Source organism: Barbus barbus, assembly GCF_936440315.1.
Source record: "Barbus barbus genome assembly, chromosome: 36".
NCBI classification, from domain to species: Eukaryota; Metazoa; Chordata; class Actinopteri; order Cypriniformes; family Cyprinidae; genus Barbus; species Barbus barbus.
This window is the reverse complement of record NC_136714.1, coordinates 5,052,035-5,110,598: the sequence shown is the minus strand read 5'-3', so window position 1 is coordinate 5,110,598 and position 58,564 is coordinate 5,052,035. Positions and strand designations below refer to the sequence as shown.

General features: G+C 38.1%; 5 protein-coding genes across 8 annotated transcripts; all 5 read right to left on the bottom strand.

The window, feature by feature from the left end:
* Positions 1 to 6,838: 6,838 nt before the first annotated feature.
* LOC306856385 (dynein light chain 2, cytoplasmic) lies at positions 6,839 to 13,094 on the bottom strand. Of its 2 annotated transcripts, none has more exons than XM_079395650.1 (3): positions 12,951 to 13,094; positions 10,767 to 10,903; positions 6,839 to 9,655 (listed from the first exon to the last, which is right to left on the bottom strand). In XM_079395650.1, the coding sequence occupies exons 2-3, from the start codon at positions 10,896 to 10,898 to the stop codon at positions 9,518 to 9,520; spliced, it is 270 nt and encodes an 89-aa protein (XP_079251776.1). In that variant the 5' UTR covers positions 10,899 to 10,903; positions 12,951 to 13,094; the 3' UTR covers positions 6,839 to 9,517. The 2 variants fall into 2 exon arrangements, with proteins under 2 accessions (XP_079251776.1, XP_079251777.1); XM_079395651.1 differs by lacking the exon at positions 12,951 to 13,094 and adding an exon at positions 11,392 to 11,983.
* A 504-nt stretch (positions 13,095 to 13,598) lies between these two features.
* LOC306856384 (serine/arginine-rich splicing factor 1B-like) lies at positions 13,599 to 18,008 on the bottom strand. Of its 3 annotated transcripts, XR_013783014.1 has the most exons (6): positions 17,610 to 18,006; positions 16,994 to 17,172; positions 16,018 to 16,190; positions 15,435 to 15,696; positions 14,878 to 14,992; positions 13,599 to 14,228 (listed from the first exon to the last, which is right to left on the bottom strand). XR_013783014.1 is itself a non-coding variant. In XM_079395649.1 (4 exons), the coding sequence occupies exons 1-4, from the start codon at positions 17,798 to 17,800 to the stop codon at positions 15,508 to 15,510; spliced, it is 732 nt and encodes a 243-aa protein (XP_079251775.1). In that variant the 5' UTR covers positions 17,801 to 18,008; the 3' UTR covers positions 13,599 to 15,507. The 3 variants fall into 3 exon arrangements, 1 of the variants encoding a protein (XP_079251775.1); XR_013783013.1 differs by having other exon boundaries at positions 14,878 to 15,696; XM_079395649.1 differs by having other exon boundaries at positions 13,599 to 15,696; positions 17,610 to 18,008.
* Positions 18,009 to 18,732: 724 nt separating this feature from the next.
* Positions 18,733 to 28,670, bottom strand: LOC306855791 (GPI transamidase component PIG-S-like). The gene is made up of 12 exons (XM_079394667.1): positions 28,628 to 28,670; positions 28,214 to 28,353; positions 28,015 to 28,126; positions 26,524 to 26,613; positions 23,838 to 23,929; positions 23,519 to 23,756; positions 23,294 to 23,436; positions 22,500 to 22,614; positions 22,271 to 22,416; positions 19,520 to 19,620; positions 19,222 to 19,432; positions 18,733 to 19,106 (listed from the first exon to the last, which is right to left on the bottom strand). Exons 1-12 carry the CDS (start codon positions 28,644 to 28,646, stop codon positions 18,828 to 18,830), a joined length of 1,686 nt encoding a protein of 561 aa, XP_079250793.1. The 5' UTR covers positions 28,647 to 28,670; the 3' UTR covers positions 18,733 to 18,827.
* Positions 28,671 to 29,568: 898 nt separating this feature from the next.
* LOC306855501 (fructose-bisphosphate aldolase C-like) lies at positions 29,569 to 46,059 on the bottom strand. The gene is made up of 9 exons (XM_079394258.1): positions 45,959 to 46,059; positions 37,469 to 37,599; positions 37,110 to 37,321; positions 36,274 to 36,328; positions 36,030 to 36,190; positions 33,106 to 33,189; positions 32,816 to 32,990; positions 32,431 to 32,630; positions 29,569 to 30,516 (listed from the first exon to the last, which is right to left on the bottom strand). The coding sequence occupies exons 2-9, from the start codon at positions 37,578 to 37,580 to the stop codon at positions 30,424 to 30,426; spliced, it is 1,092 nt and encodes a 363-aa protein (XP_079250384.1). The 5' UTR covers positions 37,581 to 37,599; positions 45,959 to 46,059; the 3' UTR covers positions 29,569 to 30,423.
* Positions 46,060 to 46,271: 212 nt separating this feature from the next.
* LOC306855819 (ribosomal protein S6 kinase-related protein-like) lies at positions 46,272 to 55,676 on the bottom strand. Its single transcript, XM_079394713.1, has 12 exons — positions 55,393 to 55,676; positions 54,195 to 54,473; positions 53,990 to 54,073; positions 53,076 to 53,144; positions 52,730 to 52,799; positions 50,296 to 50,403; positions 49,620 to 49,660; positions 49,477 to 49,504; positions 49,047 to 49,136; positions 48,751 to 48,839; positions 48,481 to 48,591; positions 46,272 to 47,785 (listed from the first exon to the last, which is right to left on the bottom strand). Exons 1-12 carry the CDS (start codon positions 55,420 to 55,422, stop codon positions 47,453 to 47,455), a joined length of 1,332 nt encoding a protein of 443 aa, XP_079250839.1. The 5' UTR covers positions 55,423 to 55,676; the 3' UTR covers positions 46,272 to 47,452.
* Between the last annotated feature and the right edge of the window lie 2,888 nt (positions 55,677 to 58,564).

Below are 58,564 nucleotides of genomic sequence, written 5' to 3'. Positions count from 1 at the left end.
TAATAGTTAATAAACTGTGACTTTTCTGTGTAAGGCTTAAGCATTGCCTTCCTTGCTTTGTAAAACTAAATGAAACAAATAAGTTCATGACATATGTGTAATATGCAATTAGTTGTGTATTTTTATATATATATAAAACAGTTTGGCACCTTTCCCCTTGCTTTTCTTCTGTTATATCAGTTATTATACTTCACACCTATGGGCAGTAAGCAGAATGAACATCTTTGTTACACACAAAGCAGGACAAAATTACTCGATTACAGGAAAAATAAAAAATGCTAACCATGGATAACATTTATGATGTGGAAAAGCATATACAGTGCATGCATAATTATTAGGCGAGTCAATATTCTGATCTTATTTTTTTAAGCACTTTTACCAATTCCAAACCACATAAATCATAATAACTACTATTCATTTTGTTTATGATCATATTTTATAATTATATAATCAACAAGAACTGGAGGTGAAAAACGCTTACTGATGCTCCAGAAGGAAACACAATACATTAAGGGGTGAACATTTTTTAACAGAATGAAGATGTGTACATTTTTCTTATTTTACCTAAATATGTTTTTCATTTAGCACTGCCAGAAGCTACAGAAGATACTTACATGTTTCCCACAAGACCAAATAAGTTCCTGATCTTCAAATTCAAAAAGTTTTCACCCCCTTAATGCATTGTTTTCCTTCTAGAGAATCAGTGAGTGGATGAACCTTCTGTAATAATTGCATGCGAGTCCCTCAGTTGTCCTCAGTGTGAAAAGATGGATCTCAAAATCATACAGTCATTGTTGGAAAGGGTTCAAATACACAAAAATGCTGAAAAAGCACAGAATTTGTGGGACCTGAAGGATTTTTCTGAAGAACAGCAGGCAGTTTAACTGTTCAGGACAAACAAGAGACTAATGAACAACTATCACTGAACAAAAAAACAGCTGTGGATCATTCAGGTAACACAGTATTAAGAATCAAGTGGATGTAAACAACGGAGTCATTTTTATAAATTCAACAATTATTTTCTCCTGTGGACAATATGTAAATGTCTTTTATCCCTCTTATTTTGGTAAAATAATTAACATTTTGCAGATTTTGCAAGGTGTATGTAAACTTTTGACCTTATGTGTGTGTATAATATACTTAATATATTAATATTAAAAAGATATTTAATCTTTTTTTTTTTAGAGACCACGAAAAGGGGGGATCTGTCTTTAAGCTGTGGAGTCAGACGGAGGGCTCGCATTTACCTCAAAAACGCCATTGCAGAAGACTCTATTACAACTAGAACCAACTCAAGCACACAATGGTGACACATTTATAAGAACTTTCCCTGTGGTAATTATTCAGATTCTTCTCATTCTCATTGTGTAGCACTGTTTTAAACTTGGTGAATATTATGTACAGTAAGCACTAGAAGTAGAGACTTGTACTACTTGGGGTACTGTTTTAAATAAACTTTAATTTTGCTTATGATGCAAAAATTATCAAAAGGAAATAAAAGATGCACAGTGGCACATATTTTGCATTGTTTTGTGTAGTAATTAAATTGTTTTAATATGAATATTGTTTTAATAGTGTTCAGGACAGTAATTGTCTATACATCTAAATCAGTTCTTTATACTTTTTGTTTTGTCTAAGACCTTCGTATTACACCTTAAGAAAAAATATATTATTTATTTAAATTTAATAATGTATTATGTAAGATGCTTGTAATCGTTGCTTTAAAGGTATTTATCATTTCTACTTAAATAGTCATTATCTACTTGTATGATTTGTATTATCCGGAAACTGTACAAATGCTGTGGCATATGGACATTACTCTTTTTATTTGTAACTTTTAAATGCAATACTCTTTTTAAATGCATTTTCTGTGAAGTTGCATATAAATATGTATTGTGAAAAGCACTGTACAAATAAACAAATTGTATTTGAATTCTTGATATGTATACAATTTATTTGTGTGTCTGTGTGTATGAAGGCCTATATATATATATATATATATATATATATATATATATATATATATATATATATATATATATATATATGTGTGTGTATATAGACACACCCACACAAAATGAGCTGGCCCAGATCCGACATGGTACTGGACCAGATCCTGCCCACATTTGGGCCAAATCACCATAAAGGAATCCGCATCTGGTCTGGAGCTGGCCCAGTTCTGGTCCAGACCTGGAAAAATGGATCCATGCCAGTATTGGCCTGTTGTGCCAAAAGAGTCCGTTACGCGGATCTGGTCCAGAACTTCCGATGGGTCTGGACCAGATCTGGCCCAAATGATTTTTGCTATCTGTATGTGTGACTGCGAGGAACTGAGAGACAATAGGAGAGCTGACATTATCGAGTCATCAATTTTGCAAAAACATGTCTTGAGAGTCAAAAAGCATTCACTGCGCGAAGAAGCCTATTACAATATAGTTAATATAACATCTCGGTTATGTATGTAACCATGGTTCCCCGAGTAGGGAACGAGATGCTGCGATGACGTCATCGCTTTGGGAACATCCACGGTGTGACGAATGTCTGAAGCCCTTGTAACATCACGCCAATTATTTGGCCAAATAGCGCTTGGCAACGCCCCCCACGCATACGTACCGTATGCTATATCAGCATGCCGCGCGCTATTTCATCAGATTTCCAAAATGACGAAGGAAGCGCTATCAAGGTACGAAACGGCCCTCATCGCTTTGGGAACGCTATACCATAACGCCTGACGTACCTTAGATAGCTGGAGACCAAGAAAAGCGTAACACTTTATAAGCTCAAAATGGAACTGTATATAAATAATTACATTTAATCATGATTAATTACAATTATTTATATCGGCTGACAGTAATAACTGTAGCAGAATTAAATTGCCATCAACTGATCTGTCCGTCCAGCGAACATTCAGTGCAAGTGTGTATCAACTCTAAGAAAGGATATTTCCTTGGCCACAGGAAATACTTTCCTATTAATGCATTAGAGCATGTAGCGAGGGTCAAAATCGTAAAGAGACATTTAATTTGCAAGGCAGAACCAGAAACTCATGTAATTTGTGCACACAACTTTTATTAACAAAACACTAACGGAAACTAGTCTAACAAACAAACAAACATACAACAATCACTCATGCATGGGGAAGGGGCTAATGAGAGCTGATGGATGAAAACATCAGGAAAACCAGAGAATGCAGTTATGGAAAAAGTCATTTAACCACCTGAGTAAAACCATCAGCGCCGTTTATAACGGGGTCTATAACTTGTACTAAAAACCTCTGTTTTGTTGAGTTAAATGCACAATACTTGCAATGCATTTGGTCATGACGAGTGTCCGGAATGCAGTCTGTGACCATTTGTTAATCTAATAACTAATTGATTTGTTAAACCAAATGCAAAATTGTGTGTCTGATTGGTCCAAATGCTACAAAAGCATCTGCACAAGCAGATAAGACCCGGGGGCCAGGAGCCATCCTCACATCTAGACTGTAGAACTTGATGAAAGTGCTAGGAGAGGACCATCCTGCCGCCGCACAAACATCTTCCATTGACGATCCTTTCAGAAAGGCCTGAGAAGAAGCCACTGCTCTCGTGGGGTGAGCACGTAGTCCTAAAGGCGAAGCCAAGCCATGCGCCTCGTAGGCTAAAGAGATAGCCTCAACTATCCAATGCGACATTCGCTGTTTGGTGACAGCGGAGCCTTTGCTCTTACCACAAAAACACACGAACAGCTGGTCAGATCCACGCCACTGAGCTGTGCGGTCTACATAGATTCTTAATGCCCTCACCGGACAAAGATCCATGTTACCTGATCCCGTGTCAGCATGGGAGAAAGCCTCTAAGACCACTCGCTGAAAACTAAATGGATTCGAAGCAACCTTAGGAACATAATCCGGCCTGGGTCGCAATAAGACCTTTACCAGCCCTGGGGCGAAGTCCATACACGAAGGGCTGATAGATAAAGCCTGCAAGTCCCCTACTCTTTTAAGGGAAGATAAAGCCAGCAAAAGAACTGTCTTGAGAGTCAACAACTTTACTGACACAGACTACAACGGCTCAAAGGTATGGCCCGACAGACCTTCCAAAACAATTGAAAGATCCCAAGAAGGAACTCGTGTCGGGCAGAAAGGCCTAAACCGTCTCGCACCCTGCATAAAACGTGATACCAAAGGATGACGACCCACTGAAACATCTCCTACAAGTGCATGTCCCGCAGATATGGCCGCTACATACACTTTGAGAGTAGCGGGGGTCACTCCCTCAGAAAAACAACTCTGAAGAAACTCCAGCATTGAACCAATGGGGCAATGAACTGGATCCAGGGCAAGTTGTCAACACCATGAAGCAAAGAGTCTCCACTTGAAAGCATATAAGCGTCTCGTGGAGGGAGCTCTAGAATTAATAATAGTGTCGGTAGTCTCAGCCGAGAGACCAGAACACACTAACGCATTCCGCTCAGGGGCCACACCCATAGCTTCCATAAATCCGGTCGAGGGTGCCAAATCGTGCCCTGAGCTTGAGTCAATAGATCGTGTCTGAGAGGAAATCTCCCAAGGAGGGCCGACCGACAGACTGACCAGGTCCGAAAACCACGACTGGATAGGCCACCACGGAGTCACCAACAACAGGTCAGAACTACTGGGAGCAGCTGGATAGGGGGAAAACAGACTGGTTCTGGGCAATTCCTGGGCAATTCGTGGGCCAAAGCATCCAGACCCAGAGGCGACGGGGGAGACAGGAAAAACCAGAGCGGGCAGTGTGTAGTCATGCTCGAAGCATAGATCCACTTCCGCTCGTCCGAACCTCTGCCATATGAGATTCACCACTTGAGGGTGAAGTCTCCATTCCCCATCCTTCACCCTCTGCCTCGAGAGCAGGTCTGCTCCTGAGTTTAGGTGACCTGACTGACAGGAATTTGGTCTGAGCCCAAAGAAGAACACTCCTCGCCAGCCTATACAGGGGGTGAGAATGTAATCCTCCTTAACTATTCAGGTATGAAACTACAGTCATGTTGTCTGTCCTGACTAACACATGACAGCCCGTCAACTGCGGTAAGAACTGCCTGAGAGCCAGGAAGACTGCTAGTAGTTCCAAACGATTTATGTGCCAACTCCGCTGCTCCTCTGACCAGATTCCCCAAACTGGGCGTCCTTGATGGACCACCTCCCAGCCCGTCAGGGACACATCCGTCGTGATAGTTTTGCGATGAAGACACGCTCCCAGCTGAACTGGGGTCTTTTCCATGGTTTTAGAGCACAAAAACCTCTGCGTGTCACCGTAATTTTGCGAAACGGATGACAATGAGGTGAAACGTTCTGGCTCTTGGTCCACCACTGAAACGGTCGCATATGGAGCAGGCCCAACTGAACTACAGGGGATGCTGCTGCCATCAGACCCAACAACCTGAGACACAAGCCACAAGGAAGAACACAGTACTGGTAAGCTTTGCCCTCGAAAGCAAACCTGAGGAACTTCCTGTGTCTCTTGACGATCTGGATGTGAAAGTATGCATCCTTTAGATCGATGGTCACAAACCAATCTCAGGGTTGGATCTGAGACTAAATGGACTTTACTGTTAGCATCTTGAACTTGCTTACTCTGAGCGCAAGATTCAAACGACGCAAGTCCAGAATCGGACGCAAACCACCATCTTTTTTGCGTACAGCAAAATACTGGCTGTAAAAACCCGACTCCATCTGAGTGGGATGTAATTCTTCTATAGCCCCTTTCTCTAGGAGTAACGATTTCATGACGTAACACCGCAGCCTGCCCAGGACGTACTTTCGTGGGAAGAATCCCGCTGAAAGGGGGTGGCCCTTTCTGAAATTGTATAGTGTAACCGTGTCGAATTGTGCATAGTACCCATTGTGAGATGTTGGACAAGCATTTCCACGCGGCCCAAAAATCTGCTAGAGGTTTTAGACGCTCTGTGTTTGGCTGTAGTCGAACTACAGGTGTCAGGACATCTGACTGCGGAAAGCTGCTGGCGTCCACAAGAACAGGTAGCATAGGGGGGGTTGATAAAAATCTCTCCTGAGTTTCTTGCATAGGGTCCCGAAGCAACTGAGTGGTGGGAACCTCTATAACAGGGTGTCCAAGAGCCCTGTTGGCCAGCCCAACACCCCAAGGGTGTGGGCGTTGGAGGCCGTCATATACGGGCCATGCTCGCATTCACTCGAACTCTGAAGGCTGTGGCGTGCAGAGTGTCTGAGGAGGTGCTCGCCTTGAGGACCCGGTCTAAAACCACCCGAGGCGCAGTAAGCGGCGGGACAGTTAAGATCTGAGTCGGGAGGCCGCATTGAGAGAGACGGATACGCTTGTGCGGTCCGACCAAACTCTCTGAAGGAGGGCCTGGCCTCCGAAGACGAGCGAGGGAATCAGGAACTGTTACTAGGAGTCTGAGAAGGAGAGGCCATGGCCGTCAAACTCAGGTTTATCCGTTTGCGTTGGCACGGGCGAACAAGACCTAGGACCCCAATCCTTCCGAGGGGGTGCCATAGGCGATGGTTCACTACGCTGAACCTCCCGATGATGGTGCTGAGAGGATGAACGTGAACGGACCATTGGTGGTTGACGTTCTGCTTCCCTGAGCCTACGTGGAATGAGCTGCCCGAAACTTTTCCACCACTGTGGTGACTGAATCTCCAAACAGGCCGTCTTTCGAAATGGGAGCATCCAAGAGAAAAGTTTTGTCCTTTCAATCATTTTTTTATGGATTACATGATATTATTCACACAATGGGAGTAAATAGATAATTTGGGAGTAAATACATAATAGCCTACATAATTTATTGATTCTCCTTAATTTTTTTTTCTTTTATGAATTTTCCTTTTTTACCGTATCATATAACATTTAGCTTGGACTATATTCACCAATGTCGTGTAAATATATTTGCAAACCATGCTTCAATGTATGAAACAAGTAGCCTAAGTTACTAAACACTGGTGATAGCTGTGAAACACAATGCCTTCATCATATCCAGTGACCTTTAGTAACTTGATTCTGGAAGTCTGGACACAAATATTTCAAACCTGCAACACTTTGGGTGTGTAATATCATTGTTGTTTTCATGTTTATTAATGTTTGTTCATATAATGCAGGGAACAGTTTTTGTCTGCAAAACCCCTTAAAATAAAATATTTACTTGAAATATCTCAGAGGAAGGTAATATTTCAATAATAATTGAACAAGACATTCACCTGTTTACAGTTATCTGATGTTAATGGTCACATTAGATAAATAAAATATTTAAATTTAAATGTAGTTTTATTTGACATTTTTATGATTGAATGAATTATTAGCTTTTTTTGATCAGCTCATAAACTCACTGCATTTCTTCCATTAAGCCCAGTTTGGGAAATCCTGGTGTAATATAATGTTTATTGCATTTTGTTGATGTTACATTTTTTTAAATATATTTTCTTTCTCTTTTTATATCAGTATGGCACATTTAATGGTAAGTTTTTTTTAAACAAGTTTGATAAAAAAGTAAACTAAACTAAAAGTAATTTTAAAAAGTAGTCACATTACACTGCCTTAAAATAAGTATCTTACTAACTCCAGCTGTCTTCATGTAATCTGTAATTAGTAACAGACTATATATATACATATACTGTGCCGTGTAAATACAAAATGCAGCTTTTAAATTATGATTTCATTTATTAAGGGAAAAAAGCTGTCCAAACTTTAAACAGTTATCTATTTCACTATAGGATACAGAATAGAACACATGCTTATTCGATAACTGTTTTATTTCCTATTTGGGTTTATGTATAGCCTATGCATTATTTTTAAAGATTAACCTGTTTTTTCCAAGGCATCATTAGATGCCAGTGTTTCCTATAATAAATATCCAAAGATTTGATTTAAAAAAAAAATCATAGCTTTCAAACAATTTCTTGCTATGATTTTAAATCTGTATTTAACTTTAAAACAATCTCAACGTAAAAAGATGTGCTACAGTCTGATTTTGTGGTGGCTGTGCTTTCAATACAATTATTATTCCTTTAATTCAAGATCTGATAACTGAAGCCCTTTCCCTCACTGAAGCCATTATGTACTTGTACCGTCATCTTTTGGTTCCGATTTTCATATACTTTTGCTTCAAATCAAAATTTGTAATGTTGTGATTCACCTTGTAGCTGGTTAGTTTGGTTCATGGTCTGTAACTCTGTAAGAAAAGACTGTGAAAGCAATAAGTGTCAAAAATACTTCAAATACTTGCATTCTGTACCACTTGCCACCGCCCCAATTGACTGTTTCAACTGGAAATATGTCAACATAGGAAAATGTCAAAATCCTTAATAGTGATATATATTTAGGTTGTATATTACTTAAATATATTTAGATTATTTTCCTGCAGGTTTTTGCAATTTATGAGCGTGGTGCGTGTAATTTATGTTGTAGAAAAGAATGTCTCTCCTGACTGGCTACATCACTGCATTTGAAAACACAGACAGCAGGCCTGCATTCAGCCCAGAAAAAACGGTGCAAAATGTTTATTGAACACCCTGTTCTGATGACGCAAGAGTTGCAACTATGGCAGCTGAGAAGGCCATTCTTTGTGTTCTTTTTGAAGAATTTTCGGAGTCTGATGAAATCGGTATAAATACGTGTTTAATACTGCAAAATAATTTAATTCAGCAGGCAGAGCTACAGAAAAGACTGAACTCATCACTGTATAAAATATTTAGAGTAGGACTGCCACTCACCTAGGAGGGCTTTTGTGTCATGACAAAGGAGTTTGCAAGGGCGACTGACATGTTTAAATATACACACTTTCATAAGGGCAAAAATGGGCATAAGCACCAAAGCCTTCAGTAAATGTGTGTCCTTGAAATTCAAGAGGTACTGTATCCCATTAATGACCCCTTGTTTCCAGACAGGCCTGCTCATTAGTAATTGAACCCAGCCTGCATTCTCCCTACCTCAGCAAAAAATGCACACAGCAAGAGCCCTTGTCTCCTGTGATAGTAAAGTTTGTTAAATTCTTGAGCTACACTTCAGTAAGAGGCAAATTAAGACAATTGATCATGTTACATTATAATGCAAAAAGAGGCGCTGTAATTTCATTTTACATCATATAACTGGGGTTAGGAACTAGAAATGGAATGCAGACAATCCTGTTTGGGTCTACAATAAAACAAATTAACTTTATACCCAAAATATGTATGACATATCATTCTTTAATATATAATTTAAAGGCAGCGGTCAAAGCATTTTGTACAACTTCAGTGCAAAACAAATTTGGACTTGGAAAAAACCTAACAAAAATCATCTTGTTGCGTCAACTCGTGCAACTACAAAAAGCAAAAAAAGTTACTGTATTGCAACATATACAAATTAAATAATATACACGGTCCATGCATTTATGCACAGCCTCTATAGCTAAATTCATGAATGTGTATACGGGAGAGAATGTAAGCTTGTGTCTGTGTCTGTAGAGTGTGGCTCAAGCCATCAGTGCGTCACAGTCCAGGTTTGGAGTTGATTTCCAACTTTCATGAACGACAGCGGTTCCCTCAGCCTGATTTGAAGAGCAGAATGGCCACTTGACCCAAGTAAAAGTAGATGAAATGCTTAGTTTCGTGCGTCACATAACTGCCAAAGTTCCGTCCCACAATACAATGCCATGTCGGATTATACTTCTTATCGAACTCCTGTTGAAAAGCAAGAACAGTAATTTATCCTTTTACTAGGAGCAACAGTCTTCTAGAAGGCCTGGGCTACAACAGTGTATAGTACCATATTAATGCATTTACATTATGATGTGCGTATTGCAAATGCATTAAAATAATGTACACTCTTCATTAAAAAGTAATGTTACATAATACATTTGAGGGGGTGGGAGCAATGAAACATTTAGCTGAGCATTAGTTTCAAAGTATTGAAGTGTACAAAATCAAGAGGTATTTGTTTCTATTTCACAAAAAACTATTTGAAATCAAACAATTAAAGGAATAGTTCACCTAAAAATGAAAATGCTCTCCCTCTCAGGCCATCCATGATGTAGAAGAGTTTTTTTTTTTCTCATTGGAACAGATTTGGAGAAATATAGTATTACATCACTTGCTCACCAATGGATCCTATGCAGTGAATGGGTGCCGTCAGAATGAGTCCAAAGAGCTGATAAAACCATCACAATTCACAAAGAAATCCTCCCGATTCCAGATGATCAATTAACATCATGTCAAGTGAAAAGCTGCATCTTTCTAAGAAATAAATGCATCGTTAAGGTGTTTTTAAACTTTAAACCGTCACTTCGGTCCAAAAAACAAGTCCATAATCAATAATACCGCCCTGTTGTCCTCTCAAAAATCCACCTCATGTTTGTTTAGAACGGTTAACAGTGCCATGTATATTTCTCTCCTAAATCAGAAGAGATGACTTTTCACTGGAGAAAGCAATATTATGGATAAAGGACTCATTTTAGCCAGAAGCAAATATTTGAAGTTAATGATAGGTTTATTACAAGCACATAATTTAATGCTTCACAAGTCACTACTAGAATCTATACGACTCCAGTTCATCAAGTAATGTTTTTATCAGCTGTTTGGAATCTCATTCTGACGGCACCCATTCACCACAGAGGATCCATTGGTGAGCAAATAATGTAATACTAAGGGTGAATACATTTTCATTTTTGGGTGAACTATTCATGCTGCTCTATCTTTCAAAGAATGAAGATAAAGTAGGAAATTATGTTTTAAAAATAAACTACTGTTGAAGTCTATAGAGGCGTCAATCGTAAATATTCTGTGGATGGGTGACCTTTTTGATATATGCAGCTATGTCCTTCTCAATGTTGTACTTCTCCATGGCCTGTGTGGCACAATCCACTGCATCCTGCTGCATGTCCTCAGACATATCAGCGTTCTTTATTACTGCCTTCCTGTCAGTCATGATGGCTGTGAATATGAAGAAAGAGAAAAGGCAAAGGGGATTCACTGACCGTCTGGGATATAGTCATAAGAACAATGAAGAACCTTGATCACGAAGCTGAATTAGCTACTTAAAGCTTTCTTGTTTAACAGTGCCACTATCATCGCACAAAAAATAAAACCTTCTCCTTAAAGGATTGCATCCCCACCCCCCATTTTAAAATCATGAAAAGGTACATTTTTGTTAAGTTGACAATGACAAAAATATCAAAAACTTAATTACATTTGAAAAGTTTGAAATATTTGCACACAGCCATCACTTACAAATAATTTTAAAAATAGGGTCCGGTTCACTATAATCGCTTGTCAGTTCTTTTAATGGCTAATTCGGATGTAAATGGTCTGCTCTGAGTTTACGGAGTCATCTACCTTTCCAATCAGCTTATTAAGGAACTAGTGCATCTACTAAAAAGGAAAGGAAACGTGCAGTCATGATTTGACAAAAAGGAGGCCACCTCAATCAGCTCCCTTTGCAAAAGACTCCCAGTGTTGGGCCCAGGAGAGGGAGAAGGTTGATGAAATCCATTCAGTGAGGAGGGAAATCAGATCTTTATCCAGCTCGATTTACTGACATGAAACTAAACCAAGGCCAACCGCATATGCAACAGAGGGGTCATGTGCATCAGAGACATTTCAAATCATCTGCATTCAATAAACTAACATGTAGCCTACAATTAAGAGATTGGCCGATATCGTTTGGGATGACTTATTTCAGCTTCAGAATAACCTAGAGTTGTGTTATTTTCTCCTATCCTCACTTAGTATGCAGACAACACTAAAACCACTTGTAGTTTAATTTCCCTGAACAGTTGCTCTATCAAAACATGCCAGCACTGCAAAATAGGCCCAACCAATTGCCTACATTTGGGCCAATTGCAGTTTTAATTTGATTTCTGCTTTTTGAAAACAATATATACATTAATTCTTAATTAAATATGTACAATAACAATTATCACAGCAGTTATTTTTACGTTTTTTACCTACCCCTGCTTAGTACGCAAATAAAACTAAAAGCCATTTGTAGGTTAACTTCCCTGAAAACTTTAAATAATGCAGCACTATAAAAACATCCCAACAAAATGTTTAGGACGGGACTATTCGTTTGACTAGCCAATGGCAAATGGAGGCTTGTTTAAAAAAAATTGGTCCCTTCGAATGTAAAGTAAATTATATAAATACATTTTTTTTATGTATAATTTAATTTATTAATAATAAAAAACGATTGATATTAATATAATAATCATTATTGTTACTATTATTGACAAGCTAATCATTTGGACAACTATAAATGTTTTTAAACAAAAATTTGCAAACAGATTTAGCAACATAGCAGATCTGATAACTGAAGTGTGAATATCTGCAATAATACTAGTCCGATAATCGGTTCGGCCATTTAAATTATAATGTACAGGATCAGTTGTATAAGTACCACGATGCTAGAGTTAAGAATTAAATTTGATTGGGTAGAATTAAAGTGAGAGTAAATTATGCTGCAAAGCACAATTAATAATTCACTTTGATCAGGTCATGAGAGGGAATCACACGAAGCTGATATAACTATTTGTTGCAAGCTGTGGCTATTTTTACACGTAACTTTCACCCAAGTGCTGCCATGTCAACAAAATACAGCGTTTGGCTGGACTGGTGTCTACAGAGGAGTCCATTAAAGCCACACGGCGCTGGTGTCCTCAGCATCTGCTCTCTCATGATCGGCAGAATTACGTAACATTTTCCTCCAGACGCCGAGCAGATCTAACTTTCATTTCACGCCACCGCCCTAATTATTATCTACAAAAACAATTTACGCAGCATATTTATTCTCAAAAAACGTCTCGAATCCAACAATAACAACAATTTAAAATAGAATTGCTGCAAAGTGCGAGTGCTGCGTCCATGATGCTTCATTTGAATACAGCACTAATTACGAAACTTCCCAAATATGCATTATTTTTCTCACGAGCTACATGGTCAAAACTTCGGATGCATGCGTAGTAAATAAATGCACATAGCTCACCCTCTTTTGATGGTTTTACTCTGGACTACTGTTTAACGCAGGCTTTTTTGAGCCGCTGTGTTCACGCTTGACTTCTCTAACCACTATTTCAGTCGTAACTCTACACATGCGGCTGCGCTCGTAACTCATATCCAACTTCGCGTCACGAAACCCGTGGAGACCCGCCCACCGCACTGCACCGGCTCTCTGATTGGCTCACGTAGATCCTCTCCCCGCGTGTTACGAGCGTTTTCCACTAGCTTCTCACTGCCCGCATTTTATTTCATCCCACAATGCACCAGGGCCCGTCTGGACTCAGAATCCCACATCCTCAGGCTAAAGGTATTGATTCCTGTGAGATATTATCCGATTTGTTTATCACACTATATGAGAGGTCGTTTATATGTAACTTACTGGTTACTAAACATTTAAATATTGTTCACATTTGGAATCAACCAAGCATAATTTCATAACATAATTTACAAGTTCATATTTCAACATACTAATCTACAGCTATATGTAAAGACAATGTGTTGCTTTGTGTGTCAAACTGCTCGTTTAATTTACTATGCAATTAACTCAAAATCTTGCATAGACACATATTTGAATGTTTAGTGTGTGAGTCAGAATGCAAGTTAAATATTTCTAGAAAAACGAAGCAAAGAAAACATAATTGAACATTCAATCTTTATTTAAAGAAGGGTGAAAGAGAGAGAGAGAAAAAACACACTACAATCTATAATAATAATGTAGCCAATTGTGGGGGGAAAGAAACGCCACTGCCAACACAGCAAATGCCAACATAAATTATTTGAAAGGTAATTTTTGAAACCCTAAATAAACTACAACATCCCCCTGAAAATGTGCCTATTATCCCACCCTCCCTCGAATTCCCCCCTATTTACCACACTCCTCATGCCGATTCCATCCAAAGCAACTGATCCAGCCTTCTGGTTCCTTGCTCTGCTTCTTTATACCAAAAAGCAAATCTCGCAAAAATAAAAGAGGCACCTGGATCCCTTCTGCGCGCATCAATGGGCTCCACGGAAAAAGAAAAAAATGAATTTGGTTCTAGAGAAGCCAATTACGACGTCAAGTATCCTTTAATTGTGGTTTGGTGGGGGGGATGCGGGGCTGGGGTTGGGATCCTCTCCTATGGTTCCCGTTCCCGGTAAATTGATCCCGCTCCATGCATGTATCCATCCTTATCCTAATCCTAATCCTGCTCCTGATCCTGAACTGATCCAATGATCCGGCTCCAAGGATCGGGATACAGTGAGCCCCTCCTCCAATCCAAACCTTTGAATACCAGCAAAATCAAAAAGAGGGAGGTAACAAGTTAGAATCACAGCTAAATGAAGAGCTTCTATTATTGAAAGCTTCTATAAATAGATCATAGGAGCGGTATTTGTTTTCTGTGTAAATTACAAAAAAGGATACCAGACTATGATACGCTCTCGAAGAGGTTTAGAGCACCACCTAAACACATTAAATTGTGCTTATTCATTGGAAAAACAAGCGAATCTAACCTAGAAAAAAGAGACTTCCTCGACAAATACACAATTTACATGAGAACAACTTCACATGGCAAGCCTTTATCTTGTCTAATGATAAATCTACATGAGAGTTCAATAGTGGCCTAATCCCAGCACATTTTAGACAACAGGCAAAAATGGTTTTGTATTTAAAAATGAAACACCCAGAAAAAAAAACAAAAAACAATGCTGTCTTAATGTACGCACAAGCATTGCAACATCCAGACAGCACACATGCATGCTTAGCAGCAATGACCAGTGAGAAAAGGAAAATTAAACAGGGAAGGGGAGTGTTGTGAAGGGAGGAAGAATGGCAAAGCAAAACTAATGTGTTACTGAACAAAGAAAATCCAGAGTACTGGAAGTCTATAGAAAAACAACTGCCTTTTTGAAGGTATTGCTTGCCGTCATACCATTGCCTCCTTAAATGAAATGCCTGCTCCTCCTCCTCCAAATATCCTAATATGAATGAACTGTGCTTCAAAATCCTTTATTCCAAAGCTTTCTTTAATCCTGCTCTTCTGTTGTCTATAGAAAGACATGAAAAGGTAAAAGTAGAACAGTTTTCCAACGAAAAAATAATCCCACCCCAGAAAAAGCCAGTAATGAAGCATCATTAACAAAATAACAGTAGCAAATTAATTAGTCACACATACAACTATTTAAAGCATTTCAACATGTCCCTTGTATCAAATATTACTATATAAGGGATGAGTGTGAAGATCCAGTTAAAATGGGAATGCAACACAAAGACACAAAGGGGTCATGGGATAGGAGACAAAAAAAGAAAAAGAAAAGGATTGACAGAAAAGAAAGGAGAGAAAGAAGAGCATCTACTTAGCTACACATAGCTGTCATTAGCAGAATGACAGTCAAATAATAATAAAAAAACAACTAACAAACCAAAGATGAGAGAAAGCAAACTGGGGAAAGTGGAGAGACAAAACAAGTCAAAAGAGCAATGAAGTACAACGGTGGGTCCAATAGAGGGCGACACAGGGTGTATATGATTGTGGCCAGCCAGCTAGCTGGAATGTGGATGTTTAGGTGCGGGAACGGGAGCGGCTGTGGCGGGGCGAGTAACGCGGCGATCCTCGGCTGCGGCGTGGAGAGTAGCTGCGACTGCGGCTGTTGCTCCGGCTGCGACTCCTGCTGCGGCTGCGAGAGCGCGAGCGCCCGTAACTGGGGCTGCGCGGGCCATCCACCTTTACGCGAATGTAAGCCGTCTCTCCCTGAGGAACATAAACGGGACACTTTCTTACAAAGAACTACCAGGTTTCAGGTTACTCCTAATTCATGACTCACTTGGCGAATTTAAAAGAGGTAAATGTTTTTTTTTTTTGGAGATTTAGCACTACACCAAATTAAACATCCTTCTAGATGTGGCCCACTGACAAAATCACTTACATTCAAAAGAGCCATTCCATGGATCCTCCTAGTCCATGTGGCTCCATCATGGGTCTCTGACATCAAGCTTACCTCGATATTTCCAAATCCTTAAGCTATGCCCTGTCCTGTCCAATGGCGGTCTACGTTTACAAACTCACACCTACCTCATGTGACCGGAACTTAGTGTTATCCAGCTTTCGAACGGCGTAGGTCATGTCTTCTTTGCGCACAAACTCCACAACGCCGGTGCCGTCTCGGAAAACGTCAGCATAACATACATCACCTGCTTCACGCATGTGATCCTTAAGGTCCTGCCAGCTGCCACTAGGAGGAAGTCCTGGACAGAAAAAAATTTTAACCATTACATAAGTAGATCCTTCTCTTAATGGACAGCACAGAATCATTACGCCAATTTCAAGACCATTTCAAGAAAGCAGTAAGACAGAAATCCTGGTTTTGCATACCCAGGTTAATTTGTGGGTACTTTTGCCAATAGCTACGGGAGCTTTCCTGCGGTGCAAAAGCTCCTAATGATATCTCACCATTTAAAGATAGTAATGCATGCGTAATAGTTTCTGCAATTAAATGTATATTTATTTTACATCATATTTACTAAAATAATTATATATTTGAACTTAATAAATTTGTAAAATAAACAGATTTATGCTTTCCTTATTCTGCAAATAAAAAAGTGATGAAAAACAAAGTAAATACTGTAATCTGGTTAGTCTGTGCATTTTTTTCCCCTCAAGTAAGGACCAAGTAACGCTAATATGTGCACAGTGCATATGATATGTATATGAAAGCTGCCAAACAGAAAAAGAAAAAAAACAAACACTATTAAACATTAAAGAATACTAATTGCTGGACTACACTACACATCTTTCAATATCAGAACAAATTTTTAAATACCAGGCAACTTTTTAAATGATTCTAGTGAAAAAAAATTGACAAACTAAATGACTGAGGATCACAGAAAACAACAAACTCATGCAGAAATGTAACCTCTCAGCTAGCAGACACATGACAAATGAAAATAAGCACTAAAATAAAAAGTTGGAGTCCACATCCATACACTTATGTGTGAAAGGACCCTGTGTTGTATGACAAAGATGCGAGACACTATGGCTGTCCACTCACCTGACACTATGACCCTGTACTCTGAACGCCTGGATGGAGGGCCATATCTGCCTCTGGGAGCTCCAACTCCACCACCTCCACCTCTTCCACCTCCCCTTCCACTCCTTGGAAACTCCACTCGAAGACGATAGCCATCATAGTCATAGCCATCTCGTCCATACACAGCATCCTCTGCATCTCTGTAGACAGACAATATCAGTGGTGCACGATTATATAATCCTCATGGTTCAAGGGCAAGACCGTTTGCGCATGCGCAGAATTTTATCCTCTCAATCCAAACATGGTACAATCGACAGTGGTACTAACAAAATTAGAGCATTTCATTAAAATATACTGCATACTTAGGAGTTTTGTATACTGCTCAGAATGTTAGCTTAGCTGATGTAGATACGTTACTTAAAACTTCCCTACTAAAGTGTTATTTTGATCTAGCTGCCTCATAAGAGCACTTAATTTAAAAGACTAGTATAAAACACGTATTTATATCATATAATAAGTTAAGAGAGATCAAGAAGTTAAGAGAACATTGTCTTGTTGTGTATTCGTTAGCAACAAATATAAGTTACATGTAGCTTCGGGCTAGGCTAGTTTTGTTAGTTTGCGTGTTTAACGTTACCTCGGGTCCTCGAACTCCACGAATGCAAACGGCGGACCTCCTCTTCTGTTTTTAAGGTCGATATCCCGAATGGCTCCGTATTTATAAAACACATCCTCTACGTCCTTGGTGCGAATATCTGGTGGTAAATTACCAACGTAAATCCGACAGTCGTTGTTCCCTGCAGGCCCTCGAATTACACCGCCAGACATTTTCAACCAAAAGTTACGCAAACGACGTAGAGAATTTGTAACGATTCGTCAGGTGACAGAAAATAAATCCGTTAGCACGGCTGTATCTATATAAGTTCGCCAACCAATGCTATTGGTTATATTCAAAACGTTTATTTCTAAAGAAAAACAATATCCCTCCCAATATGGCGCCGTCCCTTTCTTTCTCAACACACGCTCGTGACTGCGCGGAGCTACGCGGAAGGATACGTGCTTGGCAGTACTGCGGCAGCTTTCGTGAATTAAACTGAAACTGTTGTTTTATTTCGCTTTTTTTTAAACCCGTATGAATTTTTCTTCCTATGTTAGGCAGAATGTGAGGGACTTGCAGCCTCAGTTACACTTACATTCTGAAATGGTCTATCTTTAAAATTGATGAAGGGTCATTGAGAGTATGAAAAATACTTTCACTTAGTCCCTAGCAAATTTGGTTTTTACTTCAATTGTAAAACAAACAGTTCAGACTGTATCTTTCACATTAGAAATTCAAACTGAAAATAATTCTCATGGCATCATTCCTGGATCTCTATACAAACCCATTTTAAAGTTAACACACATCAACCCAAACATTCAGAGAAATTATAAGAAGGTTTTTTTAGCTTGCATTTGATTTTTGTTGCGACTATGAACCCCTTGAAAAACAAATCACAAAATGCCTACTAATTCCTCACAAATCGAAATGAAACTGAGATCATGACCCAGTTGTTAAAACAAGACATGCAGTGCAACCGCTTAATGTGGACGAGAAACCAGATTTCACACTGCACTTTTATTCACACTGCAGAATCAATCTTTTCACTCATTCATTGTTCACAAGCTGCCTTTGTAAATTTAAGCATATAATCCAGATTTCATATCAGTTTTTTTCATCCGATGAGAGACTATTGGTCTAATAAATAACATGTAAATGCACACCACATGCATCATCTTTTAATGAATCAGTGTGTTTTTTGAACATGCTACACAAATGCAGCTGTTAGTGTGTATGCATCAAACAAGCCGTGGTTTCTCAGTCCCTTTTGGCTTGTTTATCTGCTCGCCTTTTCTTAGCTTCACTCACAATTTTCAGTAGCGAGAGCACAATAGGTACACACATGGGTAGGAAAAGAGGAATGTAGATGGCGAATTTCTGATCGTCTGGAAAATAAAGAAGATGCAAAAGAGAGGGGTCGAAAAAGGCCCTCTCTGAAGCCAAAATGGCCTCCCTGCTGTACTGAAGCGCAAAGGCCAGGTTCCCAGCTTCCAACTCTGCGACAGCAGACTGGAGCGACGTCACTGCACTGGAAACCTGTGCAAGAAGTAATAGCAATATTGTGCATTTTACAATTCCTACTGTTTAGGACAAAATGTTACAGTGGAGCTATTTCATTATGTGATGAGCTATGAACATCTGGACTTCCCACCTGCTGCGCGATGTTGTCATTGATGACGATGTTTCCAATCTGGTCGAGGAGCTGAGCCAGCGAGGTGATGGTGGTGCTGGCGGTGGCGATGTTCTCCACACTGCGGCTCCACAGGAGTCGGTCCAGCTCCCAATCAGCCAGTCCAGCGCTGCCTGGATTCTGCAGCACAAAGCCTGTGGGAGGATGAGTATGCTGCACTCCTAGCATGAGCCTAGAAACAAAATGATAAAGAAAGTGAAATGAAACACTTTCATCTGGGCAAAACAGGACTTTTACTTACATATGTGAAAGTACTAACCGTAACTGTGCCAAAAACACGCCCATCACTTTAGCCATATTAATGTTGATATCTACAGGACGTTCATCTTCAGGTCCGTACATTTCATTCACATTGTACACCTGGGGACACCGATGAAAGACATGCCTGTTTGCAGCATCCAGCACATTCACTTTATTTAATATAATTCACTATTTAAAGGGGTCCTATTATGCTTTTTCACTTTTTGAATTTTAGTCAGTGTGTAGTGAGTATGTTTGGGCATAAAAAAGATCTACAAAGTTACAAATCTCAAAGTCCACTCCAAAGGGAGATATTTCGTTTTAAAAAATCCCTTTTCAAGAACTACAACGAACGGCTCGTTTGGACTACAGCATTGTTTTCTGGGTTTTGTGATATCACAAAGCGGCTCATTAGAATATCATTAAAATAAATCCCACCTAAGGAAATTCGAATGGTTGGGGGGTGAGGTTGTGGTTAGAAAGCTTGGTTGAGTGCATCAGACAAGACGACAATGAAGAAGTGCTGATGTAGCATCAAGTTTTCGTAAGTTATTACACATGCACCTGAATAATTATACCATCCTGCAGATTTCAGTTCCAACCCTGCTCCAACACACCTGTCTGAAATTAACTAGTAGCCTTAAAGACCTTGATTAGCAGGTTCAGGTGTGCTTGATTGGGGTTGGAACTGAAATCTGAAGGACGGTAGCTCTCCAGGAGCAGGGTTGGAGACCCCTGATATAAATAAATTCAGCTGCAATTCATGTTATAATGTTACAATTAAAGAACAATAAACATAATACCTATTACGTTACACTTATCTGTACATAGTAAATGCAGTTATTTTTAAGCAGTTGTTGACATCCTATCTAAAACGTGATTTAGCCAAAAAAAAAAAAACAATAACATTACCACTCTAATATGTCTTGCAATATCAGTGCGTGCAAAGGTTCTGCATGATCCTCTTGTTCAATATTCTCGGGGTCTGAATCTGGCTCAAATTGATATGGCAATATTGACACCATCCTTAACTATACCGGAGCAGATGGAACTTGCTGCTTTGGCAAGGGGTAGGGCAGTACTGAAACGCCATCTAAGCTGTTCGCCAATCACAACGCACTAGGACAGCTAACCAATCACAACACATTTAGTTTTTCGGAACGCAGGCCTTCATCAAACCCGGAACTAATCGAGCTGTTTGTGCAAGGCTGGGGAGAAAGAAATATTGTAATAATGTAAATTATGTGAAAAATAATGCGTTTTTCGAACCACCAAGCATGAGAGCATGTTCTAGTACACCCCCAATACAAAAACAAGACTTAAAAAAAAATAATAATAGGACCCCTTTAAAGGTGATCATGAAAATCTGACGAGCACAGAACACTAGAGTCCCAGCCTCAGAGGAGACAAGAGAGCAGTGGATTTGATTTATTTACTGTATATTACGCTGCTTTCACACAGATCAACTATAAACATGCAATTTCTTTCCCAGCTGTTCACCTTCACAGACATAATCATTTACACATTTACATTTATTCATTTAGCTGACGCTTTTATCCAAAGCGACTTACAATTGCTATATAGGTCGCACGCCTCTGGAGCAGCTAGGGGTTAAGTGTCCTGCTCAGGGACACATTGGTGTCTCACAGTGGATTCGAACCCGGGTCTCTCACACCAAAGGCATGCTTCTTATCCACTGCGCCATCACCACCCCGTAATCAACTGTTTTTGTAACTCGTATTTTTAACAAACTTGTGTGGATGTGACAGTTCAAGTGCAATAAGACATGAAAAAGAACCTTTATTTTTTTTTTACTCGCACGCTGTGTGACAGATGCTTTCTGTGTGCGTGCATCGGATGTATGCGTTCAGAAAACCGTATATCAGAAGTCTAAACTGATATGGCTTGTCAGGCGTGTCAGGAAGAAGCTGTGCGTTTCTAGGCGAAAGCAAAAGCACTTTATTTGGCCTTCCGAAAGTAGATGCATTTAGGAACCATTAAGATTACTTACAACAGAACAGCAACGCATTTTATGGACAACAGTTTCGTGAACCTAGGAGAGGAGGTAATTCTGACTTTGCTATGACAATCTGGCACTTCTGAATCAGCGACTATAAGTAGGCTATGTTTTGTTATTAGTTTAAGTATTTGCTATTGACTGTTCAAATGCGGAGTTTCGCACGTCGTGTGTGTGTGTGAGAGAGAGAGACAGGGTCACATCACAGCATATCAGCTATCTTAATCGCGGTTTGTGTGTGTGTGTGCGTGCGAGAGAGAGACACAGGGTCACATCACAGCATAGTGTACAGCCCATCAGAAATCATCTTAATCGCGGCTTGTTTGCAAACACATACGAGCATCATCACTGTGTCTGTCATGCGACTCTGTTCCCCTTTCGGGCTTGAACTGATGGTAAAACTAAGGACATTATTAACTGTCTTTACTTTAAATTTGAAAGCTGAAGCTCGCGATTATGGAAAGGGGCGTTACATTTCCGACGCGGCTTGTGGTGTTCGGCCAATCACAATGCACTGTGCCAGTTGGCCAATCAGAGAAGACTGTGCTTGTTGGAAGGAGGGACTTTGTAGAAAACAAAGTGTTTGAAAGAGGCGGGGCATAGAAGACCTACAATAATGTACAGTATTTGAAAAATAATGTGTTTTTTGAACATAAAAGCATGTCAACATATTCTGTTACACCAAATACACAAAATAATGATCTTTAAAAAAGCATCATATGACCCCTCTAAGTGAATATATTTGGACAGTACCATAATGCCGCCCCAACGAGGGCTGTGGAAGGCGTTAGAGGGCACCTCCCGTTTGCTGTGGTCTCTGATGAAAAGAGGAGAGTGGTGGGCATCTGGCACATATAGCAAGAAGTTCAAGACAGGGTTAGAGGAAGCTGCATTGGAACCTGTGTGAAAGAGAATACCAGCATGTGTAAATCTACATGAGCATAAAAACCATTCATCACATCAGTTATAGCTCAAATCTCACCTAGTCTGGCCTCAACAGGGTTGATAACATGTGACAGGCTGTCCGCACTGAGTGTATAGGCTGACACACTGTTGTCATATCGAGGGTTCACACCCAGAACAGCATAATACAGAATCTGAAAAGAACGACAAATAGCAGAGGAGAACTTTGGGCAGTATTTACAAAATATTATATCAAGAATGAGAATTGCTAATTATTATATACAACACAGAAATATACATAATGATAGTTATATTTGTTCAATGTTTGCTAAATGGAACTCAGTGGAAAGCTACTGATATATTAAATAACCACACAGTAATACCAAATTATTCAATTATATTTAAATGAATTTAAATTAAAGGAAAGATAATTTATTTTGTTTGAAAGTTGATGAACGTAAACCAAGAAACAAAGGAAGTCATAATGGAATAATAAATCTGGCATTAGTGAGCAACTTCATATTTAATGTTTAATATGTAAAGAATAAATATAAAAAAAATCAATAAATAAAAACATATCAATACAACTAATTATAAGATATTAAAATTATGACTAAATGCTGACTGAATGTGTCAATGTTGTAAAATATCCTCATGCACCACTCCATGTTTCTTCATTTCTCTCATGTGTAAAAACACAAAGCAGCTCTAATAGCTGTGCAAATTTATCTGTTGTTGTATAAACAGTACAGCAAATTCTCTACAGGTTAACACATTTGTAACCATTGCAAGGTACAAAATATTCCGTCAGCCCTGTGAAAAGTCACATTTGTTAGAGACCACACAAACTACAATGTAATTGTTCTTAGGTACCTGCGAGTCCACTGAAAAGTTGGCTATAGGGGCAAGTTTGTGCAATAAAGGCTGAATGTAGCTTTGAACGGCGCCTTCGATATCCCAGTTTAGACTGTGTGACTTTGGGTCTGGGTTGAGCAGACTGAATGTGATCTCGTAGCCTAAGAGAAGTCAAAATTAGATTAAGATAATTAAATGAGTATGCTATTGAGAAAGCAAGCCAAAATAAGGGATAATACTCACCAGGACTGGATTTGATGGCCCTCATGCTGTCTGCCATACTCTCCTTAGTCACTTTGGTCAAGCGGACACGGTTGCTCAGAGCAGCTACTATATCCTGGTGACTAAAGGACATGGTGCTTACCACCTGCTCCACCTCCACGTCCAGATTTGATAGGATTTCCTTCAGACTCCAAGAACTTTTAAAGGGAGGAGAACGTAGCAGCGCAGTGCGCCGTTGCCCCACGTACACTTTCACATCCTGAAAGTAAACAGACAGAATGAACATGAGCTTCAGAATTGATTTCAGCATGTAAAAATACACAAATGCTCTGAATCTTACCTCTGGCAGGAGGATGGAGGACTCAGGGATCACATATACAACCACAGACCCACAAGAACTCTCAGAGAGCATGTGTAGGGATAGATCTGCCTCTGTGGAGGGAGAAGTAAACAGCTCAGTCCATAGTACCAATATAGAAATGAATTCACATTTTAAAATGAGTGATGGGACAGGAAGAAAACCGAAGAAACCCAAAACGGCTCATTTTAATATTTACTATAATAATACTACTTTACTTTTTTTATTTTATTTTATCTATATTTCAGGGACAATACATATTAATTATGCAAAGAATAAATATAAAATGTGCCAAATTTAGCCACAGTGGCTAATTTCCAACTGTTGTGTCTGGGCAGATGGTTGATAAAAGTAAAAAGATTTCAGCGCTTACACTAAAATCCTTATAAATGTTCACAATTTCACAACAACCATTTTTTTAAAGGGGTCATATGACGTTACTAAAAAGAACATTATTTTGTGTATTTGGTGTAATGCAATGCGTTTATGCGGTTTAAGGTAAAAAACAAACAAACATTATTTTCCACATACTGTACATTATTGTTGCTCCTCTATGCTCCGCCTTTCTGAAATGCATCGATTTTTACAAAGCTCATTGTTCTGAGAAGCGAGGCGTGCTCTGATTGGCCAGCTATCCAGTGCATTGTGATTGGCCGAATACCTCAAGCGTGAAACAGAAATGTTACGCCCTTACCGTATTGTGATGTCGTATCCCGGCGCGACGACACAAAAACAATGAAACCCATTATAAATAAGGCATTTGTTGCATCCAGTGGGGACATAATTACTGATTATAATGACTTATACTATCTTTTTATGTGTCGCGTTGCATCGTGCCGTGTAAACATTACCATGTCTGCATTTGTGATCGGAGAAACAACAAGCACTACTCTACACTAGGGCTGTGTATTGGCAAGAATCTGGCGATACGATACGTATCACGATACAGGGGTTGCGATACGATACATTGCGATACTGTAAGCAAGGCGATATATTGGGATATTTCTTATTTTAGGAATAGGATATATATTTTTTAGGAAAGCTGTCATTAAGAACACACCACCATATGCAAACCTTAGCAAAAAATAAATAAAAATAGTTTAACCAGAACAGACTGCAGAACACACTGGGATCTGCATTTGCAATAATCAGTCCCGATAACATTCAACATTATTGAACCACTTTTTGTGCAGTACGAGTAAAGGGGGAAATATTCAAGTGCTTGCATGATTCTTTAGTTAAATGTATGTATAAAATGTATTTTATAAAAAGAAAAATATATATTTATAGACTCTACTTTAAAGTTTCACAGTTTAAGTTTACAATTGTGACATACAATGTCAAAACATTTGATCTGAACAAAAAAATGACATCTGCTTAATATCAATGAAAAATAAAGTGCTTGCAGGATTCCTAAAGAAAACAAAACAATTGTAAAACAATCAAATAAATACAGATGTTAAACATTCTCAGAACTTTTTAACTTGGATTTCACAGGTTTGTCAGTTTGTATTTATGTTCCGCGTGGAATCGCCGAGACCGCAACGCGAACTATATTAACGCTAACATTAGTGGAGTGCCCTGATGCTAGTATTTCCTGTCACTGTTTAAGTTCAGAGATGAAGACTAGCGGTCGGGATATGAACTCAAAACGAAACAACTGCCATGAATCTTGTATGATTTGTTTTTTTTATATATATCGATATTCCGTTTTGGAGAATCAATACAGTATCGCCAAACAAAATATCGCGATATTCACGTGTATCGATATTTTCTTACACCCCTACCCTACACTGCTCAAAACTCGCGTTTGAATCGTCAGTGGCAAATTCTTTAAATAAGAAAACGTTTACAGGCTGCGAGTCAGAAACGCCAGACTGTCCTTGGTTGCAAAGTTGGAATTGCCCCACTTTATAGAAACAGCCTTTGTGCACAGCTGGCATTGTAGGCTACTCTCCCAGGTTCAGGAAATAGCCCTCCGTAAAATACGCTGCACACACTCTAATATTTGGGTTGAACTGTTCTGGAACAGTGTTGTAAATACAACTTTACCACTGATTTCTAGTTGTGTCCTCTTTTAGAAGCCCAAACAAAGTACTTTCGCTTTCACAACGAAACACAGCGTCTCCAGGACATGGCGGCGGCAGCAACAATAGTACAGCAAGAATAATAGTTACACCTTCTTTCTTTGCGTATACATTTGGCCAGTGTTATGCAAATCTTCCCACACGGTGACGTCGACGTTTGAATGAGTCGTTTTAGTGGGGCAAGTCTTAACTTTGATAAAGAATATCTCTTTGGTTTTGAGACTTTAGTCTTTGCAACTTCAGGGATCTTATCTATCAGCTTGTAACACTCCAGAGAAAAGAAAACTTGAAATTGCATATGACCCCTTTAAGAGAAACCACAATGATTAATTAGTTCTGTTGGGAGTCTATTCAAGTTTTAAGGGCTCCTCTGAAAGCAAAACATAATGGATAAGAAGAAGAAGAAGAATATTTAATGTATAAGTGACTGCAATTGTTCTTCCCTCAGTGGGAATTATTACAACTAAAATATTCTATAATCTGTCAGTATAGTCAATATATCCTTATTAAAATTAGACAATTTAATTGGTATTAATAAATAATTAAATCATCATTTATCAGTAACAATAAATTCACTCAACCTGCAGCAGTGGGCTGATTCAAGGCGTCTTCCTCCATTATAGTGGCAGTGCGATATCTGGTTTCATATTTGTACCGCAAACCTGTTTTAGCTGAAGAGGAAAAGAGAGCAATGTGTTTTGTTCTGGATATCAACATTTCTGTTCTTTGTGTTTACAAATTTGTTGCATGATGAATGTGACTGATACTGCGTGCGTTACACTGGCTTCCGCCTTCTAGCCATGCTCTTCCGTTAAAAAGAGGTGCAATAGTCCAGACTTCCAAAATATGAACTTTAATCCGGTTGATAGAAGTACAAATTTGACAAGTATTTATGCATTTGTGTGGGGGTGTGTGTGTGCATATGGAACTGTCTGTGGCCACAATAACGACTGAGTTGCATGTAATTGTGTTTGCGATTGAAGCTTAACCTGAGGAGGCATCTGTGGCATTGAGCATGACCTGGGAATCTGCCTTGACTGTACACCTGGTGGAAACCCTGACACAAACACTGGCGCGGATGCTGGGCGAGTAAATTGCATTGGCGGTAAGGCAGAGGAAGTCCTTGGATTCTGCTGATTGTCTACGTGTTGAGCTAACTGTGGAGCAGACTGAATCAGTTCAGAAGGCTTATCAGGCTTTGGACGACATAGGACCGAAATGGGGGAATGAGTCGGTTCACTTTCTAAGTGACATTCAGGATTGAAAGGTAAGGGAGAGGGATTTTCATGATGCAGAGAAGAGCTCTTTTCATATGAAACACGTCTCACACTGTCCATTTCTACCTGCAAATCTCTCATTTCACCAACCAGTCTCTTAAACCGCGTCTCTAAATGTTGCCATCCTGACTCATTGTCTCTGCTGACACTGATAGCTGGTGTCGAGGTCGTACGCATCACTTGATGGTGGGGGAAGATCTCTGTTCTTGCTTGGTTAAATTCCATCAACACTGGAGGGATGTTCTGATGTGGTGGATAGCTGTACACGAAGTCCTCCAGATAGGTTGGTGGCCTCCGGATGCGGGCTGGCCGAGGACTTGGTGGCTGATCATCATAATCGTCTCTGGACGTTGCCATGGCGTAGTTAGCGAAGATCCGGCTCGAAGGACCACTTTGTGACTGATACTGCGTGCGTTACACTGGCTTCCGCCTTCTAGCCATGCTCTTCCGTTAAAAAGAGGTGCAATAGTCCAGACTTCCAAAATATGAACTTTAATCCGGTTGATAGAAGTACAAATTTGACAAGTATTTATGCATTTGTGTGGGGGTGTGTGTGTGGTTTCTTGTCAATAACGCACACAACAAGCACAAATTATAACGATCACAAAGAACAAACTTCACTCCTCTCAGATGCACTTAATCTGAGCCAGTATGACCCTGACAAATTAAAGTGGTTATAGACCACACCCCATTAGTTATTTTCAGTCCCATACTGCCATCTATTGGCGCATTTGTGTAACTTAGAGAACTTTGTACAATGAAGCTTCCAAATAGTTTCAGAAATTGATCACTTACCATCAACTTGGTGCTCCTTTTCATTGACATGACTAAGTGGAAACTTTTTCTGCTGTTCTGGGGTCAGTGTTCCTCGAGAGAAGACCACCTCGATATCAACACTTAGCTGAAGCTGTCAAAAACACGATAATGTGTCATTTCTGAACTTATAGATTCACAAGCATGATTCTGACTTGAGGAAGGACGAAGTGCGTGTTACCTGGAGGGAGTCGAGTTGGCTGATCTCAGAGAAAGGCAGCCAGGCGCGGTAGGTCTCTGTGGTCTTCCACCAGAGAGGGATGCCCACCATAATGACCACTGCAGCGATGGCAAGGGCAGCATATCGCCCTCGCTGCTTTTCTGTTATCACCAAAATGAAATAGTAGGAAATAAGACTAAACAGGAAGTAAATATTCATTGAAATTGAGGAAAACATCAAATATCCATTATTCATTCACAAAAACATAGTGAGGAGTGACCCAGCCATGACATGCTTAACATAACTAAGCTAGCGATACGCTGACATTTGGCTTTAGCGTTATGTACTTTTAAATGAACATTTGTGGCAAAAAAAAAAAAAAAAGTGAACACTGAAATAATTTCGAATCGTCTTGAATAAATGCACAGGACTCACCAAGCTGCAGGGCTGCCATTGCTGTGTGAAATCACTACCGCATAACCAGCTATTGGAGGATTCTATCCAATCAGAAGACAGAGGACACAGAAGCGTCCAATTGGAGTTAAAGGGGGCGGGTTTAGTGTCACTCGCACTTCCTTAAAAGGCCGATTCATTTTATATCTGGTTTGCAGTTAAAAATAATACCACTTTTAAATGGTTAGTTCTTCCCAAAAAATTAAAAGTCTTTATTTACTCATTCTCATGTCGTGTTGAAACCTATATGCGTTTATTTCTTCTGCAGATCACAAAAAAAAAAAATGTTTTGGTTGCCATCAAAAAAGAAAAAAACTAGTAAAAAGTAAAAGTCATGCAGGTTTGGTGAATTGTGACAATTTTCAGTTTTGGGAGAATTATCCCTTTAAATTAAGTTTTCATGCATTTAATATTACTCAAATTGTGTGGTAAATCATAAAATATATATATATAAAAGCGTCTGCTAAATGCATAAATATAAATGTTAATAGTACATATCACGTATTTTTGGTAATTAAAAGTAAATATTTTTACTACAAATAAATATATAAACAATTTCGTGTTACATAATATTTTATCAAACACATCTAGGTCTCACAACACACAAAAAATTGGATTCGTGCCTCTAATGCTTTAAAACAACTGTGGAAATCCAGGGTGTATCACATTTGTAAATATGCCTCCATTCATTTTAGAAACAACTGAACAGATATTTTACCCCCATTTGTTCTACAAAATGGTTTCTATTAAATTATAACTCTCTACAATTAGTAATTTAAAATCACCCATTTTCTTAGCTCTATGTAAACATGCTTAATTCAGCAAATTGCTGAGGGTCTGTTGAGGAAAGCTCAAATGGAATGAACTAAGTTCTGTGCAATAGGTGTATGAAAAGCACCCGCATAATAATGACAGACAGAATCTGGCGTTTTACAGTATTTTATTTTAGTTTTTACTATCTGACACACAAAGTGCTTAGAGAACAACATCAAATCACAAGATCACATTTTGTCAACAGAGCAGTGAGTGCTCCCCTCCGTCGTTTACACCCAATAGAAGTTATTATTCATGTAGCACTGTGTCACAAATATGGGGAGGAGAGGGAGAGCATGATACACTCAAGCACACAACACAACGGAGCACAATTTCAAAATAATGGTCCTTTTCAAACTAATATTGTTAGTATTTTATATTAAATTTCTTGGACAGTAATCAGCCCAGACAATGCATAAATATTATATGTGAACACAACAAAAAATAATATTCCTCGGAGTCTGGTGGAGTTAATCATAACTAGCAATAATATATTACTCTGTTTCATTCCCTATTATAACAAACTGCCCCGGTCTGAACTCAGTATTCACATCATCCACGCATCATCATGAGGACCGATGAGGTCATACCGCACGGCAAGGAATGTGACAAGTCACCTCGAGTGGCTGGTGCCTGAATTGGAATGACTTTTATGTTGGAATGATGAAAACAGAACGGCTGATATACATTTACATCCATTTAAAACGGGCCACTAAAAATACGGTTTCCTTTTTTTCTGACATGAAACCACGCCTTGAAAAAATAATCTCCTGCATAACTTTCTATTTCTCCTCTCCATTCTTAAAGTTTAATACATTTTAAATAGATACAATATGAGACACTGCAATGACAACCCTAAAGTACAGAAGACAGCGCAGGCCTGTGATTGGTGGGTGACCGGAAAGGTAGCAGCTGTGCACTATACTATTGGCTGGCGGAAGCTGGAACGATGGGATGCAGGATGTTCAGTAGGCATGATCGGCCACGTACAGGGACTGTCCCGCTGATCCACCGGTTCCAGAGGAGATGTACTTGCCTTGAGCAGCCAATCCATTAGCCTGAGGAAAGTTCACAAAGGTCAGTTTATGTTGCCTGAATCTAAACAGATTCACCTCCTAGCTTTATTGTTATTCCATTTTATATTATTTTGAAGTATTATATTGTTTGTATTATATTATTTAAAAGTTATACAATTTTATATAAAAATATATATTTACATAATTCTATATACCTTCTATATTAAAGTATACATTAGATTCTCAATACTTTAACATACTCAATGCATGTATTTACTAGAAAAATGGTCCTCAAATTGGTAACAAGATTGAAACCGAAATTATAGTTTTTTTTTTTTTTTGCAGTTATGGCTGAATATATTTGGTTGCTGTAATATATAAGTATTTACTGAGAAAAGCCCTTAAAAATTGTAAGTAAAAAATCATTGACGACGGGCCGTTGAATTATTAGAAAAGTAACGCCCAACCGAGGTGGTGATGCGGCCAGGCGCAAATATTTTCTAATAATTCAACGGGCCGAAGTCAATTATTCCGCTTATACTACACTTGCCACACCTCAAGTCATCGATCAGATGATATATTTCGAGGCATTCATCCGTTTTTTTCTACTTAAAATCGCTATTGTGAGTAGGATTATTTCTTCTGCATCTCACCCAACACCTCCGTTGCTAATTACAAAACACCATTTTAAACCTAGTAACGGAGGCTTGAGCCGTTGATAGCAGACTAAGTTACGAGAGTATCGGCCGATAATCACTTTTTATGAATTGATCAGTAATCACTGCACTTGGGCGATCTCACGAACCGATCGCAATTTGATGACGTCAATGCGTGAGGACGTACATGATGCGTGCAGTTATGTCATCACCGGTGTGGAAATGCTATGACTTTGAGAAACAATGGAAAATCTGCCATTTGTCGTGTATGTTTTGCATGATGATATGATGAATGGATGGTTCATTTTTAACAGCAGATTCAGTGGCGTTAGAGCTGATCTGTGCATCACTGCACACCTCTGCGGCACGTTACTTCTCCGTGGGAGCTGGAGCTGATCGCGGCCGCTCGTCAATGCTTGTGCTTATACCAGCCAGCCGCGGCATATTTCTGAAGCGGCTCTAAGCGCTGCTTGGCTTGGTCTTTTGTGAGTTGGCACCATGTGGAGGACGGAACAAAACCTCGCCGGAGCCGTAAGGTGTAACGGTAACATGATACGCTGATCGTGGGCTGCTTTTATATGATCATTTATTTATAAAACAAAATATCTTCTTTGGCCATATTAGCCTACTCAATAGCATTAACACAGGCTTTACTCTTTCCAAACTTTATCTGGAATGTCACTTTATCTGGAATGTCACTGCAACGATCAGGCGAACACACATATACACACAAATAAAATTGTCTGCCTGATGAAAAAATTCATTTAAAAAATTGTTTTGTTAATATTTGCATAATTTAGGATTTATGGATTTTTAATTTTAGGATTTTTTTATTACCCGACCTGCGGATTATCGAAAAATAAATAAATTTTATTGATTATTTAATAGAAATGAGCATATTTACATATTGAGGAGCATATTTATTGAGCATTATTTCAATTATATTAACTACAGAAATTTCCACAAAAATTACAAAAATGCATTGCATTTCGGTAAAAATTAAATTTGCTTTAGGGGTATTCACATTTACTGGTGTTCGGTGAATTTTCATGGGCAAAATTCAGTAATTTCAACGGATTCCAAGTGTTCAGGAATTTTGTGCAATACAAAAATTTCGAAACTTTTTCAAATTGGTCACACAGATTAACCGCGTTGACCAACAGAAAGCTGCTCAGTTTGGAAGTGACTTCTATACATTACACATTGCAACTCTATTGACAATAGACAATGGACCTTCTGCTAATGTGAAATTTTACTTAAGTGACTGCACCTTGATGGGAAAACGATTTGATCAACTGACCTCAGCACGCTTGATGAACTCCTCTGTGGCGGCCTTCTCATTGTCCTTGACTCCGCGCCAGGCGTTGAGGGCAGAGGCCTGCAGGGCACGTCCATAGGAGAAGGTGAGGGCCCAGGGTTTTGTCAGAGGGCAGTTGTTGATGGCATTCAAGTTGATAGACGCATCCTCCTCACTCTGACCTCCAGAGAGGAATGTCACACCTGCCAGAGGAATTTCAAAATACATTTTCTGAAATAACACTATGATCTCACCACATACTGTTCACTGCTCACACTTTTTAAAACATGCCATTTCCTCTTATCTACATCATGGCACTCCACATTCTTAAAGCTTCAAACAGTAAATCAAACACAACTGAGGTTTCTCCATTAGCCTCAGGGCTCACCTGTTACTGCGGGGGGAACGGTACGGCGCAAGGCTGTCACTGTAGCCATGGCAATTTCCTGATTGGAGAATTTGGTGGGGCAGGAGTGTCCAGCTGTCACCATGTTGGGTTTCAGAAGAGTTCCCTCCAGATAGACGTGATGGTCAGACAGGGCCTTGTAGCAGGCAGCAAGGACCTGGAGATACACGGGAAATAAAGAAAGGTTTAGTAAATGTAATCATATGAGATGTTTCAACCCATTAAATCAAGTCTAGTTTGAATGCTATAAATTAATGTCACTTTTTATGTACCTTCTCTGTAACATACTGGCAGCGTTTCAGGTCGTGGTCACCATCAGGCAGAATCTCTGGCTCAACAATGGGCACGATCCCATTCTGAAAACCCAAACAGACAATATTAGGTCAAAAAATATCTTAGCTCTGATATCTATACATTAGCTTCAACTCCATCCAACAATTCTCTAAAATATATATACATCAAGACCGTTGTGATCTGGATTTCTTGCTGTCAGTGTTATTTAGTATTATTTATTTACTATTATAGTATTTTTTTCATATTTTGAATTAAATATTTTTAATTTTCAGTTTTTCATTTTAGTTTAAATTTGAGTCATATGTACTTTTACCACAGTTTTTGAAAATGTTTCTATTTAGCTTTATTTTTATATTATATTTTTTATTTTAATCTTAAAGCAACACAAGATAATACAAAAGCAACAACTAGAAAGACAGGGAAACAAAAAAAAGCAAAAAGATTTGGATGATCTTACAACCGTAGAATTACATCAGCTCCTCCAATTTTATACATAGTTTAACAATATTAAACATAGATTTCTAGGCCAGTGTCATCCTTGACATTTGACACATGATTAAAAAAGGGTTCCCAAGTTGCTTCGAAGCCAGCAGTACTATCAGAAACATTGTGTCTAAGTCTCTCTAAGTGCAAAGTGCTAGAGAGTTCAGACAGCCAGTGGTTTTGATGGCTTTTTCCATAGACAAAGAATTATTTTTTTTAGCTACCACCATTCCATATTGGACGGCTTTTTGAATTTGATGGCCGAACCCACGAAGAGATTTAGACCAACCAAAAACAGCAATTGCTGGATCAGGGGAGAGGTCACAGGAAAAAACATTAGAATAGAATCTGAAAATTTCGCTCCAAAACTCAAAGTTTTGGGCAAGACCAAAAGAGATGTCCCAGGGAGCCCTTGGCAGATTTGTTATAAAGAGAAGAGATGGAGGGGTAGAATTTGTTAAGCTTAACCCTAGAATAATGAAGCCGATGTACTACTTTATATTTAATTAGTTGGTGTCTTGAGTTAATGGAACATGTATTTATGACCTTGATAGACCTTGATAGTCCAGTCCTCATCGATTATCTGAATACCTAAATCCTTTTCCCAGGAATCTTTCAGATATAAGGTAGAAATGTCGAACTGACTGGTAAAAATATCTATAAAACGAGAAATCAAATTAGATGAGTCGGGAGAGGCAGAAAGTAATTTATACATTTCATTTTCATCTGTTAATAGTTCAAAGTCGGAGATAGATATGCAAACATCATTTCTCAGCTGTAGATTTCTAAAAAAAATGTGATGGTGGAAGATCAAATTTCTGTTTGACGCCATATTTTGAGAGAGCTGCTAAGTATAAAGTTTGTGTTGGCAAACTTTTATGGATGCTACATGTGCCGCAAAAAGCAGGGAGGAGAGAGAGTGGTTTGTAACCAAGTGTAAACCAAGTGATTTGTTCGATGGAGAGACAAGATGGAATGTCACCAGCAGGCCCCATAGGATGAGATTTTTTCCAATATGATAAGGCTCTGCAGTTCGCAGCCCAATAGTAAAGCTGGAAGTTTGGCAGGCCTAATCCACCCTGCGACCTTGGTTTACACGCATGTAGTTTAGAAATATGGTGCGCTTTAAAGCTACACACAAATGGTAACATGATCGAATCCAAAGTTCTAAAATAAAATTTGGGCAAGAAAATTGGCATTGTGAAGATTTACCAAAGTTAGTGAGCACGGAGGCTCTAGGTTTGGCATAAAGCATTTTCACCCAACAGGTGAAAGATTCTCCTAGACCAAACTCCTGGAGCACTGATATAATTAGGGATGCATCGATCCGATACTCAGGATCGGTATCGGCTCCGATACTGGCATTTTCTGCGGATTGGGTATTGGCCAGACGAGACAGATCCAAATCCGATATTGTGCGTATACTATTCTGTGTTATTGTTAAGCTCCATGAAAGCACAAAAAACATTATAAAGCACCATAAAGTCCAAGTCCAAGTGTTCTGAAGCCGTTCCATAGTTTAATGTGAGGTACAGATTAATATTAAAGTCGTTAAACTCAAGTTCACGTAAACTCTTCTCTCCACTGCGTCTGTCTGTCATCCTCTGTTCAGCATTCAAACTGCGTGTCACGTTCGGTTACAACAAAACGATGAAACTCTCCAAGAGCCCTCAATAACTGAGATTAACACTGTTAAAAAAAAAGGCTAAAAGAAAGGCTATTAATAATCTAATGTATAGCACAGTAGTGGAGGCAGCAACATATGATAGATAGGACTCCATTTAAAATAAATATCTTTTAATTTTATAGTTTATATTTATGTTTTAATTAATGTATTTTACAAAAATACAAGCAATGTGTAACATTTTACCAGATTTAGTCCTACACTTATTCACTTTTATTTGTTCCCCTCTAAATAATGTTATTTCACTAAATGTTTAGATTTTATGAAATTGTGCACTCATGATTTTTCTAGAATAACTTTTGCTGCAAAATTATACACTAACCTAGTTTAGATTATTATTTTTGTCATAGATTCTGATTATATATTTTTTTATTTGTTATTTTTCATTAAAATTAAGTTATATTTAGTAGATTGTGTTTAACACACAAGAGTGATGATCAGGTCTCACATTAAAGAAGGAAATGTGCCTTGGGATGAAACCAGTCTTATTTAGCTTTATTTTTATTTGAGTTTTAGTTGGCTTTAGTACATCAGCTTATTTTAATTCAGCTAGTTTTCACTGCAACATTTCAAAAAAACATTTTGTGCAGGTTTTTCCCATCTAATATTTAGATTTAATTTCTGCTTTATTTTTTCAATTAACAATTCAAATAATAGTTTTATTTTCATTTAACAATAACAACACTGCTTGCCTTTAAGATTAACGTACAGACAGCCAAGACTTAATGAGCTCACCTGCTGGCAGATGCTGGCGTAGCGAGCCAGGACGTTAGCGTTCTCCATGATGGCTAACTCTGAAGGAGTGGTCTCGCTGATCTTCAGCACAGACCTCCACTTGGCAAAGTCTGCACCGTCTTTCTTATACTGAGCACAGCGTTCTGACAGGCCATCAAGCCCTTAAGAAAAACAGGCATCACATTAACAATACATAATTACTGCCATCAATTTTAGCAAACATTTTATCAGTAACTAAGCTTACCCTGCGTTGTGGTCTCTCCATTAGTTCCTGCCAGAGGGACGACACCTTTGTCAACCTGTAAAAGAGGACAACTTGCTTTAGTATCAAACTGCCATGGCAGCATTGCCATTAGTCCAGCAGTCCTGATTGTATTTTCTAATAACTATCTTAAAAATAAATGTCGAAAACTGTCTATGCTTAATTCACCAATACAAAGAAAATGATACAAATGTAATATTTCAAATATCTACAATCATCTTTAAGCAGCTAAAAAGGTCTAATTAGAGAACACCTTGTTGTGGCAAACATGAACAACCTGATTTAACCTAATAATCTTATCCTAATCCTTCGCCAACATGCCTACTTATTTATAACTCAGCACTCAGTATTTATGGCAGCACTGCATATTTTATTTATAATTGTATTATATACACTACTCAAAATTTAGAGGTCTTGAAAGAAGTCTATTATGCTCAAGGCTGCATTTAATTGGTCAAAAATACAGTAAAAACTTAAATACTGTTACAATTAAAAAATATTTTTCTATTTTATTATATATTAAAATGTAATTTATTCCTGTGATGCATCATCAGCAACATTACTCTTGTCTTCAGTGTCACATGATCCTTCAGAAATCAATCTAACATGCTGGTTTACTGCTCAAGAAACATTTCTAATTATTATCAGTGTTAAAACATTTGTGCTGCTTAATATTTTTGTGGAAACCATAACATTTCTTCAGCATTTATTTGAAATAGAAATCTTTAGAAACTTTTTAAATCACTTTACGGTCCATTTTGATCAATGTAATGCTTCCCAGTTGAATAAATTTTTTTAATTTAAATCAAATCTTGTACCTTGATTCCCACAACAATGCCCCTGTCCTTGATCATTTTGGCAAAGGGTGTGCCATCATCAGCTTTCTGGTAAAGGGTCTCGTGGAAGAAGATGACGCCACCAATGCACTTGTCTATGCGCTCGTCAGCAGAGAAAAGGATCTGGCGGTACAGACGGCGGTTTTCCTCTGTGTTCTCAACGTCAATGGGGTTCAGGCGCTTTGCCATGCTACCTGTATACATGCAGACATACATATCATTATGTTAGAGGGACTGACAGAATGCGGTTTGCTGCATATTTCATGTTTGGAATGACATGAGGGGGAGTAAATGATCATACTGAATATGTTATGTCCATATAAGATGAAATCCTCACTGACCTGTGGACTCATCTGCAGCGAGGATGCCCTTCCCAGGAGCTACGATACGCTGTGCGATGTCCTGGAGCTCCTTCTTCTGCGCAGTTGTGAGTGCGGGGTACTGGTGCGTCATGTCTGCGGCTCAAAGCAACCTGCAATAGAGGAATGGTAGAGACACAGCTGTCATTTCATCCATCTTACATGTATTTCTATCATGACAACTCTCGGAGGGTTTGGCATGGTAATGTACATGATAATGTTAATGTGTTTGGTCTTGGTGGAATAGCTCTGCTACGCTGATGCAGAGTAAGTACCGAGACTTGCTACGGCCAATACATCCACAACATGTTGCTGTGAGCCTGTAAGAAATACTGCTACTGAACATTTGACACATGAAATAACCCCCATATATCTACCTTTTTCTTCAATGCGGAAGTAAGCCTATGGGACTTCCGGTTCATTAGCTGCTATAGGTAAATGACGAGGAGAATAACAACGTACAGTAAACGGTAAAACTGTTTGCACTACAAACTAGTGTGTTCTTATGATACGACACACCAATTTTTAATATCAAGCAGCACAACGAACTATTTTGTACAGCTAAAAATAGCTGGACGCAATGCGACCGGAAGCTAGACCCATAGAATTTACAAATGTCCACGCCCATTTTTACGGCAAGAAAAGGTGGATAGCCTACATGAATCACCCTGTAGCAGATCAATACAGGTGGAGCTGGGGAAGGTGGAGGGTTTCTGAAGCTTGCAGCAACTGCTACAGCAAGCATTAGTCATATATCTGAATGCTAAGCAGCAAGCTCATTGGCTGCTGATACAAAAAGAACCAATCAGCTGCACCATGTGATGATGTCATTCTGTCAGATTGAGTTAGACCTTTCGGACTGCACCACCTGGTGTTTCATGACAGAACATTAGGATATTATTTACACACAACTACACACTTTAAATGTTTGCGGACATTAAGATTTTTTTATTCCTGTGATAGCAATGCTGAATATTCAGTATTACTCCAGTCTCACATGATCCTTCAGATATCATTCTAATATTCTGATCTGGTACTCAAGAAACATTTCCTATTATTATCAGTGTTGAATATAGTTGTGCTGTTTAATACTTCAGTGGAAAACATACATAAAGAGCTACCCTATGGCTCTTGATTTGAGAATCAGACCATGGCTCAAATGGGAAATTGTTTGGCAGTGCTTTCTGCTGCTTAGAAACACTACTTCACCCAAAGAAAGTCACACAAGGAACAACAATTTGTCTCCTGGACACGTCTGACTGCTGGCTATGGATAAACAAAACTGTGTCTCATTATTAAAGGTATCAAAAAGGGTCTGGTTAATATTCTAGCCCACTCTTCCTACAAGCTCTTCAGCGAGGCTGAATTGCATAATAACATGGATTAAAGCCAGCAGAGCAATTTGTATGGCTATTATGCAATCCCACTCCTATAATCTCTGCTGTCAATCCCCATTAGACATGCCCCACTGTCTGTTACTACATGGTATTGGATTGGCACAGCATTTCATTAAAAAGGGTTTGGTTCTTTGTGAAATAGAAGTGCAATTTAGAATACTTCTAAAACAGAACTTACTATGGAATTAATATATGTGACCCTGGACCACAAAACCAGTCATAAGGGTCAATTTTTCGAAATTGAGATTTATACATCATCTGAAAGCTGAATAAATAATCGTTCCATTGATGTATGGTTTGCTAGGATAGGACAATATTTGGCTAGAGAAACAACTATTTGAAAAACTGGAATCTGAGGGTGCAAAACAATCGAAATATTGTGAAAATCGCCTTTAAAGTTGTCCAAATGAAGTTCTTAGCAATGCATATTGCTAATCAAAATTTAAGTTATGATATATTTACAGTAGGAAATTTACAAAATATCTTCATGGAACATGATCTTTATTTAAATGTCCTAATGATTTTTCGACAAAAAAAATCAATAATTTTGACCCATACAATATATTTTTGGCTATAGCTACAAATATTCCCCAGCGACTTAAGACTGGTTTTGTGGTCCAGGGTCACATATTTTAAAAGATAAATAATTGTGAACAATGTAATGTTTTACTTAACGGCATGCTAACTGCAATTAAATCAAAATGCATTACAGTTTAAATATATATTTAATTCAATTAGGTGAACATAAGAGTACTTTAAATGTAATACTAAATAACAACCTACATTTAAAACTAATCAAGTGCATGTTCTTTAATGTTTGTCAACACACTAAAATAAATGTACTTCTTAAAGCACAAAATGATTAATTATAGATTAAAATCATTTAAAATTGATGTTAAATTAAAAGGTTTAATTAGAAATTATTACAAAGTACTCTTTGTAAAGTCCACCTAAAAAAGTTTTTTTTTTTTTTTTTCACTCAATAATCATTCTATTTTTATAGTTTATTGCTTGTCTAAATCCCTTCTATGCCTGTATATTGCTTACATTTCCTGGTTGAGTGCTCCCCCATCTCTGTGCTGAATGGAACAAGCCAAAACCGGCACAGACTGGCTGGTCGGTGTTTATATAAATCACAGTTACATGCGTTGTGGCCCCAAACACACCAGTTCATGCACAGAACTCATGGAATAAAACAGAAAACAAATCTACCAAGAAACACAGAATGATTTAATGTTATATTGTCCTTAACTGTTAGTTAGAAAATCAGAGATAATCAGAGCTAATCCTCTAATTTTATTTAGAAACTAAACAAATCAGCTGATTCAAGTCAGTTTCTCAAGCATCTTCGCTATTGTTACATTTCTATGCTATCATGTGGTTAATCACAGTATTACTGAAGTGACAGGAGAGCACACATCCCTGAAGTCTCCCTCTGTGAATGAATCCGGCTCATTGGGTTTATTGAACAATGGAAGATTAGAACAGAAAAACACAGCCTATGGCTGCCGCTCACCTTATTCAGCGCACATTTGCAAGGGATGTGTCACGACACACTCTTACATTCCACTTAGAAGAAAACAGGCATCTGATATATTGTAGGAGTCTTCACTGACTGGCATTATTTTGAGCAGTGTTAAAGGGATAGTTCACCCAAAAATGAAAATTCTGTCATCATTTACTCACCCCATTTACTCAAGTTGTTCCAAACCTGCATGAGTTTCTTTCTTTTGTTGAGCACAAAAGAAGATATTTTGAAGAATGTTGGTAACCAAACAGTTGATGGTAATTCCATAGTATTTGTTTCCCCATAATATGGAAGTCAGGGGCCACCGTCAACAAAGACATTCTGAAGAATGTTGGTAACCAATCAGTTGGTAGAATGGAAAAAAAAAAAAAATACTATGGAAGTCAATGGCTACCGTCAAATGTTTGGTTACCAACATTTTTCAAAATATCTTCTCTTGTACGCAACAGAATAAAGAAACATACAGGTTTAAAACAACTGGAAGGGGGAGTAAATGATGACAACATTTTTGGGTAAAAAAATGAATATGTTTAATGCTAAAGCCCAGACAGCAAGCAGTGTTGGCCCAGATCCGGCCCACATCTGGCCCGCATGGATTCACACGGGCCAGATGTGGGCCAACACTATGTTGCTGTCCGGGAGGCCAACAAGTATTAGCTTCATTTATGACGTATTGGCTTCAATGATATTGCAAAGTGCAAACAGAGGTCATTTTGATGTATGACCACAGTCAGTGATCCATGATGAAGAGGTGTCCACTGGTCGTAACTCAAAGTGACCTCCCCTGCCCTTTGCTTGCAATACAAACATATCATCATGTTAAATATGGGTCATCGCTTATATAAACCTCAACCGTTTCAAAGTCACAAACTTTACTTCTGCCAACATATTATGTTAACAATTCAAATTATGTAAATAAATGAATTTTATAATTAAATAATATTTATTCATATATTTGATATTTATTTTATTCAAATGTATTTTTTAGCTATTTTATCAATTTATTTATTTTAAATATTATGAGAGTCCTATATACAGTAATGGGAATAGGTTGGAGATAGACCTAGATATTATTTAGACTGCTTGCCCACGTTACATAGTTTATTATATAATACATCATAGACAACTGCAAGCTCTGTTTAAATTAGAGAGAACCACACTGGCTTGCCATTTATAAAACACCATCAGTGTTTCTAACAGAAGTGAATACATTTTGATGAGTCATGATGACACTGTACTTTTAAGTCATTTAGTGACCCACAGTTTAATAGTCATGACTTTATGAATTTCTTTACTGATAAAATTGATAACATCAGAAATACAATATCAAATGTAGATTCTACTGCGTCTAGTATTTCAGCTTCATTCACCGCACCCAAAGAAAAACTGCCGTGCTTTACAACTATAGGACAGGAAGAGCTAAATAAACTTATCAGTGCATCTAAACCAACAACGTGTTTATTAGATCCTGTACCCACTAAACTACTGAAAGAGTTGTTACCCGTAGCAGAAAAACCGCTTCTCAATATTATTAACTCATCGTTATATTTAGGTCACGTCCCAAAACCATTCAAGGTGGCGGTTATTAAGCCTCTTATTAAGAAACCACAACTAGATTCAAATGAACTGGCAAATTACAGACCCATTTCAAATCTTCCGTTTATGTCAAAAATTTTAGAAAAAGTTGTGTCTACTCAACTATGCTCCTTTTTGCAAAAAAATGATCTCTATGAAGAATTTCAATCAGGTTTCAGGCCCAATCATAGTACAGAAACTGCACTTGTTAAAATTACGAATGACTTACTACTTGCTTCAGATCAAGGCTGCACCTCATTGCTAGTATTACTTGATCTTAGTGCTGCGTTTGACACTATAGACCATAATATACTCATAGATCGATTACAAAAATATATTGGTATTCAAGGACAGGCTTTAAGATGGTTTAGATCCTACCTGTCCGATCGCTACCACTTTGTCCATTTAAATGGAGAGTCATCTCAATTATCACCAGTAAAGTATGGAGTACCACAAGGATCTGTCCTAGGTCCTCTGCTATTTTCAATTTACATGTTGCCCCTTGGAAATATTATTAGAAAACACGGGATAAGTTTTCATTGTTATGCTGATGATACTCAATTATATATCTCAACAAGACCAGATGAAACTTCTCAACTATCTAAGATAATAGATTGTGTAAAAAGTGTAAAAGATTGGATGACCAATAATTTCCTCCTACTAAATTCAGACAAGACAGAGATATTACTTATTGGACCAAAAAACAGTACACAGAATCTCTTGGATTATAATTTGCAACTAGACGGATGCACTGTCACGTCCTCTAAAGTCAAAAATCTGGGTGTTATTTTAGACAGCAATTTGTCCTTTGAAAATCATATTTCCCATGTTACAAAAACAGCATTCTTCCATCTTAGAAACATTGCCAAGCTTCGAAGCATGCTACCTGTTTCTGATGCAGAAAAGCTAGTTCATGCATTCATGACCTCTAGACTGGACTATTGTAATGCACTGTTAGGTGGTTGTCCTGCATCTTCAATAAACAAGCTACAGATAGTCCAAAATGCAGCGGCTAGAGTTCTTACCAGATCAAGAAAATATGATCATATTACCCCAATTTTACAGTCTCTGCACTGGCTACCTATTAAGTTCCGTATCATTTACAAAATATTATTACTTGCCTATAAGGCCCTAAATGATTTAGCACCTGCGTACCTAACTAGTCTTCTACCACGCTACAATCCAACCCGCTCTCTAAGGTCGCAAAACTCTGGACTTTTGGTAGTACCTAGGATAGCAAAGTCCAATAAAGGAGGTAGAGCTTTTTCACATTTGGCTCCCAAACTCTGGAATAGCCTTCCTGATAACATTCGGGGTTCAGACACACTCTCTCTGTTTAAATCTAGATTAAAGACATATCTCTTTAGTCAAGCATACACATAATGCATTTTATAATCTTGTACTGCAGTTATATCTGATCAAATGTACATTATTATTATTCTTTAGCTTGGGTTGAACAATTTATTTTTGCTTAGATGGAACAGCAGCTACGCTAATCATGTCTCTGCTTGTCTCTACGTTTCTGCCACGGGATTAACATCCCGTGGTAGCCAGGAATTACAGAACTTCAGTCTGGATCCAACCACTACATGATCTAAGATGACCGAACACCTGAGATGGAGGATCAGCGCCGGGAGATGACGTATGTGTCCCTAATCGTAGGCAGAGGCCAACACCTGGATGAACGCCAGAGACAGATCCCCATTGAGGACCCCACCACTTAGACAGCCATCGGAAAAGACCACTGGAACCAGCTGAGCCCATTCAATCTGACTTGCTGCGGTTTGGAACTGAACTACTGGTTTGTTGGCCAGAGGAGAATTGGCCCCCCGACTGAGCCTGGTTTCTCCCAAGGCTTTTTTCTCCATTCTATCACCGATGGAGTTTTGGTTCCTTGCCGCTGTCGCCTCTGGCTTGCTTAGTTGGGGACGCTTCATTTCCAGCGATATCGCCGACCTTATTGTAAAGACACTATTTAAACTTATTGACACATTATTTTCCTTTTGTGATATTGTGCAGTGCTTTGACACAATTTGCATTGTAAAAAGCGCTATATAAATAAAGGTGACTTGACTTGACTTGACTAGTTAAAGCCTTAATTCTTAACTGGTTTTAAACAAATCACCCAGTGGATCAAATTAATGCCTATAAGGCATCACTCTTCTAGATGCTTGGATATGCAAGCTCAAAATAGCAGGATAGAGAAGCTAACCAGTCTATTATCAGTTATGGGCGTGTAGAACAACCTCTTCTGATCATTGCAGACCCCTTTTAACATTGCACATACAAAGCTGAACAGATTTGGTGCTTTACATCTAATTCCAAAAGAAAAGCACTGAAAATAATTTCAAATGCTTATCCCTAGGTTGATAATGCCATCCTGTTCATTTATTCAAACAGATCTTTATAGGGAGTGTCAATGGTCTTGAAAAAGATGTTTCTCAAAGAAAGCGTGCGAGGCATAAGTGACAGCTGACGGATTCAGTCTGCATCTGTTGCTCTGCACTGCATCATGCGCAACAGTGAGTCACTGACCGGACCATTTTTTCCAATGGCTTTGATCCTGGAAGTATCTTCCCTATTCATTTTCTCCAGAGATTTCAATGAAACAACCCAGCCAGCTCCGGAACAAATCATGACATTACAAATTTGAACTAAAGCAAAAATGAATGTTTGATGGGTGGAAGACTGTGCACTGAACCTGTGGTGTAATCAAATGAAGTACAACACTATAATATACAAATATTGAGTATTTTTGTGTATAAAAACATTTTATGTTCAGTGCAAAAATTCACAAACAGCAGGGTTGGGAGCATCTGCTGAGCTTTTCTGATTGGTGGATCTCGCTTCAGGATTATGAGAAGCATAGTTCTTCACACAGAACCCTTAAATTGATTTGAAATTACACTGATTTGTTGGCTATTTTTCTGGAAAATATGAATTATGCGTTTAATTTTAAAATGTTTAAAATATTAATTAAATGTTTTTTTTATTTAAACAGGCCTAGAAACATATCACATGCATTATCTTATCTTCAAACAGATATTATGCATGGAGAAACAAAAACAAAAGTACATAAAAGAAGAAATAAACGAGTCAAAGGCCACTGTTTGGAGAACTGTGCATCCTGAGCTTAGTCTCCATCATCAACTTGAGCAGCACTATATATACCTTCAGTGTCCTCAGAGAGGAGACGCCATCCTCAGCACTTATGCACTACACACGAGAGGATGAGAACACAGCTCGCGTGATTCATCACAAACCTTACGCGCCGTGACGCAACGCGATGCAAACGCGCCTTCCAGTTGCGTCGCTAGCGGTGCAAGTGGGATGTTAAAGCGTCCGAGGCCGACATTTAGGGTGAAGGACATCTTTGACAAAACCTAAATTTGATGCACATTATTGAAATATCTCTCGAGAGAGCGCGTGATGTTGTAAGGATGCGTTTAAAATCTCTGAGGCGCCCTATTTCACCACGAAAACTAGGCTAAGCTACAGTGATGAATGCTTAGCAGCTAACTTACGTGCTTACGGAAGAGAGATGATGTGTTCCCTCATGCTCAGGGTGACATTGAATGTCGATTTGATAATGTTATCTCTTTATATAGTTGATTTTTGAGTGTTTGAACTCTCAAAAACGAACATTTCACAGCGACGGCTTTTATATTTTTGACGTATTTGCTATAAACACTGCTAAAAACGGATTTATCATTGTCCCATGATGGAGAAGGCCTTCAAACGAGACAACCACCTGTCGGATCATACATAGTTACTTCTGACACTCAACGCAAAGCAAATAACTGGCGTTGCACTATTAATATAGCAGGTATTTTAAATAAAATTCCATTTAGCATCAAAAATGGTGTTTACAAAACGAGTAATTAACACGTCACTCAAGAAAGCGGCAGTGTCCCTATAATTTTAAATATAACGTTATATATATTTTTGTAAATAAAGAGTTCAATCACTTACCTGTTTAGAAGAGTGATGCAAAAGATGCCCTGCTGTCGACAGCCTCCTGTTTCAATGCCGCAACGCAACGTGACCGCTTAGAAAAATCAACCCATCTAGGGGCGTGGCTTTGGTCACGACCTTATTGTAATACTAATTAATATTCATGAGTCTTTAAAGTGACCTCGCGCGTCACCGTCTCATGCTTGAGGTGTGTTGTACGAGCACGTAGGCTTTTGTGAAATCAAAACGTGATAGAATTATACGTTTTATATATACAATATAAAAGAACAGAAAGAAAGTGAACATTTCCCGACAATATTTTTTTTTTCTTACAAAACATTTGTCTATTAATTATATATGCAATGTTTACTACATACAAAAAAACTAAATAATAAATGGTTCTATTTAAACACAAAATGCTCTATTTGCTTAGTATGGAAAAGTGTTTAAAATATCTCTTCTTATATTAGAGAGATGTAGAGGGAGATCAATAGCTCAGTAATAGCTGAAGCTGACACTGCAATACTGTGATGTTGGTGGGCGGGGCTTCAGAAATAACCACATACAGCTTTGATTACAATATTGCATAAAAATACATTTTTTTCTTTGCTTAGTATTTAATAAAGGATCACTGGTGTCAGGCATTCTGGGCATAAACAAGAACTGTTATCTCAGGCAGACAAGGTTATTCATGCATGCATGGGCATCCAACCAAGCCCTCAGCAGTAGTTAAAATAACAGTATAAACAGTAAAGCCAATAGGAAAATTTGTTTAACACATAACCACAGTCCCTTTCCCACAGTATCAGTCCACAGTGCATTATGGAAAAAACAAATGCACAGTGCTGAGCATATAATGTCATATAAAAGTATAGGTATTCACTCTGATCCTTTTAGCATAAAAGTATATCCCTGAGGGTGAAGCTTTTAAAACATTATAAACTAGGAAGAACTGAATTTATGGTATGTTTGTTTAATGAAAATGCAGTGATGGCATATTAATGAGGACAAAATAGTCAAATAACGTCAAAGGATATGAGGAACTATGAACCACATTTCACTAAATGTCTCAACAAAAGGTAAGGATTTCAACGTAAGGATTAGAGTGTTTCAATAAGAAATACACTTAACAACCAAATTCCTTCACAGAAGAATAACCTCCTATTAAAAGGTCCACCTAAAAATGAAAAGTCTGTCCTCATTTACTCACCCTCATATTATTCCAAGCCTGTATGAGTTTCTTTCTTCTGCAGAACACTAGAGAAGTTATTTTTAAGAACGCTGGCAACCAAACAGTTTCTGTTTTTGCTGATTTCAATTGTATTTTTTGTACATTCAATGGAAGTCAGCTGTGCGGTAACCAACATTCTTTAAAATATTGCGTTTTGTGTTCCACAGAAGTTTGGAATGATGACAAAATTTTTGGTTGGACCATCCCTTTAAGGTTTCCATCTTGCCCCACGTGCTTCTGAGGTGATTTTTGAAACTCCTGACAAAAATTGTCTTAAAAAGTTATACAAACACTTCTCGTTGGGAAGCATCGTCCTGAGGTACATGGCTTTGCATGAGTGCTTCTACCCTCTCCATGTTGGCCAGAGTCGGGGAAAGGTCTGGAGCGGTGGATGTGCACGGTGAGGTTAAGTCATAGTCAAAGTTTGGGAAGGGCTCTAGGGTCAGGCCTCGACGGGCTTTGGCAGAGCGGTCAGGCCGGTTCTTCAGATCCAGGATCAGCTCCATGGGGGTCTTTTGGAGCAGATGTGAATCAAACGGTGTGCCGTGGAAAAAGGTTTGCCGCTTGAAGCGTTCCAGTGTCCGAAGGCGACGTGCTGGAGTCTTACAAAGAAGCTGAGGAGAGCAAAGATTGGTTCAAATGATTAAATAAAAGGTTATTAGTATTGAGAAGGGATCTCAATGTCTCAAACTTTGCTCAGAATGGCCAAGATCCCAGCAATCAAAAAGAGCAATCAATAATCACAGCTTTTAGTATGAACTCTCATCAGAAGTTATACATTTTAAAGGGACAATTCCCCCAAAATTGTTACGCAACGAAAAGTCTATCATCATTTACTCCCTCTCATATTATTCCAAAATTGTATGATCTTCTGTGGAACATAACTGAAGATATTTTCAGACATGCCTCAGAATTTGTTGTCCATACAATTGAAGTCAAGGGGCTTTAGTGTTGTTTGGTTCCCTTCAAACTAGTTTATCACAGAAGAAAGGTTTGGAGGAACACAACGGTGAATAAATTACAACAGATTTTTTTGGGTGAACTATCCCTGGCTCCTTTTTATTCAGAGAATTTGATGAGACTTAAAACTGAAAGCTAATTTTCAGTTAGCAATTCTTAGCACAGTTTGAATAAATGATAACAGAATAATTTACTTTCCCTTTTTAAATTTTTTTTAATCTATACTCTTACTAAATGTAAACGATCCCATGCAAGTCTTTAATTTTTAGGGTTTGCAGAGAAACAACTGAGATACGTTTGATTGATAAAATTTGAACATTTTGGTACGTACACCAGGTCCAGGTCTCACCTCTGTAAGCAGGAGAGCAAAAGGAGGAGAGAAGTTGTTTGGCATCTCATAAGGGAAGCTGCGTACCCTCCTCAGCATGCTACAGTGATCCGGCTCTGGAGACACAGGAAACTGAGACAAAGATGGAGAGGAAGGGGGATTCAGAATGACTTGGCAGAAGAGACACATCTATATTCAAACAGAAACACACAAACATGTCTATTTTTCCGACAATAGGCCGAAAACACAATATGTTGGTGCAAATATACATGTATGTGCATTTGTCCTTACCTTTCCAGTGGCCAATGCAAAAAGAAGGATGCCGAGAGACCACCAATCAGCCGCGTAGTTGTAGGGACCACCGCTAAGGACTTCAGGAGCTGAAGAGACAGATTTCTTAAGACTCCTGTTTACATTCCACATATAGCTAGACATATAAACGTCCTTTCATTAGCTCAGCCATAAATATCATTAATGGCTATTTTGCATTTTCAAGAGATTATTTATGTAAATTATTCCACATATTTTCCACATAAGTCAAAGTAATCATTTATTTGTTTTAATATCTTGTTTTATTATAGATTTACCCATGTATTGGATTGTCCCACAAATAGTGAAAGCCCTTCCTCCACGCTCAAGACGCCGGGACAAACCGAAGTCAGCCAGTCGTAGATGGCCTTTAATAAAATATCAAAAACCCTCAAATAGTAACACTAATAATTCATATTTTTATATTATGAACATACAGTATAGAAAGGTTTATAAGCTTTGATGTCATATATTCATTTTCACATTTTAACAAAGAAATATTGAATTAATTGAAATATCGCAATATGAAATTAGGGGATTGGATTATTTGTTTAATTGTTATTATGATATCATGTTTGTTACTCTAGCTATCTTCTTTGGCCTGGAAGCCTGAGGCTTGGATGTTCTGGAACATTCCATGTTTACAAGAAAAAAAGCAGACACCTAAAGCCCTCTACTGGCGGGACTACAGAACACAGACCGCCTTACCCTGATCTGTTAGAAGGACATTCTCCATCTGTTAAAAACATAACAGAGAAGGTTTGTAAGGCATTTTTACAATTCATTAAAAATTAACGTTCAAGTTCAAGGTCATTAAATTAAAACATCATTACATTCAAAACACAGAATACCTTCACATCACGATGGAGGATTGCACAATCATGAAGGAACCCTATAAAATATGATAAAATATTATTTTTATAAGCACTTACAGCTATTCTACTTGAGCAAAAAATTGCTTGGCATAAAATGTCAATGGAGTTTTTTTGTTTTTTTAATTAAAGTGGTTTTATGTTGAAATAGTTATATTATATATAAATTAAATATTATATTATATATTATATAAAATGTATATAGTATACACCACTGTTCAAATGTTTGGGGTCAGTAAGGTTTTTAAATGATGCATTAAATTAGACGCATTAAATGCATTAAATTAGACAAAAAAGACATTATTACAATATTACATAATATTTATTTTTCAAATAATTGCCGTTTAAAAGGATCCTTAATAAAACTGTTTCAGCGGTTATCACGGTTTCAACAAAAATATTAAGCAACAGTGATAATAATAGTTGTTTCTTGATCACCAAATCAACATTAAGACTGGCTGCTAAAAATTCAGCTTGGTATCACAGGAATAAATTACATTTTCAAACATTTTCAAACAGAAAACAATTATTTTAAATTGTAACAATATGTTACAGTTTTCATAGCTTTTTTGATCAAATAATTGAAGCCTAGGTGAACATAAAAGACTTGTTTCAAAAGCATCTTGCAGGTATTTCTTGTCATAGATTTGCTTACCTAGAGCAGAACCTAATTCAGCAGCAAACACTTTTAACACATCCTCTCCAAACTGACCAATCATCACCCAGTATGTGTACAAGTCCCCTGCGCTGCAGTAATCACACACTAGAGAGGGAATAAACAGAAGCGAACCATATAAACAGCACCTGAATGTGCAAATCCCAAATATAGACAAACACAAAAATCCAACTCAAACAGGTTAAGAGCAGATATAACATCTGTCACTTGACCAGATTCATAATATATATAAAAAGACCATCTGTTTCTAACAGTTATGCCCTCATTCAGACCACTGACTGATAAAACATCATGGCCGGATAAAGTACAGAACACTTTGTGTTATAAAATAAGATCTTAAAGGGATAGTTCACCCAAAAATGAAAATTCTGTCATCATTTACTCACCCTCAAGAAGTTGTATGAAAGTCTTTGTTCTGCTGAACACAAAGGAAGATATTATGAAGAATCTGGGAAACAGAACAGTTCTGGGGCACCATTGACTTCCATAGTATTTTTATTTTCCTATGGAAGTCAATGGTGCCCCAAAACAGACTAGTTACAAACTTTCTTCAAAATATCTTCCTTTGTGTTCGGCAGAACAAAGAAATTCATACAGGTTTGGAACTACTTGAGGATGAGTATATGATGACAGAATTAATAATAAAATAATTGTTTTCATAACTTTAGTTAGGAGAATGCATTCGAGGGGTGAACATCATAGTGGAAGAAGTAAACTGACTTTCACAAATGCAGTCAGGATCACTGGGAAATCTAACACTGGGGGGGAAAGGACTTGAGGTTTAGATTGTGGAGTCCTAATAAGTGGGCCTGTGGAATCTGTGGACTTTTTGGCATTGTCTACACTGATTTTCATCTATTTGTCTATCCATCTATCTGAGGCTGCATGTCTTTAAACATTCAAGCTTCACGTACTCAAGCTTTCTGGTTATTTTTGAACTACACAAGTGTAGATGAACCCATCTAGTTCAAAAGACTTTGGGTCATTTTACATGCTAATGATATATAACAACTTACTAGGACTAATTTGATTTTCAACTGTAGATGGTTGTTTAGCAAATAATAGGTCGTCATGAAATCAGCACCATGGATAGCACTCATATTCAATACAACTGTGGTTTACAACTGGTCCTGCAGGGACATTTTGTACGTTTCTCTTATCTGACACACTCAGTTCATAGTTCAGTTCATAAAGTTGTCTGCTAACAATCTGATGATCTCAATGTGCAGAGCAGTGGGTTTCCTGCACTGGAGTTCAGAACCACTGCTATAAAACATGATTTTGGGAACTCTCTCTTATACTCTGTACACAGTGCGCCACCTGGATTAAAATGTTTTGAATTAAAGGTGGAGTGTTTTACACTTTCTCTTTTCCAAGCATTTGTTGAGCATTGCGACACAGCAGCATTTGCTTGACCAATGGCATGAATATTGAACGGGGTGGTGATGGCGCAGTGGATAAGACACATGCCTTTGGTGTGAGAGACCCGGGTTCGAATCCACTGTGAGACACCAATGTGTCCCTGAGCAAGACACTTAACCCCTAGTTGCTCCAGAGGCGTGCGACCTCTGACATATATAGCAATTGTAAGTCGCTTTGGATAAAAGCGTCAGCTAAATGTAAATATGAAGTGGGATTATCTGTTTGGCCAAACAATGGCAGGTGAGAGGAGTGTTTGGTACTCTTCATCTTTAATGTCATCTATTTAATAATTATTAGGCATATCAACTCTAAAATATAAACCTGTAAACTTTTCAACATAGATCAATAACTAATGTTCAAATGTTTGGGGTCCTTTTTAAAATAAATGAATGCTTTAATTCAGCAAAGACACATTACATTGATCAAAAGTAATATTAAAAACTTACAAAAGATTTCCATTTCAGATAAATGTGGCTTTTTAGAATTAATGTGTAATAATATGTAATCACCGATAGCCTCGTGCTTAGTGCACCGACATATACTGTACAGTGCAACTGTGCTCACGGCGACCCGAGTTCGATTCCCCTCTCGAAGTCTTATGCCAATCCTGCCCTCCTCTCTCTATCCAATACTTTCCTGTCATCTCTCCACTGTCCTGTGACTGTCTGAATAATAAAGGAGTAAAAAGCCCAAATATATATATATATGGCAATATTTCACAACATTGCTGTTTTTACTGTATTTTTGATGAGAAAAAACACAGCCTTTGTGAGCAAAAGAGACTTTAATAAACTTCAATGTATCATTTCGGGTTATATGTTCTCCTCACAGAATAAAAAAAAAGTTCAGGTGGAATAATAGTTTGTAGGAGCTCCAGGGAGGTTTTTTGTGTCAGGGCCACATGCCACTTAACTGGTGCGAGGGAAGACTGATTTAGTGGTGGGAGAGGCAGGAGGAGAGTTGGGGCAGGGGTGCGTTCTGAATCACTCACTAATGTAGATGTGCCGCTGGGTCTGCCAGCAGTCCTGCAGGTCATGAACAAAAGGGTGGTGGACCTGACGCTGCAAAGCAACAGTTGACAACAAGAGCAGAGGTACAGTGACTCATAAACCTCTGAGGTTTTGAACTCGACCTCTTCATGTACCAGGGTGAGAAAGACACCTGCTTATATTCATCCTAGCGAATTTGCATTTACTTTCTTCCTGTTGATACTAAAACACAAACCATCTCAATTTCCATAGTATTTACGACATAAGCTAGGAGTCAGTGGCTGTAAAAGATGACATAGACCATTAGACCTGATAAAAATGAGGACATCATAGAACATTGAGGCTCACCTGGACTATTACTTCCTCCTTGGACTGCTCCAAAACTCCCAAGCGCAAAATCTCAGATTTTGGAATAACCTACATTAGACAAAAAACACAAATGGTAAATAAGCATTACTGTGTTACAATGACAGGCAGTTTATTCTTCCTCATAAAGAGGACCAGCCCAAAGTTTAGGGTCAGTAAGATTTAGTTGTAAGAAATAGCCTTTTTTTTCAGCAAGAATGCATAAATGTGTTCAAAAGTGACAATAAGGACGTGTATAATGGGTAACACTTTAGAATAGGGAACACTTATTCACTATTAACTACGCCTTTTCCCTCAATAAATTCCTAATTTGCTGCTTATTAATAGTTAGTAAGGTAGTTGTTAAGTTTAGATATCGGGTAGGATTAGGGATATAGAATAATGTCATGTAGAATAAGGCATTAATATGTGCTTAATTACTACTAATAAATGGCTAATATTCTAGTACCGGTAATATGCATGCTAATAAGCAACTAGTTAAGAGACCTTAAAATAAAGTGTTACCGTATAATGTTACAAAAGATTTCTTTTCATGGTTTCCACAAAAACATTAGGTAGCACAACATGTTTCTTGAGCATCAAATCAGATCATGTGACACTGAAGACTGAAGTAATGATGCTGAATATTCAGCTTTGCCATCACAAGATTAAATTACATTTTAAAATAATATAAAAATAGAAAAAAGTGATTTTAAAATGTAATATTATGACACATTATTACTGTTTTACTGTATTTTTGATCAAATAAATGCAGCCTTGGGGAGCATAAGAGAAATTTTACAGACCCCAAACCTTTGAACGATAGTAAACAAGAAGTATACATATATATAGAAACATATTTTAAATGTGTAAAATTATGAAATTACAAAGAATGAGTGGGTGTATACAAGTTTTACCTTAACTGCATAGATCTTATGCTTCGACTTATCCTTAACCTTTAAAATGGGACCAAAAGATCCCTTTGCTATGTAACCCAGGACCTAGAAGTTGGACAATATGATAAAATAATGAGAAAAATATATATATAAAATAAGAAGTAAATAAGAAAATGCTGACTACCGAGTAAGCTTTTTTTCATCTTTTGTCCTTAGCATCTCTCACCTGAAAATGTTCATGTCCTGGGACATTGCGATGGGGGAATTCGGGCAGAAACATGTTGATAAAACCTGGTAGACTCCATTCCATATGGAGTTTCTCAGGGCCCGGTAAAGAGGAGACCAGGTGCTCAGGAATGGATGGCTCCTTGGCACAAATCATTCTATGTGATCCGATTCGTAATGGGTTGATTCGGCAGAGACCAGCTGGGAGAGAAATACCCAAAGCAGAGAGAAATCCCTGCCATCTGGATATGTGTGACTGCTCCTTCGACCTTGTATACTGCTGTGAATGAATGTCATTAAATAATAATTACATGGTTACTCATATTCCAGCAATGACCTATTTTTGTTATGGGTGTCTCTGTAACTGTGGATCCTATTCTTTTATTTTAAATAATAATAAGAAACTGAATAAACCTACAAGAGGAAAATAATGGGTTATAAATAACATACTTTAAGGAGATTAAAAGGCGTTATAATGCAGTCCATGGCAACTGGACGTATTTTTGTTCCCTATAAGAATAATGTTATTACCGCAACATAATTGGCTGAGGTGAAATTAACAGTGTGCAGTGGTACTGATGAATTTATGAAAAACAGATATGGACAGTCAGTTTGAGATACAATATCCCATAAATTCCAATGCACATTTAAAATGTGTTTAAATAAGAAATATCAAGTCCAAACTGCCCATAGTCAAGGAATCACCATAATATTTATATTAAATAAACTAAATGACACTCTTTTCCCTTGGCTTTTGTTTTTAGTCCAATACACACAAATGTAAACTGGCTCTTGTAATTATTGTGCTTGCAGAAAACATAACTATGTATTTATTAACTATAAATATGTATTTTAAACTAAATGTAACAACACTATCTCATTAGCTTCCCTCTAGTTGCATAGAAAATAAATATAATACACAATTTTATATATCATAACATAATCACATACTTATGTTTTTTCAATTAAACATGACTTAAATGCCCTATTAAGATTTAGCTTTTAACTAAATCTTAATTTAGTTAACATTATTAACTAATTAATTAATACTTGTATTATTAATTAGTTGCTAAACTCTTAACAAGTACAGATCAAACATGAAAGTAACACATGCCACAGGACATCCAGAGCACAGGCTGTACACGATGCTTCCAACTTTTCTCACCACTCTTACCAAGAAAATAATTTAAAGAACTAACCTTGCTGTTTTTGCTAGCATCGGCACCCATCACATTTGTCGTCTGTGTGAAATATTAGTTGAATTTTATATACTGTTCATCCATGCTATCGCTTGTAGTTTCAGTGGCAGTGAGTGACAGAGCACTGCCACCACTAACGTGCATTACTGTTATAATCGCTCGAATATGGACAGGACAAGAGCTTTTACATTATGTCTCACATTGAATTCATCTTCTACCGACGCGTTATCAGTCTGACAGATATGGCGACAAAAACAAGATAATCTCCGACAGCATCGACGGATACTGCGCAGCCTCCCACGTTTCTGTCACCCAATCGGATTTCTTGGCGAGTTGTTAGGCCACGCCCACTCGAAACTGTATCAGGAGCTGTCCGGCCTGATACAAGATGTTTAATAATACTATTAAACATTAAATACTATATAGTCATGCTTTCTGTTCATTTATAGTTATATCTAAATATTGTTTTTATATTCACTCTTAAAAATAGGCTCCATGGAATCTTTGGATCTTTGCACAAAAGATTCTTTAAAATGTCATTAAAATGTTTTTCATAGTAAGGAAAAAATGGTTCATTGGAAGGTTCTTTGGGGAACCTTAAATAGTTCCTTCTTTATTTTTAAGATTGTACATACAGTTTTGGGGACTCAAAGCTTTTTTTTATTTAAAAACATATATATTTTAATTTTTTTTGACATTTATTTGACTGAGTTTAGTTATCTCCTAATCAGCTTGCATACAACATGTGCAGAAATGGAAAAGTACAGTAAAAACTTAAATGGAAAAAGGAAAGAAAAAATAAATACAGTAGGCTAGATCTTTTATTGCTTACAATGAAGTAGATTGGAACAATACAAACAAAATGAAAAATATCATTTATTTGTGTTCTGGACAGTGCTATTTTATCACTGAAGTATTACTATAGTTTTTCTTAATATTCTTAATTCGTTTTTTTTAGTATTTTATGTTTTATTTTAATTTTAGTTGTTTATTTGTATCGTTTATATTGTTTTTTTAAGTCTACACATTTTATAGTTATTGAAGTTAAAACTATGAAACATAATGTTTTTATAATGTATATTTTATTTTATTTCATATAGCATTTTTTAATGGCTTTAGTTTTAGTTAACTAATGCTATTAATGCTGGTTCTGGATTATTTCTCATTTTTGTCAGATTATACTGATAAAAAACATACACAGAGTGTATCAAATGTCACGTGACAGCTGATCCTTTCAGCATCAGTGGGTTACATAAAACAAGGGATTGGATTATCTCATGAACATTGTTGTTGCAGAATGCACAGTTGGTATGACTGAATTTATGACAACAAATGAACCTTCATTACTTTTAATTCTGCCTAACATTATTCATGATTTATAATTTAGACATTTAGAAAATTTGTAATAGAAAATCTTTTTTATGCTATTTATTTTAATTTTTTTGCAAAAGCTAATTTAAAGATAAAATTTAACAAGCAAGAAATGAGTATGAAGAAAAAAGTGATGATTTTATAAACTTTATAATTATGAATGGCAATTTTTTTTATTAATAATTTCTGAGGAAAAAAATTATAATCCAAAAACCCTCCTTTGTAAAAGGCTTTCTGTAGCAAACTTAATGTAGTCACTTAATGTTGTGAAAAATGAATAGTGTATTTTGCATCTTGTGAATTATGTTTTGAAGATGGCGCCGCTGAGTTCAGATGCCGTCCAGGTCGCTCCGCTAAGATTGTGTTTTTATTTACTTTTTTACTTACTTTTACTTTCTCTTTTTACACATTTCACGCCGGCACTGATCACCTATAACAAAGAAACACTTTTGGACATTGGAAACCGCTACACTAACCTGTTCCAGGACACTTTATCCACGAATCCTGCGTGGCCTCTGGAGATTCTTCAGAACGCAGAGATGAACAACAACCCCCCGAGGCGAAGGATAAAGAAACGCCGCGGGAAACGCGCTGGAATTCGAGATAGACTCCGGAAAAGGGCCACAGTCCTCCTCTTCCGAGCATTCTGCTCGCAAATGTCCAATACTTGGAGAATAAGATGGACGATCTTAGAGCCAGGATTAGTTTCCAACGGGACATTAGGGACTGTAACATCCTTTGTTTGTCCGAAACGTGGCTTTCGTCCATGGTCCCGGACACTGCTGTAATGCCAAGTGATAACTTCTCTGTTTTTCGGACGGACAAAACAGCATAGGCCGGTAAATCCAGGGGCGGAGGTGTGTGTTTCATGATTAACAAGAAATGGTGTGATCCCAGGAATATCTCCATTCTGTCGCGTTCCTGCTCGCCTCATCTGGAACATCTTTCCATTATTTGATGCCCATTTTATCTGCCCCGGGAGTTTTCATCGATCATTGTTACTGCTGTGTACATTCCACCACAGGCAGACACCGGCTTGGCTTTGTCTAAGCTTCACGATGTGCTCAGCGGCTACATTAACAAACATCCTGATGCTGCCTTTATCATCGCGGGAGACTTTAACAAATCCAACCTCAGGCAGGTCATGCCGAACTTTCATCAACATGTATCCTGTCCAACTAGAGGACCAAACACACTGGATCATTGCTACACTCAGTTCAAGGATGCCTACAAAGCCCGCTCACTACCGGCTTTTGGCAAATCGGACCATGCCGCCATTTTCCTCACACCGGAATACAAACAAAGGCTCGTTCAGGATCCTCCGGTGCAGAGAGTAGTGACGCGCTGGTCCTCCCACTCAGAGGCTATGCTGCAGGCGGCTCTTGATGACGTCGACTGGGACATGTTCCTGGCGAGTTCTTCTGGCGTCAGCGAGTTCACGGATGTAGCATTAAGATTTGTAAACACGCTAACCGAGAAAGCTACAGAAACAACAAGCTACATTCTCCAATCAGAAACCGTGGGTGGACAGAACAATCCGTGCTGAGGTTAACACACGCACTGCTGCTTACAATGAGGCTCTTCTGACCGGGAATATGAGCGAGTACAAAGCATCGTGCTATGCTCTCCGACGCGCAGTAAGAGCCGCCAAACACAGATACAGAGAGAGAATTGAGTCTCATTTCCAGCTCAATGACTCTCGACGGATGTGACAGGGACTGAGGACCATCTGTGCCTTCGGAAACAAATCCTCCATGGAGGTGAGAGCAGATCCGTTGCTGGCCGACGATTTAAACACCTT

What these genes read in the sequence shown, in the direction of transcription:
- LOC306856385 (XM_079395650.1), bottom strand. Translation starts at nt 10,898, where the DNA reads ATGACTGACAGGAAGGCAGTAATAAAGAACGCTGATATGTCTGAGGAC. An exon ending in TAGCTGCATATATCAAAAAG is followed by an intron (nt 9,656 to 10,766) that starts GTCACCCATCCA and finishes GCTTTTCAACAG; the next exon opens with GAGTTCGATAAGAAGTATAA.
- LOC306856384 (XM_079395649.1), bottom strand. Translation starts at nt 17,800, where the DNA reads ATGTCTGGCGGTGTAATTCGAGGGCCTGCAGGGAACAACGACTGTCGG. An exon ending in GTGGAGTTCGAGGACCCGAG is followed by an intron (nt 17,173 to 17,609) that starts GTAACGTTAAAC and finishes GTCTGTCTACAG; the next exon opens with AGATGCAGAGGATGCTGTGT. An exon ending in CTAAGTTCCGGTCACATGAG is followed by an intron (nt 15,697 to 16,017) that starts GTAGGTGTGAGT and finishes TATGTTCCTCAG; the next exon opens with GGAGAGACGGCTTACATTCG.
- LOC306855791 (XM_079394667.1), bottom strand. An exon ending in CCCTGTTGAGGCCAGACTAG is followed by an intron (nt 22,417 to 22,499) that starts GTGAGATTTGAG and finishes TCTTTCACACAG; the next exon opens with GTTCCAATGCAGCTTCCTCT. An exon ending in CTCGTTGGGGCGGCATTATG is followed by an intron (nt 19,621 to 22,270) that starts GTACTGTCCAAA and finishes CGGTGTCCCCAG; the next exon opens with GTGTACAATGTGAATGAAAT.
- LOC306855501 (XM_079394258.1), bottom strand. Translation starts at nt 37,580, where the DNA reads ATGACGCACCAGTACCCCGCACTCACAACTGCGCAGAAGAAGGAGCTC. An exon ending in GCATTGTTGTGGGAATCAAG is followed by an intron (nt 36,329 to 37,109) that starts GTACAAGATTTG and finishes CCTCTTTTACAG; the next exon opens with GTTGACAAAGGTGTCGTCCC. An exon ending in GCCAGTATGTTACAGAGAAG is followed by an intron (nt 32,991 to 33,105) that starts GTACATAAAAAG and finishes GTGTATCTCCAG; the next exon opens with GTCCTTGCTGCCTGCTACAA.
- LOC306855819 (XM_079394713.1), bottom strand. Translation starts at nt 55,422, where the DNA reads ATGGGTGCCGATGCTAGCAAAAACAGCAAG. An exon ending in TGAATTAGGTTCTGCTCTAG is followed by an intron (nt 49,661 to 50,295) that starts GTAAGCAAATCT and finishes CATATTTTATAG; the next exon opens with GGTTCCTTCATGATTGTGCA. An exon ending in TTGCATTGGCCACTGGAAAG is followed by an intron (nt 48,592 to 48,750) that starts GTAAGGACAAAT and finishes TCTTTGTCTCAG; the next exon opens with TTTCCTGTGTCTCCAGAGCC.